Source organism: Silene latifolia, chromosome 10 (genome assembly GCF_048544455.1).
Source record: "Silene latifolia isolate original U9 population chromosome 10, ASM4854445v1, whole genome shotgun sequence".
In the NCBI taxonomy this organism is placed as follows: Eukaryota; Viridiplantae; Streptophyta; class Magnoliopsida; order Caryophyllales; family Caryophyllaceae; genus Silene; species Silene latifolia.
Genome location: NC_133535.1, coordinates 33,379,513 through 33,451,601, shown reverse-complemented (window position 1 = coordinate 33,451,601; position 72,089 = coordinate 33,379,513). Strand labels below are relative to the sequence as shown.

Genomic DNA, 72,089 nt, shown 5'->3' with positions numbered 1-72,089 from the left:
TTCAGGTCATCCGCTGCTATTCAAAAAGGATTTTATTTCAAGACAGGATTTTATTTAAAGACTTTGTAAAAGTTTTTTTTCATGTTGTATATTTTATTTTTAAAATTTTTGTAATAAGAGATTTTGTATATTAATTATAATATCTCTGTATTTCGGCACGTTTTATATTTAAAAGTTAGTTTTAATTTAGCCGAAAATCAAGGGTGTTACAACAATCATAGTAAAACAACAGTTATTAATGATGGTGGTTTCTCATTTTCAGAAAAGAGAAAAAAAAGGAAAAAGACAGTGTGAAGAAAAAGTATACCTAACTTGGGGTCAGCAGCCTCATATTTTTCGATCATCTGCTTCAATTGGGTAACTTTATGTAGCTGTCTTCATCCTGTTCAACTAATTCCTCAGAGAATTGTGTTGGATGATCATTTCCTGAACCCGATCACCAAAGTACATACATCAATCAAATGACGCCCATTCTGTTGCATAATTCAACTAATAGCCTTTTAACATATCTCATCATCCCACTAATATATATACAAGAGGATAGGTTATAAGCCACAAAGTAAAACCTGAAATATATCACAGATTCACACTTGTAATTCAACATGTCTAAATGACTTGTTATCTTATAGAGAAAGAGTGACTGTTTTGTTGAACAAAGTTGATAAGTTTATCAAGAACATTGTTCAACCAATCACGGCGTACTTCTTAATAATCTAATCATAACAAGAATTATGTGATTTAAAAAGTTATTTTAGCAAACGAAGCTATACAGCGGTAGGTCAGGCATAGAGCGATAAATGTAACATGGGCTAAACAAGAAAATTCGACATTTATGAAGATTTTCAACAAAAGGAACAAGGCAACAAAATTCTTTACCAAATCAAGTGCTGAAATTAATAAGAAGAGTTGATTAGAGGAATCAAGATGATGAATTGTAATGGTATGTTTAGCATCAGCATCAGCATCAGCATCAGCAAGATTGTTGCAAATGTGTTTCATGTTAATCATTAGAATATTCTAGTATATATTTTCGTCGTGCTAGCTACTCTTTCTATCTTCCTTGTATCTTTTTCTTTCCTATTCTCTTGTATAGTTTAGGTAAATACATTATTTAGTTTTCCATAATCATTTTATGTACTCTACTATAAATATTGTACCTATAGCAATTAATCGAATCATCACATTGAAACAATTGTCTCTCAATTCTAACATGGTATCGAACTTGTAAGATCCGCCTTACCCTAATTATTCTCATTTTTTTCGATCGCAACCCCAACAACACTCTTCCTTCCGTCTCAATGGCCCATCGCGGAAATCTCATCCCAAATCCCCACAGTCCCAATGCCCCTTTCATTGACGTCAACCTATCACAATGCAAAGAACTCACACCCCCCCCCCCCCCAACCAACCTATTTCAACTGGAAAACCCAACTCTCCAATATCATATTCGGCTATGGCACCCATCCCGCTCCTTCTGCTACCTTAACCGATGAAACCGCAAAAGCAACCAAACCTAACCCTGCTCTCCACACTTGGCACGACAAGACCGTCTTATCCTTGGTGCCATAACTGGCACGTTACCCACCAACATAGCTTCCCTTCTCACCAACACAACAACATCGCGTGAAGCTTGGCTCGTCCTTGCTAACACGTATGTAAATCCCTCACGAGGGCATATCCTTCAAGTCAAAGATGCTCTTGACTCCTTCTCCAAAGGCGATTTATCCATCTCCGACTATATGACCAAAATCAAAATCTATACCGACAAACTTGCTGCCCTAGGTAAACCCATGGACGCCGAAGACATCGTTGCTAAAATTATTCATGGCCTTAATAACACCTATCAATCTGTTATCGATGCCATTTATGCCCGTGATACTACTGTTGGGGTTGGTGTCCTTAACAGTTAGTGCAAGGACTTATAAACCTCTAAAAGGATCAAAGGGCATACTTTTGGTATTATTATCAGTTGATCCACGTTTATCAATAACGGTTGGCTTGCTAGATAAGTTTGACGTTATTGTCATACAGATGGCGGTGATCAACTGGTCCCTAAAAGTCACACCTATAGGATACGTTCGAGAGATGTGACGGTATGAAAATACAAATCATGTAGATGCCAAATCGACTAACCGGTCGATCGAGTTATTTGACTAGTAATTAGTCAAATATGTGATGTTGAGATATTATATTTAATACGGATTAAATATCATGGGCTAAGGCGAATTAACCAGTTAATTCGTAAAATTAAATATAAGCGTTTTATATGTAATTAAATGTATATTGAATATAATTATACAATATTGTTTTGTCGGACACGTATTAATAATTCAGCTAACCCGTATTATTAGCTGATGCCTTAATTTCCGATAACCGATAACCGATAACAGTTTATAATAAACCGCGTCATATACATTTAGCAATTTATGAGCCGGACCACGAGGTAAAATTAAGAGGAAGTGGAAGCCCACTTCCCCATGCAAACCCACGGCTGGCCGAGGTTAACAAAAGGAGAGACTCCCTCTCCTTTTGACCTAGACATTTCATTTTTACAGAAAACTAGGGTTTTGGAGATACTTTCTCTCTGAAACTCAGATCTCACATCTCGAAAACCTCACAACAAGTTCTCCCAATATTGCAAGGCAATCGGAGAACACGTTCTAGCACAAGGGCATATCTCGGACAAGTCTTGGGTGCAACAATTAGGAGGAAATCTCTGTTGATTTCTGTTCTTTACGCCGCACTATAAAGGACCCGAGGTTATTTCTAATCTTTATCGTTTCCTTGTTATTTTGTTTTATGACTATAAATTACATATGAAATTTGCGTTATAGTCCTACAATTAAAGGGTAGTATACGGATATTAACCCACAAGTGGTATCAGAGCGAGGCCACGTAAATTTTCTATGTGTTTTTCATAAAACGATTTTGAAACGATTGTTTTTGTCTTAAAAACCGTGCGGCATCAACCAATTTTTCTCACGGCAGAAATTTTTTGATTTGGCTGTTGCGTTTTTATGAAACCGTGACATGTTTTACACGGTTATTTCATGTTGTTTTCGTTGATTTTTGCATATTGTTGTTTTATACGGAGATTATAACAATATGTCATGTTTTTGTCAATTGTTAAAATTGATTTTATGCGTTTTTGATCAAAATTGTTGTGGTTTTGTATCATAAAACTTGTTTCACGAGGGTTTGGAGTTTTTCAGAAAGTTTTGTACTCGATCGAACAAGTTTTTAATCGATCGAGTGTTTTTTCTGTCTTGTTTTTGCTCGATCGAGTCCCTGTTGTATTCGATCGACCCCGTTTCAAAAACCTTTTGCTCGATCGAGTCCATGTTGTACTCGATCGACCCCTTTCTAAACCCTACTGCTCGATCGAGTTGTCCTCGTACTCGATCGAGTAGATTTGCTGATAAAGGTACTCGATCGACCACCAGTTTTGTCGATCGAGCACTTCCTGTTTGGCAACCCTCTCGATCGACTTGCGATTGATCGATCGAGCCCTTTTTGTCCCTCGATCGAGCACTTATGTCCCTGGATCGAAGGATTTCGTTTTAATGACTTTGAAAATTTGTTTCTTTTGATTTAAATTTTCTTTTGGCTTCAATATGTACTTTATACGGATATAGTACACTCGCTATGATTGTGAAACGGTTCACACACGTACCATTAAGTTATTTTAAAGCGTTTTTAAAGTAACGGATTGTAATGGATTAAAATTAAATGATAGAAGCGGTTTTATCACATGAATTTTGATCATTAAAAGGTGGTTTGGATAAATTTAACATAATTACGGAATTATGTCACGAATGAATTTGTTTTTAGTTGATGCATTTTTATTTATCGTTAATTTTTGAATGCCGTGAATGCCCTTTTATTACGTATTTATTTTTACAAACGGTTGTAACTTAGTGTGGCCTTAGTAGAACGTGTTACCGTAATGATGGAACACGGTCTTGGTTGTATTTTGAGATCTCGTATCTCCGTTTTGGATTTTTCACTTGTAATTACAGTTTTTAATTAGAATGTAAATAGGTTTATTTTTGTAATTTTAAATTGTAATTTTTGAGAAGACCAAAGATGGAGACCGGATGCTCACTCCCGCTACTTAGATCAAGATGGAACATCAAGACAAGCTTCTCGGGTCCAACGGTGGATTCCAAAGTTGTTTTATGTTTTGTTTTACTAGGATAGGCCACACTAGGAATTTTTATTTACGTATTGCATTCAATTATTTATTTTTCCGTAACGATTATATGCATCATATTCCGCCTAAAAACCAAACCACCTAATAATTGCATGAAAACTGACACATATAGAGGTCACGAGTTAGTTTTCTTTGACATTCGTATGTCACACGATTTTTATAAGCCATCACCCAAATTAATTCATTCACGCAGAAGCTAGTTATTCGTTCACTTAATATGAATTATAATTTAGTTGATGGGATCTTCCTCGTATAAACAAAAATTGAGAACGGTCTTTATAGGTCAAACTCCAATGAGTCCCTTCTTCGTCGGTAGGCATAATATGACCCCTTCTACGTCGGGTAAGTTGGAACCGATTGACCTATTTTATCTCAACACTATGGTCACTCGTACGATCCTGTGATCATGGTGGACTATAGATAGGATTTACGGAAATCTATCGACCAAGAGTTCTTAAGGAAGAATTAGCTAAACAGTTGGCTTATCAATTTACAGAAATTAAGTCTTGGGATCACTTGTATCATTCTTGAGGGAGATCAATTATGCAAGTGCGAGAGTCTACATGTTTAAAATGAATTTTAAAATAGACTTAAATCACCTCGATGAGTTGCTTATTTCGTTTTGTTTTTCTTTCTTTTTCAAAGTGTAGATCACGTTTTTAAACCGCTAAACAACAAATGGTGGTTCTACGATAACCCAATGCCAAGTGCCACATTGGACCGTGAGTCCTGGCTTAGGATCTTCATGAATCCGATGAATCAGTCTACTCGATCGAAGAATGATGGATCCAACTTCGGGATCGGGAGGCGGCATTACGGAATGTCTTTGCTGCTGCCGACGACGGAAGCTCAAATATCTATTAGAGCCCATCCGGCAAAACCCAGGTCCCACGGCTAGAGTCTGAAATCACCAAGTTTAATGATTTTCGTATGGAAGCGGGTGCGATTAAAAACGTACTCATTTTTGCAATGGAACCCAATTTGCAGTAACGCTTCATAGCCCATGGTGCGAACAAGATTTTCACCACGCTCACCAAGGAATTCTCGAAAGCACCGAGAATCGTGACTTATGAGCATACCACTCGCTTCTTTGATGCGAGACTCCATAAGGGCCAACCGGTTAGCCCACACATTCTCAGCATGATTGAGAATGTCGAAAAACTGGAGACCTTTAATCGTAACATCAGCGAGAACATTGTTATCGACCGCATACTTCACTCACTCCACGATGGTTATTCGCAATTTAGAGCGAATTACTATATGAATGATTTGAAGAAAACTCCCCATGAATTGCACTCCCTTCTCGTACAGACCGAGAAGGACATGAAGTCCAGTGGGAGCATGAAACAGGATGTTCTCGTTGTGTCAAATAAAGGAAAGGGTAAGGGCAAAGCTCGTGCAAACCTAGCAAAGAGGTAAGGCGAAGTTCAAGAAGTCGGGCTCGGGTAAGAGTGGTCCTGGTGAGTCGAGTAACTCATCAGGCGCGACAAAGAGCAAGAAAGATAACATGGAATGCCATCACCGCCACATGATGGGCATTGGAGACGACATGTCCTGTTTATCATGAGGACTTAAAAGCGGTCGTGTTAAACCTGTTGGTATGTCTTCTTCTTCTACTTTTATTCATATGATTGAGATTAACCACGCAAGTTACGGAACTTGGGTACTTGATACTTGTTGTGGTTCTCATCTGTGTAATCATGTGCGGGGGCTCAAACATCGAACCCCTCGTAAAGGGTGAGGTGGACTGCGTGTCGGGAATGGAGCAAGAGTAGCCGCCATCTCCAAGGGGACATATGTGATCCAGCTTCCTAGCGGATTTGAGTTGTCATTATATGATTGCTATTATGTACCTAGTCTTTCGAAAAACATTATTTCGGTTTCTGCGCTTGATAAACTTGGTTTTTCATTTGTAATAGAAAATAATGCTTGCATTTTCTCATTACACGATATGATTTACTGCAAGGCAGTCTCCATGAACGGAATTTATGTTTTAGATCGGACACACGGAAATATTACACGTAATGAATAAAAAGTTAAAGGTTGGTGACAAAGATCAAACGTATCTATGGCATCGTCGTATGGGACACATTAATGAGAAACGCGAAAAACAGCTCATCAAACATGGAGCTATCTCGGCCTTTGATTTTCAATCATATGGCACGTGTGAATCATGTCTCATCGGTAAGATGACTCGGATTTCCTTCAAAGGTGTTGGAATGCGCGGCTGACGACCTATTAGGGCTCATACACACGGATGTATGTGGTCCTATGTCAATCACCGCACGAGAAGGCTATAGGTATTTCATCACTTTCACGGACGATTTGAGTAGATATGGCTATGTCTACTTAATGAAGCACAAAAGTGAATCCTTTGAGAAATTCAAGGAATACCAAAATAGGTACTGAGTAACCTATTGGGTAGAAAGATAAAAACACTGCGTTCGGATCGTGGTGGCGAGTATCTTTCTCACGAGTTTGATCAACACCTAAAGGACTGTGGGATTGCCCTACGCTTAACTCCACCGGAACACCTCGGTTGAATGGTGTGTCCGAACGGAGAAATCGAACACTACTTGATATGGTTCGATCCATGATGAGTCACACGGTTTTACCCGATTCATTATGGGGTTATGCTCTTTGTCACCGCTCTAATACTTAACCGAAGTCCGTCTAAAGTCTGTTGACAAGACTCCATATGAACTATGGAAGGGAACGGTCCCTAACTTGTCCTTTATACGGGTTTGGGGCTGCGAGGCTTATGTCAAGTGGAGACACGAGGATAAGCTCGGCCCGCGATCGGTCAAGACATACTTTATAGGTTATCCTAAAGGAACACGTGGTCATTACTTCTATTCGCCAACCGAACAACGCGTTTTTGTTGCGGCTAGTGCGACATTCTTAGAGAAGGAATTTCTCGAGAATGCAAAGAGTGATAGAACCTTCGACCTGTCGGAGATTCCAGAACCAAACACCGAGCAACCATTGGAGGAACCTGTTCCTTCAATCCCGGCTGCGGTGAATATTCCTGAGGAACCTAGGAGGTCGGGAAGAGTCTCTATTCCTCCGGACAGATACATTGGTATGGTCGAGGAACACGACATAGATGACGTTCTACTCTTAACGAATAGTGAACCCGCAACCTATAAAGGTGCCATGACTAGTTCTGACTCAAAGCTATGGCTTGAGGCCATGCAATCCGAGATGGACTCCATGTATGAGAACAACGTGTGGGATCTTGTTGACTTACCTGCTAAGGTTCGTCCCCTTCAATGCAAATGGCTTTACAAGATAAAGCATTCTGTGGAAGGTCAGCAAGATATCTACAAAGCACGACTAGTTGCTAAAGGCTTCACCCAAGTGCCAGGTTTGCACTACGATGAGATCTTTGCACCCGTAGTCATGCTGCGTTCCATTCGGATTATCTTAGCGATTGCCGCTTTTCATGACTATGAAATTTGGCAAATGGACGTGAAAACCGCCTTCTTAAACGGCTTTTTGGAGGAAGAGTTGTACATGGTACAACCCGAAGGTTTCATCGATCCAATACATCCTAAGAAAGTGTGCAAGCTTAAGCGTTCCATTTATGGACTTAAGCAAGCATCAAGGAGTTGGAATCATCGCTTCGACCAAGTGATAAAAGACAATGGATTTACTCGATCGGTCGAGGAACCATGTCTATATATCAAGTCGAGTGGGAGCAAGATTGTCTTCCTAATATTGTATGTTGACGACATACTCCCGATTGGGAATGACATACCTCTCTTAACTTCGGTGAAAGTATGGTTGAAAAACCATTTCCGGATGAAAGATCTGGGAGAGGCACAAAGAATTCTAGGCATCCGTATCTATCGAGATAGATCACGACGGATGTTATCTCTCGATCAGAGTCTTACATAGACAAAGTCCTAGAGAGATTCAAGATGACTAACTCCAAGAAGGGGTTCCTTCCTATGGCTCCAGGGGTGCATTTGAGCCGTCTCGGGCACCGAGACACCGGAAGAGAAAGAGCGCATGACACGGATTCCTTATGCTTCGGCTATAGGATCAATCATGTATGCCATGATATGCACACGTCCGGACGTGGCATATGCATTGAGTATGACAAGTCGATTCCAACAAAGATCCGGTGATCCACATTGGTTGGCTGTCAAGAACATTCTTAAGTACCTACGGAGGACTAAAGATTGGGCATTGACTTATGGAGGCTCTCAAACGCTATGCGCAACCAAGATTTACGCAGATGCTAGCTTCCAAACGGATCGAGATGACTCGAAATCTCGACCGGATTCGTTTTTACTCTTAATGCGCTGCAGATCACCGGTGGAAGAGTTCGAAACAAATCGTTAAAGAGATTCTACGATCGAGTCCGAGTACTATGCCGCGTCTCGAAGCTACAAAGGAAGCGATATGGATGCGTCAATTCTTACATGGGCTATCTGTAGTGCCTAGTTCGAATGACCCGATCACCATCTATTGCGACAATAGTGGTGCCATCTTCCAAGCTAAGGAGCCAAAGTCTAGCAACAAATCTAGACATGTACAACGGAAAGCTCATCTAATCCCGGATTACGTGGAGCAAAAGGAAGTAGTGATAGAAAAGATTGCTCTTGATGATAACATAGCAGATCCTCTCACTAAAGCATTACGACAAGATAAGCATGAAGGGCACGTAAATTCCATGGGAATCAAACGTGTTCCTGAGTTGTAGTACTTTTATGGATTAGATTCATTCTCTTTTGTACTCTATACGACATCATCGTTTTGATATTTATATATATTTTGTTTTTCATGTGGAATTGTACGACAATTTTGAACACCACAAAGTGAATCGAACAAACATCGATCTTTTTAGTCCTTAATTGCCCACATGAGCTGATAACTCTGGCAATTATTTTGTGACGTTGGTTGATGGTGGGTTCTACGAGCCATAAGTCAACCGGTTGACTAACCAATCACAGAGGCGATTTATACGGATATTTCGTAGGACACAATTGTGACATCGACGTGGAGTCCTAAATGTTTTATAACATTCGATGCCCGGTCGTGGATAGGACCTCCATGGTGATCCTAAGAGTCGATTCTTTTGACTATCGACTGTCTCTTGAGACTACGGCAGATTTTGGGTGACTTTGGTTTCTTTCTCACGGTCATCCGTAACAGGGGGCCAAGTAGATTTTTTTCGGGTCATTTCATCATGTCGTGCTTAGATCGGAAGGAGTTCGAGTTGAAGGAAATATTCAGCCTTTATCGGTACTCTATATTTCTCGGGGCCACTCGAGGAGTCAGAATCGAAATGCATGGCCATGCTCGAATACGGATTCGTTTTATCAGTTAAGTTACTCTCTAGTCGGGAAACCACTCTTGATACAGATCGATTGTAAAATACGACCTTTGCGGATCCGGATCGCAAATTGTTTTACATTGAGTGGGAGAAATTTTAAATGAATATGAGAATCGGTTATCGCACATACACTTGTACGGACAAGTGGGAGTTTGTTGGAGCTTGTGTCCTCCAGTTAGTGCGGATAACGTCATTGCACATGCACTTGTACGGACAAGTGGGAGCTTGTTGGGGTTGGTGTCCTTAACAGTTAGTGTAAGGACTTATAAACCTCTAAAAGGATCAAAGGGCATACTTTTGGTATTATTATCAGTTGATCCACGTTTATCAATAACGGTTGGCTTGCTAGATAAGTTTGACGTTATTGTCATACAGATGGCGGTGATCAATTGGTCCCTAAAAGTCACACCTATAGGATACGTTCGAGAGATGTGACGGTATGAAAATACGGTCATGTAGATGCCAAATCGACTAACAAATCGGTCGAGTTATTTGACTAGTAATTAGTCAAATATGTGATGTTGAGATATTATATTTAATACGGATTAAATATCATGGGCTAAGGCGAATTAACGATTAATTCAGTAAAATTAAATATAAGCGTTTTATATTTAATTAAATGTATATTGAATATAATTATACAATATTGTTTCGTCGGACACGTATTAATAATTCAGCTAACCCGTATTATTAGCTGATGCCTTAATTTCCGATAACCGATAACAGTTTATAATAAACCGCGTCATATACATTTAGCAATTTATGAGCCGGACCACGAGGTAAAATTAAGAGGAAGTGGAAGCCCACTTCCCCATGCAAACCCACGGCTGGCCGAGGTTAACAAAAGGAGAGACTCCCTCTCCTTTTGACCTAGACATTTAATTTTATAGAAAACTAGGGTTTTGGAGATACTTTCTCTCTGAAACTCAGATCTCACATCTCGAAAACCTCACAACAAGTTCTCCCAATATTGCAAGGCAATCGGAGAACACGTTCTAGCACAAGGGCATATCTCGGACAAGTCTTGGGTGCAACAATTAGGAGGAAATCTCTGTTGATTTCTGTTCTTTACGCCGCACTATAAAGGACCCGAGGTTATTTCTAATCTTTATCGTTTCCTTGTTATTTTGTTTTATGACTATAAATTACATATGAAATTTGTGTTATAGTCCTACAATTAAAGGGTAGTATACGGATATTAACCCACAAGTGGTATCAGAGCGAGGCCACGTAAATTTTCTATGTGTTTTTCATAAAACGATTTTGAAACGATTGTTTTTGTCTTAAAAACCGTGCGGCATCAACCAATTTTTCTCACGGCAGAAATTTTTTGATTTGGCTGTTGCGTTTTTATGAAACCGTGACATGTTTTACACGGTTATTTCATGTTGTTTTCGTTGATTTTTGCATATTGTTGTTTTATACGGAGATTATAACAATATGTCATGTTTTTGTCAATTGTTAAAATTGATTTTATGCGTTTTTGATCAAAATTGTTGTGGTTTTGTATCATAAAACTTGTTTCACGAGGGTTTGGAGTTTTTCAGAAAGTTTTGTACTCGATCGAACAAGTTTTTAATCGATCTCCTATGACTCGCTTCATGAAAAGTTAATTAATCATAAATTAACCATCAAACAATTTGCTCCCTCATCACCACCAACCTACCCCGTCACTGCCCTCGCTGCTCAAGCCCGTCCCAACTACCACCACTCTGCCCCACGCTCATACAACCAGGCATCTCTCCTCCCCACACCTAAATCCTCGGCCGAGCCCCAAACCCCCTCTAACGGTCGATGCCAATACTGCAAGTATCCCGGTCACTACCTCACTATCTGTCGCAACTTCGAACGTGATTTTCCCAACCTCAGTCTCCCTCACCTTCATCTCCCACCTCCTCGCAACAACAACAGAAACAACCGACAATCAGCTCCACCATAGGCGCACACAACTGCTTCTTCTTTTCCCTCCAGTTCTCGTCTCTGGACTGTTGACAGTGGTGTAAGCCACCACATCACAAATGATCTCGCAACTTTGTCTCTTCACTCTCCGTACAATGGTTCAGATGATGTAATCATTGGTGACGGTACTTCCTTCTTTATCTCTCATATAGGCTCCTTTACTTTTCAAAATTCCTCTTCCGTCTTAAAATTTCATGATGCTTTACATGTTCCTCGCATTTCTCGCAAAAAAATTCCGTATCTCAATTTTGCCGTGACAACCATGCTAAAATTGAATTTTCTGCCTCTTCTTTCTTAATTAAGAACATCAACACGAGTTAAGTGCTCCTTCAAGGAAATCTTAAAGATGGAGTCTATCTTTGGCATCCTCCTTCTCCTTGAGCACACATTGGTTTTCTATCTCTGTCACTCGCCTGGCATCACAAATTAGGACACCCGTCCAAAGCTATTTTATCATATTTACGCAACAATTACTCTTTAAGTATTCCGTCTTTAGATTACTCAAATTGTAATGCTTGCGATATTAGTAAAAGTCACAAATTAGTTTTTTCCGATTCTTCTTTACAAACTACTACTCCTCTTGAGTTAATATTTTCCGATGTCTGGATTTCTCCTGTTTTATCTTATGATGCGTTTAAATACTACGTAATATTTGTCGATCACTTTACTAAGTAAATCTGGTTTTACCCACTTAAAAAGAAATCCGACATTGCCTCGATTTTCCAACGATTCAAGGCTCTTGTGGAAAAAAAAATTAATTGTCCTATCAAGCAATTTGTCTATGATAATGGTGGAGAATTTCTTAAACTTACTCCATCCTTGTCTTTGAATGGTGTCACACATCTCACCTCGCCACCACATATCCCAGAACACAATGGATACGCTGAAAGGCGTCATCGTCACATTGTCGAAACTAGGCTCTCTCTCATATCTCACGCTCTTCTTCCCCTCGAATTTCGGCCTCATGCCTTCACCACTGCGGTGTATGTTATTAACCGGCTTCCAACTCAAACTCTATCTAATGCTTCCCCCTACTTAAAATTATTTCAAACTCCGCCCATTTACATTAAATTGCGAAGCTTTTGCTGCTTGTGCTATCCCTGGCTTCGTCCGTATGCTAAGCATACACTTATCCCTTGCTCTACTCCGTGCATTTTTTGTGGATTACTCCGCCTCACAAAGTGAATACCACTGCTTAGACCCCACTTCTAAACGCCTCTACACTTCTCGACATGTCAAATTTGTCGAAGACACATTCCCGTTCCCTACTCTAACCAAAATTGTCACTAACACTGACTATACATCTACCCGTTGGTGCACGTTTCTACTTCATGTCCCGTCACAGTCCACCCCTAACCCTACAGACAACACTTCCACCATGGCCTCTGTCACTCCCACCATCACCAACTCTACTGTCACCACCTCCTCCCCGGCCACCCCCACTCCTGCTGCAACCCAACCTTCTCCTGTTACATCCCCATCTACCTCTCAACTCAGTCCCACTACTCCTACCCTACTAACTCTCCTCCCCCTGTTACAGTTACTCCTTCCCCTTCCCCACCACCCCCACCTCCCCTTCGTAGAGTCACCACCCGTCTCCTTAACAACATCCGTAAACCAAACCCTCGATATGCAAAGACTGCCATCCTCTATGACCCTCATTTCCTTCCCATCTTGACTAAACATGCACTATCTATATGATAGGCTTATCGTGTACCTATGCAAAGATAATTACCCTAGACACAAATTAATGTAGTAATAGTGGTCGAACACAAGGAGACGGGAATTGTATTGTGAAATGCTATGGGAATATTTCTATCTAGATCGATTTTGTTTTGGGTTTGTTTGTTTGTTTGATGACTAACAAAAACTATGATGTAAATTATATAATAAAATGGAGTCTAAGGGGGTCGGGTCACACATGCAAAGGTAAATATATAATTATGTTAAACTCGGTATTAAAAACATTGTCAATTGCTTAGGCTTAGAGACACCCACCTTACGGCATTAGTATCAACCATAGACCGGATCCTAGAGAAACTTTCGTCCATGACTAGGTCGTCCTACTACACATGCTTTCTCTAATTCGATTCCACGCCTCTCGACTTTTAGAATGAATGAACAAACTTAATCTATGGATAAGGCCTTAACCAAAGATTAAACATTATGGTGCAAACATGTGATAGAAACAATTGGACAATATTATTATCAACCTATTTTAACATTTTATATACTTGATTTTGCATGGCTCCCCTAGCCCCTAGACTAAAAAATTTAGCTACTCATACTAAAGTGTATTTTATAAACTATGTTGTAAGAAATGTTAAACATGATTGTATGATTTATATAAACTAGGTGATATAACATATAATAGAAATAATGCTAATGTAATGTAAATAAATTACCTAATGATAAACTATGTGTAAACTAAATAGAAATGTAAAATCGTAAGCTAGAAATAGAAATACCTTAATAGAAATGAACTTGTATGGAAGAAACAAATAGAACCAAATGCTTGAAATGTATTAAGAACCAAATATACTACAAGCTTAGCTATATTGAAATCTAAAATGAAAACTATTGAGAGAAAATAATGTTTAAGGCTATTGTAAAGTATATGAGACGTAAGAATAAGATGCCCCTAATGACGGATTAAGGCCCCTATTTATAATAAAATAGGGGCATAACGTAAAAGGGCAAGAGAGGCACAACCCCGATCGGAGTTGCCAGCCCCGATCGGGGCCATGGTTGTCCGGGTATTTTCCACTTAATTCCTCACTTAATTGTTGAGGAATCCAAAGAACGTGATTAATAACCCTTAATGCACCCGGTAAATGTTTGCTCTATCATCTTTAGGGCTTCCAAAGAGCATCCTATGCATGTTGGAATCTTATGTTTTCCATCTTGACTTGGACTTGAAGTTAGGCTTGACTTTGGTTGTTGACAACATTTGCATTACACATATTAATCCATCAACTTCTTCATGTAAAACCCATGCAAATACTCCATGCTAGTCCAATACTTGGTCTTGCTTAGCCATTGCACTCTAGCTTGCATTTTTGTTGGATTTTGACTTCTAAAAGCTTAAACTCCTACATAACATGTGGAAACGAGCAAATGCAACTAGAATAACAAGTATTAGCTCAAAACACTATGATAAGTGCTAAATGACGTGTAAAATTAAGCTAATATAGGGGTGAAAATATATAAAATAAGCACTTATCAAACTCCCCCAAGCTAAACTCTTGTTTGTCCCCAAGCAAGAAACCATATCCCAACAATTGAAATATCCCAAATAAGCTAAGCCTAATGATTTAGAAACCCGACACAACATGCGCAAGGGATAAAGCAAAACATGGATGAGATTTACAAGACGGCGTAGCATGGAAAACTCGAAATGAACCTCTAAGCTCTTGCATGATCTTTTGACTTATGGACTCTCGCGATGCACTCAAAGTCTTTTATATGTGAAAGGACAATTTTGTGAATGAAAACTCGAATATCCTCGACTTATAATAATGTGCCCGCAATCTAATATGGTAATCAATCAAAACTAGTAAGCCAAAACAATCAAATGCAAGCATGATAAAGAAGTCAAATAGGTAGGAAGAAGGAAATATGTAATGGGTAAGAAGGGGGAACAAATGAATTATGGATTGTGGAGCTAATGTCAAGCTAGCAACAATCAAATGCAAGGATGGTCAATCCCAATTCTAACCTAATTCGTAATTCAAATCATAAGATAACTCTGCAAAATATATGAATAATGTATGAGAGTTTCTCACATCTTCTTCTTCTTCTCTTTTTTTCATTGTAATTCATGCTTCTTCTTTTTCATTTTCCTTCATGCTTTTTCATTTCTTTTTTTTCAACTCTTTTTTTCTTTCTTTCTTGATTTTTTATTTCAATTCCTCATCATTTTTTTCTTTTCTTTTATTGACCATTAAGACCAAGCTCACATGATTTTTCAAACTTTGAAATAAATCTCAATTGATCACCCAAACAAGACCAAACAAAGCTATTAGCTTAACAAGGTAGGCAAATTATAATGTAGCTAGGGAAAAATGTTTGTGAAGGGGTAAAGAAGGCAATTATATTCATGTAAATGGCTCCAAAATGCTATAATAAATGAATGCATGCTTATAAAGAGATGAAATGAGAACCATACTTGTGCGTTTTGTAATATCCCATATTTTGATAGTAAGTTATGAGAATAATTTATGTAATTTAATAGTTGATTAAAGACATTTCTAATAATAAATACAATAAGACGTTAATTAAATAATAAATTACGTATCCAAGTCGGGAATTAGGTTTAGCTAATATTTAGCATTGGGCTGTGTGTCATTGTTAGTTGGGCCGAATTTTATGGTTCATCTACTATGAGTGTGATAGGGATTTATATCGGGAATTAATAATGATATATAAAGGTAATAATAATAATAATAATAATAATAATAATAATAATAATAATAATAATAATAATAATAATAATAATAATAATAATAATAATAATAATAATAATAATAATAATAATAATAATAATAATAATAATAATAATAATAATAATAATAATAATAATAATAATAAGGTTATGGCAATAATAAATTAGTAAATATTGTATGAGGAAATCCTAGTTATGGTAAGATTAATAATATATGATAATAATAATAATAATATAATGGAAATTATAATGGTAATTCTTATACTAATTAGAATAAGGTAAATTATAATAGTCTCCTAATTGACCTCGCTTTCTCTCTAATCTTACACTATAAATACCCCTTAAATCTGAGAAATAAATCACAAATTAAGAGGAGGAGCTTTAGGAGACGGAAGAAGAAGGAATTAACAAAAATCAATTAATCGACTCGAGGTAATTACTCATCCTAAATCGGCTTTATACTTAATTGTGCAAGCATCTTTAAGACGACCGTATGACCTCTATAAACCACCATAGGACTCAAGATTAAGACCTAGAGCAACCTTGGACTGCCGAGATTCTGATATGACCTTATTTGACCGACGTGGACCTTGCTAGGGTGGTTTTTGGGGTGGCTAAAGGTGGCTGGTCAGGGGGTGTTGCGGGTTAGGTCGTGGGTGATTGTAGTGGGTAATTGAACCCCTAATTAGCTATGTCGTAACCTGGGTATAAAGGGTTTGTGTTGGGGTGGTTGAGTCGACCACTTTGGTGGTGTTAGCGTGGCGGCTGGTGTGGGTGGTGGCGGTAAATAGGGGAAAACAGAGGTAGTGTCGTGGGTGCTTTAGGATGGTTACTGTGGTTGTGTTTATGACCGTGAGTGAGGATGGAGGGTACCATTAGAACCGTCGTAGACCAAGGGTGACAATGGTGGTGGTCGTTGGGTGTGGGAGTGGCTATAATGGTCGTGGTGGTGGGTTTTATACACGGTGGAGGGTGGTGTTTGGTTGGTAATGTCGAGTAGAGAGGGGGTTAGGGCGTGTGTTTATGGTCGTCTGGTGGTGGTTTGATGGGTGGAGAGTTAGTGTTTGGATGGGCCGCGGTGTAGGGGGAAGGTAGGTAGGTTGGGTGGTAGTCGTGGTGGCATGTGGTGTCGGTTTGGAGGGTGTTTATGGGGGGTGGTTGAACACGGTGTAAACTGTGTATGGAAGGGTAGTGTTTGTGTGGTTGTTTTTGTGACGGGCTTAAGTGATTAGTTCGGGTGACTCGGGTTTGTTTTACAAGCGGGCTTTTAATATCGTAATCTTTACTAATTATAATAAATAGTTAGTTGAATAATTAAATAAAAGGAATAAATAAATAATTAAATTAAATTATAATATTTTGATTAGGTGATGGTCGTGAAGAATTATAATCAGATCGGATTGCTTTAATTATTTGGAGCGCTTTGAGCTGCTTAATTGGATTTGCTTGCCAGGTAGGAAACTACTCAATCTTGTCTTATTTCTGTTATTGCTAAAGATGGATTAAATGTATGAGGCGGTGGATAGGTGAAGGTTGTGTTTAACTGTTTACAACGATCTTTTATTATCTTTCTGGATTTTCTGCCTTATGTCATTATTATTGATTGTTGTTCGAGTTGGGAAATGAGTTTTGTGTGTATCCAGACTTTGTGTCTGAGACGGGACTGTGTGTCCAGTATAACCAGACCGTGTGTCTACGGCGGGACTGTGTGTCCATTGGACTGTGTGTCCTGGAGTATGACTGTGTGTCTAGAAGTGGAGTATGACTGTGTGTCTAGAAGTGGGTGTGTGCCGTGGTGGGAAGTGGACAAAATGAAATTGTGGAATGTATTTACAGTTGTTGTACTTTTATTCAATGTTTAGTTTCCTACTCAACCTCGTGGTTGATAGTGTATTCGTGAACACCTGCGGTGAACCGTCTTATGGGGAGCAGATTTGACAGGCACTAAAGATTAGCTGACTTGGGAGCATTGGGATGAGAGCTCGACTTGGACCATAGTTGAAGTCTAGATCACATAGAACAATTATATCACTTTATTTATTTCCGCTGCGAGATGTATTTTATTTTATATTAAAGTTTTAGTTGGTTAAATTGTATTAAACCATTATTTCAGTTAAAGTTATTAAAGTACTTTGGTTTGATTTAATTTGTATCATTTACCTCGGGCAACCGAGATGGTAACGCTCTCATTTGGTTGGGATGTCTAGCTAAAGACTCCTGAATAATTGGGGGTGTTACAAAGTGATATCAGAGCAAAAGGATCCTCAGGCCTAACCAATGAACAATAATGAACTTAGGATGTGTCTAAATGAAATGAACCCCAGGCAGAAACTGTTAGGAGCCCCTCTTAGTACCGTTAGGAAAGCGCACCTAACTTGTACCTTGGCCCTTCCAGTTTTAAACCAGGAACCCTGAGAGATATTACAGTGTGGGGTAATTTAAAATGAATATTGTTTGTTTTGTCATAGGAGTTTTGGTTGCCTTGTTTGATATTGATTAGATTGATGATTGCGGTTACGGGGACGTAACCTTACTTTTAAAAAGAGGGGATTTGATATGATTTTTTTTGTAAGCATTGTTATAAGAATGTTGATATGAGGAAGTATGTTGGCATGTATGTGGAAGGTGTGAATATGATTAATCATGTAAAGTATTAATTGTTGTGTAGAATGCTATTTTGGTTGATTTCACAAGATTTTTACCCTTGGTTGTTTTGGCTGCCATTTACTGTCTGTCTAAAATTATTGTCCGAGATTTTTATGTGTGATACCCTTGTGATTTAGCTTTCATATTCCAGTGGTCTCATATTCAAATAATATAAGGTTTAGGAGGAATAAATATTTTAGTGAACAGTGGTCAGAATATTCCTGTATAGTGATGTTTTCGCGACATGTTTTTGTAAAATTTTCCATTTAAAAACTACCTGTTTATTTAGTGTAATTCCAACTCCATTGTTTAAAAGATTCGTATATGTTTCTAAATTGATAAGCAACGTTGCAAGATAAATTTTTGACAATTAATAGTGATTTTTACAAGTTGACCTAAGTTTCTGACAAGTTGCTGTGAAATTTCTGTTTCGACCAAACAATTTGTAAAATGTATTATAAATTGACCTTATGAGTTTTTGACTTGATTCTTTCGCTCATGATTTACTAACTCTCTTTATTTTCTAAAAATTATAAGTTTTCAAGAATTAATAACGTTATAATTATTTATGATTTTTAGTTATACCATGTTTTCCTTAGCCTTGAACAAATGAAAGTTTTTGTTTCTTGATATTTTGATATTGTGAATTGTGTGAAGTAGATTACCATGTCTAGTGATATGCGGAATGTGTTTCTCTAAGCCTATATATATGATTACAATAATTGCATCCATGTTTAAGTTAGATATCATTATTAAGAAAATATTAACTAATTAATTATGCGTATTTTGTTATGGATTATTTTTTTTATCTTGGTAATGTATTCGCCAATAGCTAAAGTAAGAAGTTGAAATTTAAAAAAAAAAAAGATTAGATCGAATATCTTATATGATGTGATTTTGCTAGTAAATCAAGGATTTTGTTATTCTTTTAACCATTAATTGGTGTTGTGTTGAAATAATAGTTGTCTTGGGTTACAATGTGTGTTTTATTATTTTGTGACGTTACAACAATGAATTATTTTTTCCTATTGTTTGATATTCCGAACTTCGAGGACGAAGTTTATTTTTAGGGGGAAAGAATGTGATACTACGAATGTTTTGAGTTATTGTTGTGATACTTTGTGATAAGATTGGTGTGGTTGGTAATTATAAATGGATGATTGTGTTGGATGGTGCTTAGTTGTGAGAATGTTGATAAGTGTTATGGTAGGCGTTGTGGGCGAACTTCGGGACGAAGTTCATTTTAAAGGTGGAAGACTGTAATACCCCATATTTTGATAGTAAGTTATAAGAATAATTTATGTAATTTAATAATTGATTAAAGACATTTCTAATAATAACTACAATAAGACGTTAATTAAATAATAAATTACGTATCCAAGTCGGGAATTAGGTTTAGCTAATATTTAGCATTGGGACATGTGCCATTGTTAGTTGGGCCGAATTTTATGGTTCATCTACTATGAGTGTGATCGGGATTTATATCGGGAATTAATAATGATATACTCCTATAAAGGTAATAATAATTATATTAATAATAATAATAATAATAATAATAATAATAATAATAATAATAATAATAATAATAATAATAATAATAATAATAATAATAATAATAATAATAATAATAATAATAATAATAATAATAATAATAATAATAATAATAATAATAATAATAATAATAATAATAATAATAATAAGGTTATGGCAATAATAAATTAGTAAATATTGTATGAGGAAATCCTAGTTATGGTAAGATTAATAATATATGATAATAATAATAATAATAATAATAATATGATGGAAATTATAAGAATGGTAATTCCTATACTAATTAGAATAAGATAAATTATAATAGTTTCCTAATTGACCTCGCTTTCTCTCTAATCTTACACTATAAATACCCCTTAAATCTGATAAATAAATCACAAATTAAGTGGAGCAGCTTTAGGAGACGGAAGAAGAAGGAATTAACAAAAATCAATTAATCGACTCGAGGTAATTACTTATCTTAAATCGGTTTTATATTTAATTGTGCAAGCATCTTTAAGACGACCGTATGACCTCTATAGACCACCACAGGACTCGAGATTTAGACCTCGAGGTAAACAGGGGAAAACAGAGGTAGTGTCATGGGTGCTTTAGGATGGTTACTGTGGTTGTGATTCTGGCCGTGAGTGAGGATGGAGGGTACCATTAGAACCGTCGTAGACCAAGGGTGACAATGGTAGTGGCCGTTGGGTGTGGGAGTGGCTGTAATGGTCGTAGTGGTGGGTTTTATACACGGTGGAGGGTGGTGTTTGGTTGGTAATGTCGAGTAGAGAGGGGGTTAGGGCGTGTGTTTATGGTCGTCTGGTGGTGGTTTGATGGGTGGTGAGTGAGTGTTTGGATGGGCCGCGGTGTAGGGGGAAGGTAGGTAGGTTGGGTGGTAGTCGTGGTGGCCTGTGGTGTCAGTTTGTAGGGTGTTTATGGGGGGTGGTTGAACACGGTGTAAACCGTGTATGGAAGGGTAGTGTTTGTGTGGTTGTTTTTGTGACGGCCTTAAGTGATTACTTCGGGTGACTCGGGTTTGTTTTATAAGCGGGTTTTTAATATCGTAATCTTTACTAATTATAATAAATAATTAGTTGAATAATTAAATAAAAAGAATAAATAAATAACTAAATAATTGAATTAAATTATAATATTTTGATTAGGTGATGGTTGTGAAGAATTATAATCGGATCGGATTACTTTAATTATTGTGAGCGCTTTGAGCTTCTTAATTGGACTTGCTTGCCAGGTAGGAAACTACTCAATCTTGTCTTATTTCTGTTATTGCTAAAGATGGATTAAATGTATGAGGAGGTGGATAGGTGAAGGTTGTGTTTAACTGTTTACAGCGATCTTTTATTATCTTTCTGGATTTTCTGCCTTATGTCATTATTATTGATTGTTGTTGGAGTTGGCAGATGAGTTTTATGTGTATCTAGACTTTGTGCCTGAGACGAGACTGTGTGTCTAGTATAACCAGACTGTGTGTCTGAGGTGAGACTGTGTGTCCATTGGACTATGTGTCCTGGAGTATGACTGTTGATGCGTGTCTATAATATGATGTTTTACATCTTTGTTTCCACGCATTTTATGTCTATTATTAGTAGTTTGTTCTACTATTTGCCCCTTTTCGACGACTTCCGCCTTTTTATGTAATATTGCAGATTATTGCGGAATTGAGTAGATAATGAGCCAAATCCGTCCCAAAGTGTTTAGCATTGCATTTGACATGAAGTAGATGCTCGAGGAATGAGCTTGGTGCGCGTTTCAAGGCCTAAAGATAGCAAAAGCATGAGTGCATATGAGTTTAACAAGCAAAGAAGCACTTCACGATATTGCAGCCTGCTTCAGATGGCTATATCTCGAGTTCTAGAGATGATAATCGAGTGATACCAATTGGGGGTGAAAGCTTATTCTCTTAGCGTTACAACGCCGCGAGAATCGCTTTATTCCGATAAGTAACGAAGAAATGGCAGCTGTTTTAAGATCGGCGCGCGCTGCAGAATCCGTCAGAATGCAATTCTGTACAGCGCTCTTGGTCGATCGACTGGTCCAAGTGGTCGATCGACCACTCCACGAGTCTGACGAGAATTTAAAGACGATATTTAGCTTAAGCCCATTTGTGTAATTAGGTTTAGGAAGTGTCACGTTATTTTGCTATATAACGTAACACTTTCTCTCTGTATTAGCATTCATTATCACCTAGTTCCATTCATTCTTAGTTTAGATCTCACATCAGTTTAGCTTCGGTACATTAATTTCTCAAAAAAGTTACTTTCGCTTTCGGTTTTGATCCTTTCTCTGCAAATCCATTCGGTATTTTTCTGCCCTTATATTCAATTTCATAGTTCTATTTCGCTCGTAGTATAGAATTGCTAGAATAGTTTCCCGAAAGCCAATTTATCGTTTCATGTTACTTGTTTGTTTAGTTATTTTAATCATGAATTCTATTGTTTCATTAGTAAATTTCGTTGTTGTTATTATGAGTAGCTAAATACCCTGTGCTAGGATGTAAGGGACCTATAGCGTAGATGGCGTAGAATTAGGCGACCTGAATTAGGGCATCGGTCGATCGACTGGCTTCTCTGGTCGATCGACTGTGCCAGTTGGTCGATCGACTGCCTATAGTGGTCGATCGACTGATGCGTGTATGATTAGCACCGTTTTTAATTTATTGAGTGCAATATTTGACAGCGAGACCGAGAGAGGACCTGTTAGATGCTTAGTATTGACCAACCCATTAAGATCGAGAGATAGGGAAGGGAAATAATTAATGAATTAGAACGACTAAATTGCTGAGATCGAAAGACAGGTAATTTAGGCTTTAAGAATCACTTTTCAGGGCGAGAGCTAGCATGAGTGAGACTTAGGGGCTAGTAGCATAGGCCGAAAGGAGCTACTGGTTAACTTGGACCGAGAGGACTTGTTATTTACCCATCTACATGACTTTATTTCAGACTCACCCAGGACATGCGCCGTCATAGCTATAGTGAACCGACCATCTTAGCGCCCTTTTTATATTTGATTTAATCCAGTTTCTTTTATAGTTCATTTATTGCCATTAGTATAGAACAACTCAAAACACCCCCCTTATTTGTTACTTCTAGACTGAAATATAGAACAACTGAAATTCCCTTCCTCCCTATGGTTCGACTCGTGCTACCGCTGTCTACAGTAGTAGTTTCGAATTTATAAATTTAAATTTTGATACTTTACGACGGTATCAAATTTTGGCGCCGTTGCCGGGGAGGCAGCGCTAGTTTTAGTTGTTTTAATTTTAGTCTTTCTTTCTTTAGTCTCAGGGAACTACGGTTCCTTGAGACCGTTCTCATGTTTTGTTTTCTGAGTTTTCCACAGGAAGAGGATGAAATCTTTGGTGCTTATTTAGCCAGACTTTGGGAGTTTATTGAGCCCAGACGAGATGTATTCTCTGAATTCCAAATATGCATGACTCTCTTCAAGGGTATGACTGACTCTACGCGAGCATACCTAAAATCTATTAGTAAGGGGGATTTCACAGGAATCCACGTAAAGGAGGTATTAGAATTCTTTGATTGGTTTGCTGCTGAATCTCTTAAACCCAACTTTTCTCTTCATGTTGATTCAGATGAGGGGTGGGTGAGACCTTAGAAACCGATCTAGGAAATGCCGACGGAGACGTAGAGGAGACCATTAGCGTTGTTGACAATCCTTTTTATGAGGATATTTTAGAACCTCTTTATGATTCTTGCACTAATAGTGAGGTCGATTTGGAGGATCTCTTTGAGAACCTTCAACTTGACGAGTCTAGCAATAAGGAGAGTGAGGAGGAAAATTTTGACAGTCTTGAGGTTAATTGGGATGTGTATGACGATATTATAGATGAACCTATTATAGAGGACCCGATTGACCCATTTGACTTTACCGCCCCTTGTGTTTGGGACGATTATCCACCTTCACCTTTAGCTGACCAGACTCCTTCACCTCACAGTTCTTACCCGTCTGAGCATCTTAATTCTACTCGCGTTATTTTTGAGTCAATTGCTCCTGAGCTCTCTAATTTTCCACCTGCGGATAATTTGAGCTTTTATATTCCGCCCTTAGCTGGAGGGCAGAATTATTTTGTGGATGATTTTAGGAGCTGCCATAGGAAATTTGTTAAGCTTAAATGTTTTTACATTTTGATTTCCTATGTTATTTCTATCTTATGGTGCTACTTACAGTTTTGTGTAGCACATGCGCAGATGTATGATAGGTTGCTTAGAGCCTTGAGTTGTTTTGATTGGCCTCCATTAGAGTAAGCTGCTAAAGAAAAAGAGGTTGAGCGAGACCGGTCTGAAACCAGCGCTAGCCGGGAGGCAACCCGGATGTGTTTTGTTTTTGTTTTGAATAAAACTCCATAGTTGTTTAGAAATAAAAAAAAACAAAACTCTTAGTGTGTGCTTAGTTTAATTTCCGTCTTGCGACTGTTACAATTGGGTTTAGCGCAATTTTGGGCGTGGTTTTATGTGCATTTATAGGTTATTAGACCAAGTTAACTCAATTCATTTAGTTAATTCGAAGAAAGATGCTGTTTCGTCAGGTAGGTCAGTCGATCGACTGACCTAGCTGGTCGATCGACTGCCCTTAGCAATACAGTACCCTCTGATCATCGTGAACTGGTCGATCGACCAGGACCATCGGTCGATCGACCACTGTAGCTGATGTGCTTCTTTCTTCAATTTGCACGTAATTTACCGCTTAATTTTTGTTTTCTCGGATAATGCGCGGTATATTCTGTCTTTTCAGGTACTTATGGTAGCACTGCTGGCTACTAAAACCTCCTAGCTCACGCTGGTTTGGGGAGGTTTCCTTTTGCTGCGCTTAAAATCTTGTAAGTTTCCGAGTCCCAATTTCATGTCTTATTTAGTTTCTTATCGCAAAATCCCAATTTCCTTTGCTTATTTATACACATGATTTCGCACAATGAGGGCATTGTGTGATTTGGTTTGGGAAAGGGTTTTGCGCTGCATTTCATTCTGTTTTGCATTCACGTTTACATTTTTGTCTTGCATTGTTTTTTATTTTCCATATATACAAAATTTCAAAAAAAAATTAAATTAGAAAAAATTCAAAAATATCACGTTTACTTTTGCATATTAGGTTGAGTCATATTGGAGTAGTCATTACTGATAGTTGTCATTTGCTTAAACCTTGCATTGTTTCACGTCTTTTAGCAAAAGTTTTTGCAATATCTCGAATTTCGTTTCGAAATTTGTTGAACTAGTAGACTTGACTTAAAATCTTGGCAAACTACAAAACTTTCTAAGGAATTAGAGCTTTATAAACTGGTGTCATTCATGACTAATTTCATTTAGGATTGTGAGTAGTTACTCCCTGCATATCGTGTAACATTAATTTGCACAAGTATGACATTTAATTTCTTTTTGCCTGCATACATTCGGGTTAGTGGTTGGTATTGCATGTTTGGAGAATGCTTGCGAAAATCCCTTTTATTCATTTTACCCATTAGCTTCACATTAGCCAAAAAATTGCCAGTTGACCCTTTTGCTACAATCCATAAACTAAGCCTACCCTTTGCTGAGCTAGTTTAGTAGTTTTAGTGGTATTCGTTGTTTTGTATCAATTTTGGCTCGATTTGCACTCTATGAAGTTGGTAATGAATGAAGGAGAAAAGAAAAATGAAAAAATTTGAAAAATAGTGACTGCCGAAAAAAAAAACGGAAAAAAAAAACGAAAATAAAAGAAAATAAAAGAAAAAGAAACGGCAAAGAAAAAAAAAGAAAAAGTTTACTCCTATGTTTGCTTTATATTTTATGAGGAGTGTTATTTGGATTAGTGAAGTGTTTGCCTAATTCATTAAGGCATTTGAGCTTATTTCATTGAGTTAGAAGTGGATGTACTTATTCGGTTTGATAGGATGCTAGCTTGGCTATTTCCCTCTCATTCGCATATCGTTTTGCCTTTTCTCACCCATAGCCTCACTTATCCATATCTTTGCAAGTATTCGGCATGTAATGGACTTTGATTGGTTGGAATGTATGTGCACGGTAGCTAGAATTACTTATCATACTATATTGCATGCACGATTATGTCGGTCGTAGTTTAGGTGAGCGACTCTTATTTCCTTCTCTCTTACACATATATTTGCTTACCGTTTGCTTTGTTGAGAGAAGCGTGACCCGGGAGAGTCCAATTTTGAAAGTCTTGCAAGGTCAAAAGTTCAACATCTTTTTGGAATATGCATAAATTCGTTTGCTTTACATTGCGCTATTAGTAGTTGATTCATATGCATTAAATTGGTTTAAGTAGACGGCTTTCAGTTTGTCCATGTTTTGCTCCTTTCTATCAAGATTTAGTTTTGCATTTAGTTTGCTTGGGGACAAGCAAAGGTTTGGTTTGGGGAAGTTTGATGCGTGTCTATAATATGATGTTTTACATCTTTGTTTCCACGCATTTTATGTCTATTATTAGTAGTTTGTTCTACTATTTGCCCCTTTCGTCGACTTCCGCCTTTTTATGTAATATTGCATATTATTGCGGAATTGAGTAGATAATGAGCCAAATCCATCCCAAAGTGTTTAGCATTGCATTTTACATGAAGTAGATGCTCGAGGAATGAGCTTGGTGCGCGTTTCAAGGCCTAAAGATAGCAAAAGCATGGGTGCATACGAGTTTAACAAGCAAAGAAGCACTTCACGATATTGCAGCCTGCTTCATATGGCTATATCTCCAGTTATAGAGCTGATAATTGAGTGATTCTAATTGGAGGTGAAATCTTATTCTCTTAGCTTTCCAACGCCATGAGAATCGCTTTATTCCGATAAGTAACGAAGAAATGGCAGCTGTTTTAAGATCGGCGCGCGCTGCAGAATCCGTCAGAATGCAATTCTGTACAGCGCTCTTGGTCGATCGACTGGTCTAAGTGGTCGATCGACCACTCCACGAGTCTGACGAGAATTTAAAGACGAGATTTAGCTTAAGCCCATTTGTGTAATTAGGTTTAGGAAGTGTTACGTTATTTTGCTATATAACGTAACACTTTCTCTCTGTATTAGCATTCATTATCACCTAGTTCCATTCATTCTTAGTTTAGATCTCACATTAGTTTAGCTTTGGTACATTAATTTCTCAAAAAAGTTACTTTTGCTTTCGGTTTTGATCCTTTCTCTGCAAATCCATTCGGTATTTTTCTGCCCTTATATTCAATTTCATAGTTCTATTTCGCTCGTAGTATAGAATTGCTAGAATAGTTTCCCGAAAGCCAATTTATCGTTTCATGTTAATTGTTTGTTTAGCTATTTTAATCATGAATTCTATTATTTCATTAGTAAATTTCGTTGTTGTTATTATGAGTAGCTAAATACCCTGTACTAGGATGTAGGGGACCTATAGCGTAGATGGCGTAGAATTAGGCGACCTGAATTAGGGCATCGGTCGATCGACTGGCTTCTCTGGTCGATCGACTATGCCAGTTGGTCGATCGACTGCCTATAGTGGTCGATCGACTGACGCGTGTATGATTAGCACCGTTTTTAATTTATTGAGTGCAATATTTGACAGCGAGACCGAGAGGGGACCTGTTAGATGCTCAGTATTGACCAACCCATTAAGATCGAGAGATAGGGGAGGGAAATAATTAATGAATTAGAACGACTAAATTGCTGAGATCGAAAGACAGGTAATTTAGGCTTTAAGAATCACTTTTCAGGGCGAGAGCTAGCATTAGTGAGACTTAGGGGCTAGTAGCATAGGCCGAAAGGAGCTACTGGTTAACTTGGACCGAGAGGACTTGTTATTTACCCATCTACACGACTTTATTTCAGACTCACCCAGAACATGCGCCGTCATAGCTATAGTGAACCGACCATCTTAGCACCCTTTTCATATTTGATTTAATCCAGTTTCTTTTATAGTTCATTTATTGCCATTAGTATAAAACAACCCAAAACACCCCCCTTATTTATTACTTCTAGACTGAAATATAGAACAACTGAAATTCCCTTCCTCCCTGTGGTTCGACTCGTGCTACCGCTGTCTACAGTAGTAGTTTCGAATTTATAAATTTAAATTTTGATACTTTACGACGGTATCAACTGTGTGTCTAGAAGTGGAGTATGACTGTGTGTCTAGAAGTGGAGTATGACTGTGTGTCTAGAAGTGGGTGTGTGCCGTGGTGAGAAGTGGACAAAATAAAATTGTGGAATCTATTTGCAGTGTTTGTATTTTTATTCAATGTTTAGTTTCCTACTCAACCTCGTGGTTGACAGTGTATTCATGAACACCTGCGGTGAACCGTCTTATCGGGAGCAGATTTGACAGGTACTAAAGATTAGCTGACTTGGGAGCATTGGGATGAGAGCTCGACTTGGACCATAGTTGAAGTCTAGATCACATAGAACAATTATATCACTTTATTTATTGCGCTGCGAGATGTATTGTATTTTATATTAAAGTTTTAGTTGGTTAAATTGTATTAAACCATTATTTCAGTTAAATTTATTAAAGTACTTTGGTTTGTTTTAATTTGTATCATTTACCTCGGGCAACCGAGATGGTAACGCTCTCATTTGCTTGGGATGTCTAGCTAAACACTCCTGAATAATTGGGGGTGTTACAGTTTTGATGAAACATATACCATAAGGAGACACCTACACTCGCCTAAGAGAGACCGGATATGGATGCATCGGTCCAAAGAGGTTCTACCTTACCATTTTGAGCTTGCCAAAAGTCAAGATCAAGCCTATTTGGTTCATTTTCCATCTCCCACATACTATGCCAAGACATCCCCATGTAGCTATTATCCCATCATAAAAGAATAAATCACTAGCCAAAAGCTATCATTAGGATAAGCAAAGAGGAAAGTAGGCCATAAGCAAGCACAAAGCAAAAATTTCTCTCTAAAATTTTCAAATTTTCTACACTACATGCAAACTACACTATATGCAAATGCAATCTCCCCCCAAGCTAAACACAACATTGTGTCCAATGTGCCAACAATTAAACTACCCAACGAAACCATAAAAATGGCTCAAAGCACAAAACATGAAGGACTGGAGGTTATATTTAATGGGTTGCAAGACCTAAACTAAAATGCAAAGCAAATAAAAACTTACTCGACTTGCTAGCCTCCCCCTAAGCTAGTATTAATACGGGGGAAGTGATGTTTCCTTGTGATTTTTAGTGAAGAAATATGATAAGAGAGAAGGGAGAGTATGGTAACGTTGGGTTGCTTGAATGTATGAACAAATGAGCTCTTTTTTTTTACCCGTTCGAAAGAAAAGCCAGCCAGCTACAATATCACGTCCCCGATCGGGGTTGGCAACCCCGATCGGGGTTGTACAGTTCTGCCCGTTTTTGACTTGCTTCCGTGTTTAATCTAATTCCGTCCCGTTTTTCGAAAACTACGTCCCCGAACGGAGTTCTTGTATGGGAAAGCGTGCCATATTCTCCTTTAAATATCCTTTTTTTTTTCATTTTCACCTATAAATCACAAAAATAAACATCGTCAAATCGAGTATATTATTACTAATCTACAAAAAACAATAAATTGCAGAAAATTAAAAACAGAAATAAATAAAAGCAATTAAAAAGCTTGGATTGCCTCCCAAGAAGCGCTGGTTTAACGTCCCGCACGACGTAAGAAGCTATTTGATCAAGTTTCATCCTTGAGCTTGCCACCAACCAAGCTCCATTTCATAACTCCTTTTGCATTCCGCAACCATTTGAAATTTTTCAAATAAAATTTCGTTTTCTTTTTGGCACTCTTAGCAATAGTGCCCTTAGCATCATCACCTACAAAACAAACAACACCAATATCTTCCTCCAACGGATCCATCAGTAAGGATCCAAGTGTAGGAGAGGCATTAGAAGAGTCCACAGTGCTAAGTAAATAACAAGACTCTTGTAACATTGAGCTTCTAATGGCGTTGTTTTTTATAAAGGTCACCCGATCATCACCCACTTCTAATGTCAACTTCCCCTTTTGTACATCAATTAGCGCACCCGCGGTGTGAAAAAATGGCCTACCTAATATAATTGGGGTTTGTGAGTCCTCGGTCATATCAAGTATGAGGAAGTCAACATGGTATGAAAAACTTGCCAACTTTGACGAATACATCTTCTAAGACACCTAAAGGTCGCTTTAAAGAATGGTCCGCCATTTGCAATGTGATACTTGTGAATTTTAAAGCATCCATGTTAAGTTTTTCACAAATATAATAGGGTATGACACTTACACTAGCTCCTAGGTCGCAAAGGGCCTTATCAATGGTATATGTGCCTATAGTGCAAGGAATAGAATAGCTACCGGGGTCCTTAAGTTTCGGGGGAGACTTGTTTTATAAGAGTGCACTACACTCTTCGGTGAAAGCAATGGTCTCAACCTCATTCAAGGATCGCTTCTTTGAGAGGATTTCCTTCATAAACTTTGAGTAATAAGGGACTTGGTTAAGTAATTCAATAAATGGGACGGTGACATGTAAATTCTTACAAACTTCCAAGAACTTACCGAATTTACCTTCTTCCTTGTGCTTTGCTAAGTGATGGGGAAACGGTAGTTGAACAACTTCCTTTGGAGGAGAATCCTCCACATCTCTCACTTTCACATTCTCATTCTCAATGGGAACATCCACCTTCTTTGATAGCATTAGGAGAGACTTCCTCAACAATCACCTCGTCACTTTCTTTGGGCATAGGGGGCTCAACATCTTTGGCATCAAGCTTGTTATTTCTCTTTAACATCAATAACCGGTGAGGAAATGGCACATGATCCTTAACAAGAGGCTCTTCACTAGCCTTCTTTTTGTCATCTCCCCCAAGCTTGGGCTTTTTAACAACCACTTCGTCATCCAAAGTCATGGATGGCCCATCATAGCTTGTACTACTTCTCAAGGAAATAGAATTAACAGTCTCGTGTGGTTGTGTACCGTGGGGTGGTAGTTGACCGGTTTTCCTTTGAGAGCTAGAAGCGGCTAGTTGAGCCACTTGTTGCTCCAACATCTTGACTGCGGCACTGTGAGCTTGAATTTGAGTCAATAATTCTCTTTGAATTTGTACTATCAAGCCCTCAAGTTTACCTCCTCCTTGTTTTTATGTTGGGCATTTTGACCTTGATTTTGTTGGTAGTTTTGTTGAGGTGGCCTTTGTTGGTTTTGATAACCCGGTGGAGGATTATACTTTTGTTGTTGAGGGACATAGGCATTTTTTTGTGGTGGGGGTTGAGGGTTAAGCACATGGTTGCTAGTATAAGACATGTTCGGATGGAATTGTGAATTCGGGTTATAAGTGTTGGAAAATGTACCCGGTGGATATGAACTTTGTCTTAGAGCTTGAAAAGCATTTACCTCTTCAATAGGAGCTCGGCAATGAGCGGCGTAATGACTCGTACCTCTACAACCATCACAAACAATGATTTGACTTGTAGAAGACACGGCATTAAGTTGTTGAAGGGAATCTCTAGCATCTCTTTCCGCCAATTGTTGTTGGAATAAAGCCATTTGAGCCAGCAAGACGGAATTATCGGAGGATTCTTCTTTACCTTTGAGTGGCTTACTTCGGGAATTGACATATTGTTCATCATGGACCGCCATAGATTCGATCGTGGCATGAGAAATATCGGTGTCAATTTGATCAAACCGCCCATTGTTGGCGGAATCAAGAATCCTTCGGGACTCAGCACAACATCCATTGTAGAATGTTATAGCTAGAAACCAATCATCTAGCCCATGATGTGGGCATTGTCTTTGTAGCTCCTTGTACCTCTCCCAAGCTTCATATAAGCTCTCAAGAGCTTATTGAGGGAATCCGGTGATTTGGCTTCTCAAAGTTTGAGTTTTCTCCGGTGGAAAAAACTTTTGATAGAAAGCAAGAGCCAATGTCTCCCAATTTGTGATTGCTAGAGCGGTAGGGTTAAGGCTATTGATCCAAATCTTGGCCTTGGCCTTCAATGAGAAAGGGAAAATTATTTCCCTTATTTGGGCTTGAGTGACGCCCGTTTGTCGGATCATAGAGCAATAATCACAGAAATTTTGCACATGTAAATTGAGATCCTCCAAAGGACTTCCCCCAAATTGGTTCCTCTCCACAAGGCTAATGAAAGCTGGTTTGATCTCGAATTCCGGCGCGGTAATTTGAGTAGTTGTGGTACCGGCCGGAAGCATGGCCGCGGTGGGCTTTGAGTGATCGGAAAGTTTCACCATCTTTTTAGTAGAAGATGGTGGTGGTGGTGGTGGTGGAGATGATGAACTTGAAACCTTCTCCTCTTCAAGAACTTCTAGATCGTCTAAGTAAGACTTTCTAGCACTTTCAACTTGTACGAGAGAGGTGGCTTCTTTCACTTCCTTCCAAAAATGTCGTCTTCTCGTAAAGGTTTTCTCGGGGTCAGAATCCGGTGAAAGCAATTCCCCACGACGAGAGGACCTGCGCATAAGACAACAATTTCTAGGAAAATGATAAGTGACGGTCTCAAGGAACAAGTGTTCCTCAAGATAAAAGAAAACAAGATAAAAATCGACAATTCAAAACGCAATAAAACCGTGTCCCCGGCAACGACGCCAAAATTTGATAGGCTTATCGTGTACCTATGCAAATATAATTACCCTAGACACAAATTAATGTAGTAATAGGATTCGAACACAAGGAGACGGGAATTGCGTTGTGAAATGCTATGGGAAGATTTATATCTAGATCGATTTCGTTTTGGGTTTGTTTGTTTGTTTGATGCCTAACAAAACTATGATGTAAATTATATAATAAAATGGAGTCTAAGGAGGTCGGGTCACACATGCAAAGGTAAATATATAATTATGTTAAACTCGGTATTAAAAACATTGTCAATTGCTTAGGCTTAGAGACACCCACCTTACGGCATTAGTATCAACCATAGACCGGGTCCTAGAGAAACTTTCGTCCATGACTAGGTCGTCCTACTACGCATGCTTTGTCTAATTCAATTCCATGCCTCTCGACTTGTAGAATTAATGAACAAACTTAATCTATGGATAAGGCTTAAACAAAGATTAAACATTATGGTTCAAACATGTGATAGAAACAATTGGACAATATTATTATCAACCTATTTTAACATTTTATATGCTTGATTTTGCATGGCTCCCCTGACCCCTAGATTAGGAATATTAGCTACTCATACTAAAGTGTATTTTATAAACTATGTTGTAAGAAATGTTAAACATGATTGTATGATTTATATAAACTAGGTGATATAACATGTAATAGAAATAATGCAAATGTAATATGTAAATAAAGTACTTAATTATAAACTGTGTGTAAACTAAATAGAAATGTAAAATCATAAGCTAGAAATAGAAATACCTTCATAGAAATGAACTTGTATAGAAGAAACAAATAGAACCAAATACTTGAAATGTATTAAGAACCAATTATTAATAACTACAAGCTTAACTATATTGAAATCTAAAATGAAAACTATTGAGAGAAAATAATGCTTAAGGCTATTGTAAAGTATATGAGACGTAAGAATAAGATGCTCCTAATGATGGATTAAGGCCCCTATTTATAAGAAAAAAGGGGCATAACGTAAAATGGCAAGAGAGGCACAACCCCGATCGGGGTTGCCAGCCCCGATCGGCGTCGTGGTTATCTGGGTATTTTCCACTTAATTCCTCACTTAATTGTTGAGGAATCCAAAGAACGTGATTAATGACAGTTAATGCACCCGGATAAATGCTTGCTCTATCATCTTTAGGGCTTCCAACGAGCATCCTATGCATGTTAGAATCTTATGCTTTCCATCTTAACTTGGACTTGAAGTTGGGCTTGACTTTGGTTGTTGACAACATTTGCATTACACATATTAATCTAGCTTGCATTTTTGTTGACAACATTTGCATTACACTTTGTTTGTTGGAATCTAGCTTGCATTTTTGTTGGATTTTTACTCCTAAAAGCTTAAACTCCTACAAAACATGTGGAAACAAGCAAATGCAACTAGAATAACAAATATTAGCTCAAACACTATGATAAGTGCTAAATGACGTGTAAAATGGAGCTAATATAGGGGGTGAAAATATATATAATATGCACTTATCACTATAACTTATTGGCATGCTCCCATGCTTTAAGAATACAATGCTCTTACTATAATACCCGTCCTTTTAGGGACCCGTTGACCGACCTTAAGTGCCCGTCTTGGCCTTTGGAAACGTTACAAGCTATTGACTCTTAACGATGTGTAGTGTATTACTCGATCTAGCGGAGGCTACTCGATCGAGTAGCTTGGAAGCTCGATCGAGTAGGGGTCACTCGATCGAGTAAGTCAGGTACTCGATCGAGTAACATGTTTACAGCGGGGATTTATAAATCATGTTCCATATAACCTTTAATCATTTCCGCACCTTTTCCCTAAACCTAGATGTCGTCTCTCTTCTCCCTTCACCATAGTTCCTTCCATTGGAGTCCTTGAAGATGCTTGTGCCATGGGGATGGGTTTCTTGAGTCGGGTAGCGGTCTTGACGCCGGATTGCTATGCGTAGGTATGTCTTCGTCATCATCATCGTCATTGTTGTTTTTAGTTAGGGTTGTAGTGATAGTGATAGATGATTTTACTGTTTGTATAGCTGTGTTGGGTGGTTGGTTGGTATCATGTGATCGGACGCGAAATCGTTGCGGTTAGCTAAAGGTAGGTTTGCCTACTCAGTACTGTTGGTTGTCTAGTGTGTCTTTTGATGTGGTTCGGTTGATGTAGTGTCGGTGTGATTGATTGATTGTGGTAATTGGTTGGTGTTGTGTTGTTTTGATTAACGTTGTTGTGGTGCAGCTGATTGTGATTGTTTGTCTCTGGTTCTCAAGGTGCGTCGTCCGCTGAGTGGAGTCACTTGCGGGAGTGGCTTCACGCCCGCGGTTCGCCCTCCGTGGAACGCGCCAGGGAGGGAATGTGAACATTAATGGACATGGGTTTATCGCTCAGTTTGATGAGCGGGGCTTAGGTGGGTACGGTTGTGTTCCCCCACTGGTAGGGCTGGTCCAGTGGACAGTCGGTGACGGTGATTGATTGGAGTTGTGGTGTGTTTATGTTTTGTGTACTTGCGTTGTGTCTGTGGTTGTTGGTGTATTTCCTCAGTTACTGACCTTGTGTGGTTTTGTCTTGTTGTTTGTTTATGTTGTGTCTGCCGTGATCCCTTATGGTGAGTAGTCAGTCAAGTAAGGTGTTGATTTGGATGATATCTGGGTACTTGGCGGGATGAGTCTTTCACGAGTCACGCCAGAAGTAGTCCACATAGCTGATAGTAGCTTAAGTTGTATCTTTTATATATTTCTTTAGTTTGTTAATCACTTGTAATATACTTAGCTAGAAGTAGTCCACATAGCTGATAGTAGCTTGAGTTGTATCTTTTATATATTTCTTTAGTTTGTTAATCACTTGTAATAAACTTAATTGTTCTTTTATCGACATCTGATTATTGCTGACCTCGGGAAACCGGGATGGTAACGCCCTTATATTCTAGGGAATATCTTGTTAAGGCTCCTTGGTATATGGGGGTGTTACAAAGTGGTATTAGAGCGACGATTTTGGAATCTGTAACAAATGAGCCTAATGAACGTAGTGAGTCTAATAAAATGAACCTGGTGTATGTATATTAGGAGCCCCATCTGATGCTAGATTTTGGATGAGTAGGCGCCCTCATTTCAAAATCATGGCCCCATTATGCTTAAGCCAGTCACCGGTTATGGGATATTGAGTCGGGAATTACGTGTCTAGTACGTGTGATGGTTATGATAGAAATGTTTGTGATGAAATCTTTGTTGATGCTAGTTTGTGCGACTGGGATAAGAAACTATGAAAGTCTGAGGTTGAATGGAAGTGTGTATGAAACTAGTAGAAGTGGTGAAACGTTTATACTACGTGACAGTGTGGTGTGATGTGGTGGTAGCAATGTTTTCTAAATCGTTCTATGTGCATTAGCATAAAGGGGTTGTGAGTCTTGTATGTGGTAATGATGGTAAGTAGTAAGTTTTGAATTAGTTGTAGCGTTTGTCAAGGTAATATTTGGTAAGTGTGATGGATGAATGGTTGAATGCTTCCGTGATATGGCATAATTAAGTTGAGTGATCTAGTTGATAATTTGTTGTGACATGGTTAAATTATTAGTAAGCTTGGATGATAAAGGATGGTTAATTGTCAGATGAATGCTTGGATTGATATAATTATAAGTTGTATTGTTGAAGTTGCAAATGCATGATTAGAGGTAAAGAAATGTGTTAATGTATGCATGAGGAAGCTAGTAGTGTAGTCAATTGTTTGTGTAATATTTGTTATAGAATGAAGTAAAATGTGTTGAATGAAGCGATATGTTTGTTACGTCGATATTAGTTGCATTTGTGTAGTAGTAATACGTCGTGAATGAATATACTAATCTGTGACGATTTTCGAATTTATTTTGGAATCGGCACGCATTGCTGTTTTGCAGGAACCGTTACTTGAATCTGTAACTTTTGACCTTATTCTTAGTCTCACCCGACCGAGTAGGGGTATTTACTTTATCGAGTAGATCTTATTCGATCTAGTTAGGAAGCTATAACATCGAGAAAGTTGGATCTGCCAGCGGCAACTCGATCGAGTAGCACCAACTCGATCAAGTAGAGGCCACTCGATCGAGTAACCTACTTACTCGATCGAGTAAGCGAACAGTACCCGGGGAATTGCGGGATTCATAACCCCTCTTCTCTATTCTTTCTTTCATTCAACAAAACTCTAAATCTCTTAATCTCTCTCAAAGTGCTCCCAACCTTGTGATTTTGTGCTTGAATCTTGTGTTTTCCTTGCTTATTTCGTCCTCTTTTCTTACCAATCCTTCAAGGTAATGATATTCATCTCTTTTTATGTTTTAATTGATTAAAAGCATGTATAATAGTTGGTGTTTGTTGAGAAATCCGGTTCAAATGCATAAAATCTTGCTTGTCATTGTTGTAACATGATGTAATTGCTTTAATTTGCTGGGTATTGATGTTATTTATGCAAGAATCGAATCAAATTGAGGGTTTTTATGTCTCGAAATTTCTAGGGTTTGAGGTTTTAATTTGGATTTTGATTGTCTTTTGATGCAAAAAGAGGAAAATTAAGTGAATTTTGTTATGGGTATCATATTTAGAGTTGATTTTGATGGTTTTTGCTTAAAATTTTGCCTTAAAACTCCGTCTTAAAGGTGCCCCAAACTGAAATTCGTCCCGTACTTTTGGTGAAATCTGTTTGTTGATAAAGTTATTTTGAAAGATTAGTCTTTGAAATTAGTAGTTGTGATGTTAATTGATGTTATACTTGCCATAATTTCGACAGCTGTAGAGACCGTCTGATGATAAATTAGAGAGTTTAAGCTTGTAATTTCTGGTTTTTTTGGTGAAAGTGTGTAAATAGTAACTGTTTTCATGATCATATATGAATGTTTTGATGTTTCAAGTATATGTGGTTTGTATATCTAAGCTTGTGTTACCAAATAGATGCCGAGACCAACTGTGGGAACCCGTCAGAGCAAGAGGGGGGGCTTCTGAGCCCGAGGTAGGTGAGGGGAGTGGGGGACCTACGGTCCCAGCGGTACCTGAGAACCCTTCGGTTGTCTTTGCGGACTTTACGCAAAGAAATGCTTTCATTGCTTTACATGGGCGTCGTATGCGACCCACTCGTTGCATTGACACCACTCTATTGACTAACTTGGGGATTGAGACTGATATTAGGCATATCTTCGAGACCTTGGGTATGACTGGGTTCTACCGTCTCTGGAAGCACTCTTATGCTTTTATGGCCCTTGAATTTATGAGTTCCTTTAAGTATGATGCGGTGGAACAGACCGTTGAGTTTTGCCTCATCAACACTAGTTTCGTTTTTACTATGGATATGTTTGACACCCACCTCGGCTTGGCTAAACTGGCAAAGGGAGCTCTTCGGAACATCCCGACTGAGTGTGGGGCTAGTAGCCTCATTCCTTGCTTTACCGGCAAACCCGCCCTCACTTCGAGTAACATGTTGATTAACGATTTTCAACATGTCATCTTGAATATCTTCCTCCGTGCTTTGACCTATTTTATATATGAGAGGAAGGATGTGAGTAAGCCTAACTCACACGAGGTTATGTTACTTTCGGCATATCTTAACCCTACCCGGTCCCAGAGAGTCACCTTCAGTGCCCCAGATATCGTGTGTGCCAATTTAACCTTGATGGCCACTTCTGACGCTCGTGTTCTGAGCTATGGTGCTATTGCCACTCGGTTGGCGGAGAGGCTGACTACCTTTGAGGCCTCCTCGGCCTATACACCATTGACCCCGGCGGTCCCGACCTTGGACCGTGAGTACTTTATTGACCTCAAGTGGTTGAGGAATTTAGAGGGTGGTGGGTTGGCATTGAGGGTGTGGGGTATGAGTTGGATGCGTATACCTTCTTCCGAGAACCTCCCAGTGACTGAGCCTTTACCGGCGGTAGTGGTGGCTGCCGATTCTGATGACGAGGAGGAGGAGATTCCCCAGAGACAGCTCTAACTCATTGATCCGGATATCTTAACGGTGATGCCCGAGCCGACGAAAGGGGATCGTGATAGACCTGAGGATGCCCAGCCCAGGGTGGAGAGAGGACCACGTCAGGCAGAGAGAGGATGGCTGAGACCCAGCCAGAGCAGCATGTGCCCCCACAATACGAGTTTCCCGGTTACCCTTCCTACCTTAGCCCTGAGATGAGAGTGAGCGAGCTCAAGGAGAGGGTATCGGCGACCTTGACACTCCAGAACCTCCACGAGATGGCATACGTGCAGGGTATCGGGACAGAGGCAGCGCAGCTGGTGTGGTGGAGAGGTGTTGGGGACGACAGTGGAGTTTTCCACTCTTTCGGTGTGGAGAGGTCTAGTTGGGGAGAGTCTCGGTCATATCCCTACGGTTGCTTGGCCCCATGGCGTATAGGCGCAGATGTTGGTGTTGGTGGTGTCGTAGGTCATGATGCAGTTAGCGGGCACGTCCGGTGGTGATGGTGGTGATGAGGTCATGGATGAGCAGGCCATGGAGTGACAATACTCCTTTTCTTTTCTATTGTTTCATGGATTTGTAGTGGATAGTATTTGTTCTTGTTGGTGGTACTTTATTAGACTTTAGTATGTATGTTGGCCATAAGGCCGTATTTTGAGTACTCTTTAGACTGTTTATGCAGGACTTTGGAGTCGGGGAGACGTCCCGACTCATGTTTATATGATTGTTATGTTTGACATGGCTTTTAGGAGACTTTTTCGACCTGTGGCTACTCGATCGAGTAACTGCAGGGGTGGCATGGGGAAGTGTTCTGATCTCAGCTTACTCGATCGAGTAGCTGATGAACTCGATCGAGTAAGCCCAGATCGATCGAGCGCCTTGCCAACTCGATCGAGTAGCACTGTTACAGCGACTTTTCATTCTAAAACTTGGTTGAATCATCATATCTTTAATTGTTGTTATATTATTTCTTAATGAGGGTGTCTTATATCATTGTTTAATGTAAACGGTAATTATCTTATTGCCTGGGAGTGCGATTTATACAAGTTTCGAATTACTTCAGGTAATGTAATATTTGACGGTTGTAACTCTTGTTACATTTTGGTATGGTCATATATATATATATATATATATATATATAGAGAGAGAGAGAGAGAGAGAGAGAGAGAGGGAGGCGGGATCTCGTGAGTTTGGTTCTTACGGTGAGTTGTGAGTTTGGAAAATCTCAGCCACTAGATCAAAAGAAACCAAGGGTTGAGATTGAATCTATTATTAATAAAAACACGAAAGTTAGCAGCTTGAATGTCAAAACTAACACACCTATGCTCCTCTTTACAAACCCAGAAAAACCTCCCCAAAATCTCTGGAAATTCACGCAAAAACAATGTTGTTTTCTCAATTTAACCAATTTTCCGATTAATTTCAACAATTATGAATCAGATCTATTAAAAATGTTTATTTTCGATCAATTTAACCTCTATATATCATCTCAATTTTACCAATTTGATGCCTGAAATTGCGTCGGATATCGACTTGAATTAAAGGCTTCATGTTTTTCTCAAATGAAATTCATAGTCTTCAATCGAATTCATCGTCATCATCAGATTATTCATCATCATAATTATTACCATCATCATCGTCCTTATGTTTCGGTTCTCTACCCTTCTCAGCCACCAAGAAGGATGTGTCGGAGTTCTTCAGTGGATTTGTTTTCAAATATCTCAGTGGAAGTCTACCGAAACAGCTAGAAAATCTCCAGCATCTCTAATCCTTCAACGTTTCACATAATAATCTTCAGGGTGAACTTTCTGGCGGTTTCTTTAACACCATACCCCCCACATCTGTCATGGGAAATCCATCTCTTTGTGAATCTTCTACCAAACGATCTTGTGCTGCAGTGCTTCCTAAACCCACGAAGCCCTTAATTCAAGTCGATATCCGCGAAGACCAGAAAAATAAAGAAGCTCCAAAGAGCCTTTAAAAGACCAGTCATTTAGGATGAGGTCGTTTAGCGGAAAGAAGATGATGACATTTCTAAAAATCGTTTCTTCAGCAATGGCGAGAAATAAACGGTCTGTAAATACTAATAATACTCCACAAAAACACAAAAATAATAGTTCATCAAATAATAAACACAAAAATAATAGTAATACGATACATAATACAGAGTTAAGTGAGATTGCTGCGGAAGTTATTGCAGCTGAGAGTTCGAAGGCAGCGGAATTACGATCGTTCAATATGAATAAGGAAGTGATTTCATCACCGGAAATTACAATTACTGATGATACGGAATGGCAGACAGGGGATGTTCAAGGTGAGCTTGAGTTTTGGTCCTCTTCTGTATTCTGCTTTGTTTTGGGAGCTAATCCTCCTAATCATGTTATGGATGGCTTCGTAAGAAGAATTTTGAAGGATTTATCGCTTGATAAGGTTGCGTTCCAAGCTAATGGAATTTGTATTGTTCGGTTCAGTAAACAAGAGGATAAGGATAAGGTGCTTCAATCTGAGCAGTTGTTCTTTGATAATAAGCCTTTTATTATTAGAGATTGGCAGCCTCATGTGAGATGTGTGAAGGATAAGCTTGATTTGGTGCGAATTTGGGTGAGACTTTACAACCTGGAACTTAAGTTTTGGGGAAAAGCCTTACCTAATATTGTTAGCATGATAAGCAAACCTATTAGGCCTGATCATGCTACTGAGAATAAGGATTACTTGGAATATGCTAGATTCATGGTGGAAGTGAAACTGGGACAGTCTTTGCCTGATAAGATAGAATTCATTGATGATAAGGATGTGGTGCAGATTCAGGAGGTTTCTTATGAATGGAAACCTCTTGTTTGTTCTCAGTGTTCAGGAATTGGGCATGATGTTGTTATGTGTAGGAAACGAGCTGTTGAGATGAAAAAGAAGCCTACTCAGAAAGTGTGGAGACCTAAAGTTCGGTGGTCCAAAAAACCGGTGATGTTCTGTACGGGAAGTTCCTCGGAGTTCGGTGTGTGGAGATCGGGCAGAAGCAGAGGTGTCGCCTCGGCCTTGATCCTTCTGTGGTTGTTACACCCATTCCTTTCAGAGGTAATGTGATGGCTTCACCAGGAAGTCTGGTACATCGCATGTCTCGGTTAGGGAGGGGCAGTAGTCAAGGAGGACCTACTGTGTTAGAGGTCATTCAACAATCCTTGAAATAATGTATTTTGAATAGTATGGGGAAGGGGAGATCACCAATCCTTCAACATGGTTTATATAGGTTTTTGGAACATAAGAGGTCTTAATAAATGGAATAAGCAAGGTGATATTAGAAGATTCTTGCACATTAATAAAATTGGCCTGTTTGGTTTGGTTGAAACCAGGGTTAAGATTAAGAATAAAGATAGAATTCAGGCTGGGTTTGGTAGTCCTTGGCAAATAATTGATAATAGTGAGGTGAAAGATAGTGGTAGAATCTGGTTACTGTGGGATTCCTCACAATTTATTATTACTTGCATTAGGAAGGAGCTGCAGGTCATTCATGCTCAGGTTACTAATCTGATGACTGGGTTTGAATGGACCTGTTCCTTGGTGTATGGGTGTAATAAAGATTCAGATAGAGTCTATCTTTGGAATTCTATGATATCTCTAAAACCTACTGTCAATGGTCCATGGCTCATAATGGGAGACTTTAATAATGTGCATTATGTGGATGAAAGAATAGGGTCTCAGGTTACTGATTCTGAGGTGAGGGAGTTTCAGAATTGTGTGGATATTTGTAGTCTGTATGATATGATCTCTACTGGTGCCTACTTCACCTGGAATAACAAGCAAGAAGGTGATGCTAGAGTGTTCAGTAGGATAGATAGAGTTTTGGCCAATGATGAGTGGATTCTTAATGGACCCACGGGTGTTGTTTCTTTTCTACAAGAGGGGCTGTATGACCATAGTCCTTGTCTGATTAAGTTAGGGGAGGACACTGTGAGAAGGAAAGGATATTTTAAGTACTTTAATATGTGGGGGAAGAGTGCTAATTTTAAGAACATTGTCACTGAGATTTGGAGGCAGCCTATTCAAGGTTGTCGTATGTTTAATTGGTCAAGAAGCTTAAAACTCTGAAACACCCCCTGAAAAAGTTAAACAATGAAGGGTATGGGGATATTGATAATACTGCTATGGTTGCTAAATTTGTGCTTGAAAGTATCCAAAAGCAGCTGCACATTAATCCCAGGAATGTGTTGTTACAAGCTGGGGAGAGAGTTGCAGCTCAGACCTACAAAGAGCTTGATGATGCCAGGCTTTTGTTCTTAGCACAGAAAGCTAAAGCTCAGTGGGTTAATTTAGCTGATGACAACACTAGGTACCTCCATAGTACTATCAAGGCTAGACGTGCTCAGAATAAAGTTCTCAAAATTAATGATATGCATGGGGTGGTCTGTTCTGAGGTTGCTACCATAGAACAAGCATTTATTGATTATTATCAGGATCTTTTAGGCAGCTCTACTCAAGTGGTTCAGGTCTGTCCTGCAGTTGTTAAAAGAGGTAGAGTAGTGACCTCTGATCAAGCAAATATTATGGTGCAGCAGGTGACTGAGGCTGAGATTAAGGAGGCCCTCTTTTCTATTCCTGTGGAGAAGGCTCCTGGCCTAGATGGTTACTCTGCTGGGTTCTTTAGAGATGCTTATGACATTATTGGAGGAGATGTGGTTAAGGCAGTGAAGGAGTTCTTTTCTAATGGCAGAATGCTACAGCAAATTAATGTCACTGTGCTTACTCTAATTCCTAAGGTGGACTGTCCCAGTTCTGTCCAAGACTTTTGTCCCATTACTTGTTGCAATGTCATTTACAAATGTATTTCCAAAATCATTTGTAGAAGTCTTTCTAGAGTGTTGGTTGACCTCATTAGTATGAATCAGAGTGCATTTGTCAAAGATAGGGAGATTGTTGATAACATCCTCATTTGTCAAGATTTGGTGAGGCTTTATGGGAGGAAATGTTGCACACCTAGGGTTATGCTAAAAGTTGATCTTAAAAAGGCATATGACACTATTGAATGGGCCTTTCTTAAGGGTATGCTGGTTGCTCTTGAATTCCTAGTTCAGATGATCAATTGGATAATGGTGTGTGTTACCACTCCTTCATTCACCATCTCTCGGAATGGGTCACAGTTTGGCTATTTCAAAGGGCAACGGGGATTGAGACAAGGGGATCCCATGTCTCCTTTACTCTTCACGATTTGCTTAGAATAATTAACACGAATCCTCAGAGTGGATACTGAGAAACCTGAGTTCAAGTATCACTCTCTTTGTAGAGGATTAAAGCTTAGCCACCTTGCTTTTGCAGATGACTTGTTGTTGTTCTGCGGGGCTGATGTGGACTCTATCACAATTTTCTTGAGAGCTTTCATGACTTTCTCTGAAGCATCAGGTCTGTGTATGAATAAAGCCAAGTCAGATGTTTACTTGAATGGAGTTGATGCCAATTTAGCTTCCCAGATTGTCAGGCTTGCTGGGTTCAAATTGGGGCAGTTCCCATTCAAATATCTGGGTGTTCCAATTTCATCCAAGAGGCTGAGTATTGCTGACTGTAATAGGGTGGTGGACAAAATTGTGGCAAGGATTCGAGGATGGGGGTCTAAACACCTAAGCTATGCTGGGAGGCTAGTCTTGGTAAAGGTAGTCCTGACTCAGTTGCATGCTTATTGGGCTAGGATCTTTTTATTGCCAAAAGGAGTCCTTCATAAGGTGGAGAGCATCTGCAGGAACTATCTTTGGGCAGGTCATGCTGAGTTTAAGCATGCTCCTCCTGTAGCTTGGGAGACTTGTTGTTTACCTAAGGAACATGGGGGATTGGGTATTATTAATTGTCATCTTTGGAATGTTGCTCTGCTTGGTAAGTATGCTTGGTGGATTCATAAGAAGAAGGACAGTCTCTGGGTTCAATGGGTGCATCAAATTTATATAAAGCAATGTGACTGGTGGATGTATGAACCCTCTCAGAATTCCAGCTGGACTTGGAGACAAATTTGGCAAAGTCAAAGACATTCTTAAGCCAGGTTTCTTGAATGGTGCTTGGAATGGAAAATACTCTATACAGGTGGCTTATCATTGGTTACTTGGTTCTCATCCAAAGAAGGACTGGGTGCCTATGGTCTGGAATAGAGTATGTGTACCTAAACACAACTTTAGCACCTGGATTTTTGTGCAGCAAAGGTTCTTAACTCAAGACAGATTACAGAAGTTTAGTGTCATCACTGATGGTGATTGCTATCTGTGTGGGATGCATAAGGAAACGCATAGTCATCTGTTTTTTGACTGTCCATTCAGTATGCATTGTCTAGTGCAACTGCAGACTTGGTTGCATGTTCAGTGGCAGGGGAGCTTGCTGGACTGGCTTCTTAGATGGAGATGCAGATCTTTATTGAAAAAACAGGTGGTTATGGCGGCTATCTCTGGTCTAATTTACAGCATATGGGATTGCAGGAATAAGTGTAGGTTGGAGCACTTTATCATTCAGCCAGCTCGAGTAGTGAAGGGAGTTCATCAGATGATAAGTATGCGTTTGAACATGGTGGATTTTGATAGGGAGAGAGTTAAATGTAAGTGTAATACTACGTATTTATGAGTCTCTGGGTACTCTATCGAGTAGGCCTTACTCTGTCGAGTAAGGGTGAGTTGCAGTTTAAAATAGTTTCTGACCTGTTGGGTACTCGATCGAGTAACGTGGATACTCGATCGAGTAAGGGGGCACTCGATCGAGTACCTTAGCTACTCGATCGAGTAGCCGGTTTAAGGGGGATGATTTCTCGGGTTTTTTTAATAATGCGATTAGAGTATATAATACTTCCGTCATTGTTCTTAAAAAACTTTTCAAAACCTAATCACTGTGAGAAGAGAAATCAAACTATGCCATTCGCTTTAATCGCATTGTTGGCAAATTCCGGAGCTTGGAAGGTCAGATTCTACCTTTCTTTATACCGTTGTGATCCTTGCGTCGAGGGTAAGACCTATATACCGTTTTTATAATGTTTCTTTAAAGTTGGTCAAACCCTAGTTTGGGGATTTTGGGGTTTTTGTTGTTTTATGATTGGTAGTGATTATATGTTTGTATATTAGGAGGAGGATTCGTAGAGGAAGCGTTTTGATATCAGCTGTGAGATCGTCTGATTGTTGTGCTTTCCAGGTAGGGTTTCCCTACTCAGTATTAGTTACATAATGTGTGGTGATTGTGCTGTAGTTAGTGATTGTTGATTGATTCAGACGGTTGTTGATGTTGTATTGTGATTGTGATTGTTTGTCTCTGGTTCTCGAGATGCGTTCTCGGCTGAGTGGAGTCACTTACGGGAGTGGCTTCACGCCCTAGTTTTGCCCTCCGTGGAACCCGCCACGGGAGGGATTGTGCACATTAATGGGACAGGGTTATCGCTCGGTATGATGAGCGAGGATTTGGTGGGTACGGCTGCGGTCCCCCACTGGCAGGGCTGGTCCAGTGGACAGTCAGTGACGGAGATTGAATGGAGTGGGTGATTGTGTGTGACCGCTGAGTTGTCTTGACATTGTATTGTTGGTTATATAAATTGTGTGAATAGATCGACCCGGTTTATTGTTTTAAAACCTGCGGTGATCCATTCGGGGATGGTGAGCAGATATTGAGCAGGTATGAGTTGAGTACTGGGATAGCTGGGATGTGCCACGGTCTGATGATAGAAGTCTTCCGTTGTAGCTTAGTAGTTTTCATAAACATTTCAGTTAGCTGATTAGACAGTTGGTTTGAGACATGTATTCGTATTTTGGTTTGGTTTTTGGATTGTAACCTTTCACTAAAGTATTTCTATTTAAACTTTGTTTCATTATTGTTTATTTGATTATCATTGCCTCCGGTAACCGAGATGGTAACATCTTTATACCTGAGTGGTCCTGGTAAGGCACTTGGAGTATGGAGGTGTTACAAAATGGTATCAGAGCGACGATCCTGAAACCTGTAACCAATGAACCTAATGAATATAGGGAGTCAATTAAAATGAACCCGGGGTAAAGGTTGTAGGAGCTAATGCAAAGGCTTGGGAGACGTCCTAAAGTCGCGAACTCGCCCTACAATTTTGAACCGGTCACATGGGGGGTATATGTCAAGGTCGTATGTGATGTTTGTAAGTTTGTATGTGAATGTGATGAAGCATGTTGTAATTGTTGGATGTTTGGAGTAGAAGGTTGAGTTTGTGAATGAAAGATTGATGAGACATATAGAACTATGTTGGAATAAGAAGCATGTTGGATGTTTACTATGTGGCGTTTGATAACATGATATAGTTGTTTCATTAATCATATGAAGAGTTGAGTAGCATAGTATGCTTAACTATGATATAATGTTGTGTTTATAAAGTTGTTTTGTATGCTGGGATATGATATAGCATGCGGGTAGCATATTCGAGTTAGCATGACTCGATCGAGTGGGTCTGACTCGATCGAGTAGGTATTTGACGTTTTTGCAACCAGAATCGAGTTTTTGGGCACTCGATCGAGTACCTCGGGCACTCGATCGAGTAGGGGGTCACTCGATCGAGTAGCCTGGCTACTCGGTCGAGTATGTTAGGGATCAGAAGGTCTGTTTGGGGTCTGATGTCGAGGCACTCGATCGAGTATGGGGAACACTCGATCGAGTAGCCTCTTACTCGATCGAGTAGGTTTAGATACTCGATCGAGTGTGTTCTGGGAGTCCGCTTTCGTGTTTTGAGGTTTTAGTGGGTATGTTTATGTCTACCCTTTCTTATATAGTTTCAAGATGCCGCCCAAGAGAAACGCGTATTATGCGAGAGCTGAGACCATGAATATGGGTGATATCGTTAAGATGTTGGAGCACCAAGATGCTCTTACTGAGGCCTTAAAGAAAGTGGGAAAGGATAAGGATAAGGAGGTTGATCACTCTAAGATCAGTCTTTATATAGCGAGGTTTAACCCAAAAGAGTACACGGGGACCGGGGAACCAAACCTTCTTGACAACTGGCATCGTGAGATGGAGAACATACTAGACCTGGTTCAGTGTCCTGATGAGATGAGAGTAGAACAAGCTATGTTCTACCTGAGGGAGGCAGCTGGCAAGTGGTGGGATACGGTGAAGGTGAATGCTAGGGAGATGTATGCGAACCAGGGCTTACCTGTTATACCTTGGGAAGAGTTTCGGAGGGCTATGAGGAAAGAGTTTGTACCGGAGCATGTCAGGAGTAAGCTGAGGGAGGAGTTTGATGGGTAAGATGACATCTGATATGTTAGTAGCTGAGTACTATAAGCAGTTTAATAGAAGTCTAGGTATGCTGATGATATGGGTTTGAGTGAGGAGAACCTGGCGCTGAGGTTTGAGAGAGGGTTGACACCCAAGATTATGGATAAGTTACCCGTGGGAGTCCTTACCGATGTTAAGGAAGCTTATGAGAGGGATGGGAGAGCTGAGAGGTTGGTGGAGATGGCTCAGGAGAGAGAGAGTGAGAAAAGAAAGGCTGAGAGTGAGGCTGGTGGCCAATCTAGTCATAAGAAAGGCAACCACACCCAAGCTAGAGGGTTTTCTTCTGGGTCAGGATTCCGTGTTGGGGCTTCCTTTGGGCGTGGCCATGTGAGTGGTAGCGGTAGTTGGGGGATGACCTTCTATGGCTGTGGTGGTGTAGGCCACAAGAGACATGAGTGCACGAGTGCACCGGGAGCTTTTCAGGGTTCGGCTCGGGGGAGCTATTCTCAGGGACCTGCACAGAGTTATGCGAGTAATAGACCGTCTGGGTCATGGTCTAACCGGGGAAGTCAGAGCTATCAGGGTGGAGGTAACCGCAATGGCGGTAATTCTTATCAGAAACCAGCTACGAACAACAACAACAATCAGGGGTCGGGTGCTAAGCCGACCACATCACCAAGATCTTGTCCGGGAGGTGGACGGAAGACCGATGGAAAGTTGTTCATGATGGACAAGAAAGCAGCTGAGGAGGATGCACATGTTATCACTGGTACTTTTCTTGTTAACGGTATTCATACCTTTGTTTTGTTTGATTCGGGGGCATCTCAGTCGTTTGTATCTTCGAGTCATGTTAAACAGTTGGGTTTGAGAGTGTATGAGTCTGTAAGCGAGAAAGTTTTTATACCTTCGGGTGAGTCTGTACCATGTGGGAGGTTGTTTAGAGATGTATCTATGATAGTTGGGCAAGTTGATCTACCTGTAGACTTGCTAGAGTTTCCTTTTGACGGTTTTGAGATGATAGTTGGGATGGATTGGTTAGGAAAGTATAAAGCTAAGATAGACTGTCATCAAAAGAAAGTGTCTTTGAGAGGGCCTAAGGGTGTTAGTGTGTCTTATCGTGGGTTTCTAGTAAAACCCAGAGTTAAGTTGATTGCAGCTGTGACCTTGAAGTCTTATCTGAGGAAGGGATGCCCTTTGATCTTGTGCCATGTGAGAGATGACCGGATAGAGAGTCCGACAGTTGATCAGATACCAGTGGTGGGAGAGTTTGCAGATGTTTTTCCAGAGGAGATTCCGGGGTTGCCACCGAAGAGGGAGATAGATTTCACCGTGGAGTTGAAACCGGGGACGGGGCCAATCTCTAAGGCACCGTACCGGATGGGTCCTAAAGAGATGGAGGAGCTCAGGAAACAGTTAGATGATCTGATAGAGAAGGGATACATTAGACCTAGTGTATCGCCGTGGGGAGCACCAGTTCTTTTTGTGAAGAAGAAAGATGGGAGTTTGAGGTTGTGCATAGATTACAGAGAGCTGAACCGAGTGACGGTGAAGAACAAGTATCCTTTGCCAACGATAGATGACCTGTTTGATCAGTTGAGTGGTGCATCAGTCTTTTCTAAGATTGATTTGAGGTCGGGATACCATCAGGTGAAGATTAGAGAGGTGGACATACCGAAGACAGCTTTCACATCGAGGTATGGCCATTATGAGTATGTAGTTATGCCGTTTGGGTTATCTAATGCACCGGCTGTATTTATGGATTTGATGAACAGAATCTTTAGACAGTTTTTGGACAAGTTTGTGGTGGTGTTTATCGATGACATCTTAGTCTACTCTAAGACTAAGGAGGAGCATGAGGAGCATCTGAGGATTGTGTTGCAGACTTTGAGGGAGCATGAGTTATATGCTAAGCTGTCCAAGTGTGAGTTCTGGTTAGAGAAAGTTGCTTTTCTGGGGCATGTAATCTCTAAGGAGGGAGTACCTGTGGATCCGGCAAAGATTGAGGCAGTGACAAAGTGGGAAGCACCAAAGAATGTTGCTGAGATCAGGAGTTTCTTGGGTTTAGCTGGATACTACAGACGGTTCGTGAAAGATTTCTCCAAGATAGCTAGACCTATGACAGCTTTTATGAGGAAAGAGAACAGGTTTTGTTGGGATGAGAGTTGTGAGAAGGCGTTCCAAACATTAAAGGAGCGTTTGACCACAGCTCCTATCTTAGCATTGCCTGAAGGGATCGAGAACTTTGAGGTTTATACAGATGCCTCAAAGAATGGGTTGGGATGTGTGTTGATGCAGAACGGTAAGGTGATTGCCTATGCTTCTAGGCAATTGAAGCCGTATGAGGAGAACTACCCTACACATGATCTAGAGTTGGGTGCAGTGGTGTTTGCTCTCAAGATATGGAGAAACAGCTGAGTTTGTGGCCCGTTGTTTGACGTGCCAGAGAGTTAAAGGGGAACAGCGACGACCACAAGGTAAGATTCAGTCTTTAGAGGTACCTGAGTGGAAGTGGGAATCCATTTCTATGGATTTTATCGTGGGTTTGCCGAAGAGTCAACAGGGTAACAACATGATATGGGTAATAGTGGATCGACTGACCAAGTCAGCTCACTTTGTGCCAATGAAAGATACATGGACTAAAGCACAATTAGCTATGGCTTATCGGAAGAATGTGCTTAAGTTACATGGAGTCCCTAAGGACATAGTATCGACGAGAGATGTGAGATTTATCTCAAGGTTTTGGAAAGAGTTGCGGGAATCTTTGGGAACAACTTTGAAGATGAGTACAAAGATTTCATCCTGCGACAAACGGTCGGGACGAGAGAACGATCAAGACTCTTGAGGATATGTTACGAGCTTGTGTGATGGACTTTGGTGGTAGCTGGGAACAGAGGTTGGATTTGATAGAGTTTTCTTACAACAACAGCTATCACACTAGTATTGGCATGGCACCGTTTGAGGCTTTATATGGGAGGAGATGCAGGAGTCCGATATGTTGGGACGACAGTGCTGAGGCAGTGGTTCTAGGACCAGAGATGGTACATGAGATGGTTGAACAGATTAAGATGATCAGGGAACTGATGAGAGCAGCTCAGGACAAGCAAAAGAGTTATGCAGATCTACATCGCCGGGATATAGAGTTTCAGGTTGGGGACAAGGTTCTTCTGAAAGTGTCTCCTATGCGTGGGGTTATGAGATTTGGGAAGAAATGCAAGCTGAGTCAGAAGTTCATCGGGCCTTATGAGATCTTAGAGCGAGTTGGGGAAGTTGCATATCGTCTGGCTTTACCGGCTGCGTTAGAGAGAGTGCATAATGTGTTTCATGTATCGCAGCTGCGGAAGTATGTGAGTGACCCGTCACATGTGTTAGAGGCAGAGAGCTTAGAGCTAGATGAGTCCTTATCATATCTTGAGGTACCTAAGCAGATTCTTGACCGGAAGGTTAGGAAGACTAGGAGTGGTGAACAGTTTTGCTTAAGATCCTTTGGTCTAACCACGAGACTGAGGAAGCTACATGGGAGGCAGAGGATGCCATGAGAGAGCGTTACCCTTTCCTTTTTTATCAGGTATGTATGGTTACGGGGACGTAACCTTGTTTCTTTTAGGAGGGTAGGAGATGATCACAAAGAGTTTTTAAGAGTTTTTATACCCTTTTTATGTTGTGACGGTATGGTTTTTGTCGTTGAGTCGGGTTGAGTTTGCGTTAGTAACATGTTTTATGTTGAGTTTTGTTTTGGTTGTTGAGTCGGGAGTGCGTAGTGTGTGTCTTTGTTTTGTTGTGGTTTGAACTTCGGGGACGAAGTTCTTTTTAAGGAGGGAAGACTGTAATACTACGTATTTATGAGTCTCTGGGTATTCTATCGAGTAGGCCTTACTCTGTCGAGTAAGGGTGAGTGCGCGATTTAAAATAGTTTCGACCTGTTGGGTACTCGATCGAGTAACGTGGATACTCGATCGAGTAAGGGGCACTCGATCTAGTACCTTAGCTACTCGATCGAGTAGCCGGTTTACGGGGGATGATTTCTCGGGTTTTGTTAATAATGCGATTAGAGTATACAATACTTCCGTCATTGTTCTTAAAACACTTTTCAAAACCTAATCACTGTGAGAAGAGAAATCAAACTACGTCATTCGCTTTAATCGCATTGTTGGCAAATCCCGGAGCTTGGAAGGTCGGATTCTACCTTTCTTTATACCGTTGTGATCCTTGCGTCGAGGGTAAGACCTATATACCGTTTTTATAATGTTTCTTTAAAGTTGGTCAAACCCTAGTTTGGGGATTTGGGGGTTTTTGTTGTTTGTATGATTGGTAGTGATTATATGTTTGTATATTAGGAGGAGGATTCGTAGAGGAAGCGTTTTGATATCAGCTGTGAGATCGTCTGATTGATGTGCTTTCCAGGTAGGGTTTCCCTACTCAGTATTAGTTACATAATGTGTGGTGATTGTGCTGTAGTTAGTGATTGTTGATTGATTCAGACGGTTGTTGATGTTGTATTGTGATTGTGATTGTTTGTCTCTGGTTCTCGAGATGCGTTCTCGGCTGAGTGGAGTCACTTGCGGGAGTGGCCTCACGCCCTAGTTTTGCCCTCCGTGGAACCCGCCACGGGAGGGGATGTGCACATTAATGGGACAGGGTTATCGCTCGGTATGATGAGTGGGGATTTGGTGGGTACGGCTGCGGTCCCCACTGGCAGGGCTGGTCCAGTGGACAGTCGGTGACGGAGATTGATTGGAGTGGGTGATTGTGTGTGACCGCTTGATTTGTCTTGATTCATCGTATTGTTGGTTATATAAATTGTGTGAATAATCTTGACCCGGTTTATTGTTTTAAAACTGCGGTGATCCATTCGGGGATGGTGAGCAGATATTGAGCAGGTATGAGTTGAATCTTTGGGATAGCTGGGATGTGCCACGATCGATGATAGAAGTCTTCATTGTAGCTTAGTAGTTTTCATAAACATTTCAGTTAGCTGATTAGACTGTTGGTTTGAGACATGTATTCGTATTTTGGTTTGGTTTTTGGATTGTAACCTTTCACTAAAGTATTTCTATTTAAACGTTGTTTCATTATTGTTTATTTGATTATCATTGCCTCGGGTAACCGAGATGGTAACATCTTTATACCTGAGTGGTCCTGGTAAGGCACTTGGAGTATGGGGGTGTTACAGTAAGGCTTGGTTAAAGCAAATTGATGTAATAGATTAATGGAATAGCTCAAAATAGAGTATGATAGGTGTATGGTGTAATTTCCTTGATTTAATGATATTCACATTTTCACTAAAAAAAAGAAGATGATGATGGTCGAAAAGATTGAAGAAACTGGCCATACAACCACCCATTTGTTTCTCAAGATTCGGGTCGGGTATCGTTCTACTTGTTTTCGTCGTCATATTTATCTTATACTTTGAAATTAAAATCTAAATATCTATGGAAAATAAATGAATAGTAGATTGTTAAAAATTAGATTAGATTGACAGAGATGTGTACTCTTTTTTTCATAGTATTGGTTTTGTGTTGTATATGATTCTTTTTCACTAACGGTGTTGTTGGCTGGATGTAAATCTGAAGATTTGAATGCTGTATCTTTAGCTCCCGCTTTTCTGGTCTTTTAAAGGCTCTTTGGAGCTTCTTTATTTAAATTACTTTAATACCCCTCACTAAGTAGAAAATTATCTTGTACTCCAATAACACACGAATAACAGTACAATAACACTACAATAACACCACAATAACACTACAATAACAGCATAATAACATGGGCGAAAAAAGAGAAAAAAAATTAAAGTAGTAAAAAAAAATCAAAGTGACACCGGAATAACATCAAAATAACAGCAGAATAATAGTAGAGTAACAGCAAGATAACACGTGCTAAAAAAGGATAAAAAATCAAAATCGTAAAAAAAAAGTCAAAGTAGCACCGGAATAACATCACAATAACACCAGAATAACAGCACAATACATGCGGTAAAAAAAAAGGGTAAAAAAATCAAAGTAATAGAAAAAATCAAAGTGACACCGGAATAACATCATAATAATAACAGAATAACAGTTGAATAACAGCACAATAACGCGTGGTAAAAAAAAGGAAAAAAATCAAAGTCATAAAAAAAATCAGAGTTACAGCAGAATAACATCACAGTAACAGCGGAATAACAATAACACGTGGTAAAAAAAGTAAAAAAAATCAAAGCAGTAAAAAAATCAAAGTAGTAAAAAAATCAAAGTGACACCGGAATAACAACACAATAACAGCAGAATAACAGTAGAATAACAGCACAATAACACGTGGTAAAAAAAAAGAAAAAAACATCAATGTCGTAAAAAAATCAAAGTACAGCAGAATAACATCACAATAACAGCGGAATAACAATAACAGCACAATAACATGTGGTATAAAAAAGAGAAAAAAAATTAAAGTAAAAAAAAAGCACAATAACAGCATAATAACACGAGGTAAAAAAAATAAGAGTAAAAAAAATTTCAAGTAAAAAAAATATGATACAAAAAGAAAAATAAAAAAAAGGTAACATAATGAGAAAATTAGAGAAAAACATAATAGGAAAAAAATCAAAGTTGTAAAAAAAAAAGCATAATAACACGAGGTAAAAAAAAAAGAGAGAAAAAAAATTAAAGAAAAAAAATAGTAGCACTAGAAAAAAGAGAAAATAAGTAAATGACAGTGATTTTATATGATAGGTAAGTTTAGATCTTGACCATTATTCATCTCTAATATAATTTAGTGGTTGAGATTTCAAAGCGCAAACTCACAACTCACCATAAGATATCAAACTCACAAGATCCTCTCTCTCTCTCTCTCTCTCTCTCTCTCTCTCTCTCTCTCTCTCTCTCTCTCTCTCTCTATATATATATATATATATATATATATATATATATATATATATATATAGGCGGGATCTCGTGAGTTTGGTTCTTACGGTGAGTTGTGAGTTTGGAAAATCTCAACCACTGATTTAAGGGAATCCAACCCCTGAGATTGAAACTAAAAAGAAAATAAAAAAAGCCTGACATCGATATACTCTTTCTCCCCCATAATTCTATCTACATTCTCCTCCACCTCCAAAACCACAAAACCCCAGATTTGGATAAAAATGATTAAAAATAAAGCTGGCCTCCTTCTTCTCCACCGACATTGCATCTGCAGCCGTGGCCACAGCGCCGTCGCCCATTCCTTGGAGATTGAAGCTCATCCCATGCATCATGACTTCCAAATTCGTCCCCAATAAAGCCGTCAAATCCGCCACCTCCATTAAGGTTAGGTTAGAGATTTCGTCGCGCGATTGTTGTGACTTTGTCGGAAAGTGGTGGTGATTGGTGAGTTGCTGAAGTGTTGTAGCTTCGATTGGGATTTGATTCGAGAAAGAACCCTAGAAATTGGGGGTTAGGGTTATGGTGAGTGATGTTGAGATTGTGGGAAATCAGGCGTAGTAATCTACTCATTTTCGGATGTGATCAGTATTGGTAACTCAAATTATGGTAATTCGTGGCTGAATGTGGGATCGTGGGTGGCGTCAAAGTGCAGGTCACCGAGACAAGGGTGACAACGGTGGTGCTGAACTCAAAATCGAAATCAAATCGTGGCGGCTGGTATGTGGTGCTCGCTTGTGAATTGGATGATATGTATTTGGTTGCTAGGTGTGAATTGCAAAGTGTTCTTGATATCAATGATAAGAGACAGTTCTTAACTGTTAATGCATTGAATGAATTCGATTCGAAGTATTCTGGTGTTGATTGGAGGCAAAAACTCGAAACATAACGAGGAGCAGTTTTGGCTACTGAATTAAAGAACAATGCTAATAAGTTAGCTAAGTGGACTGCACAAGCTTTGTTAGGTAATGCTGATATGATGAAATTAGGGTATGTGTCTAGGGTTCATCCTAGGGATCATTTTCATCATGTGATATTAGGTGTTGTTGGGTATAAACCGAAAGATTTCACTTCGCAAATTAATTTGAATATGAATAATATGTGAGGGATTGTTAAGGGTGTTGTGGATTTGTGTATGAAGTTGAATGAGGGTAAGTATGTGCTTGTTAAGGACCCGTCTAAGCCGCAAGTTAGGATTTATGAGGTTCATGTTGATGCTTTTGAGAATGATTATGTTAAGGAGCCGTTGCCTGAGGAAGAACAGGCTCAGCCTCCTTCTGAAGATGCTGACTTGGTGTCTTTTGTCATTTATTGGGCAGCAATAACATTACAATAACACCAGAATAACAGCACAATAACACCCTGTTAAAAAAAGAGTGAAAAAATCAAAGTGACACCGGAATAACATCACAATAACGGTAGAATAACAGCACAATAACACGTGGTAAAAAAAAAATCAAAGTCGTAAAAAAAATCAAAGTGACACCGGAATAACATCACTATAACAGCAGAATAACAGTAGAATAACAGCACAATAACACGTGGTAAAAAAAAAGAAAAAAAAATCAAAGTCGTAAAAAACTCAAAGTGGCACCGGAATAACATCACAATAACACCAAAATAACAGCACAATAACATGCGGTAAAAAAAGAGAAAAAAAATCAAAGTACTAAAAAAAATCAAAGTAGTAAAAAAATCAAAGTGACACCGAAATAACATCACAATAATAGCAGAATAACAGTAGAATAACAGCACAATAACACGTGGTAAAAAAAAAAAAAAAGAAAAAAAAATCAAAGTCGTAAAAAAAATCAAAGTAACAACAAAATAACATCACAATAACAGCGGAATAACAATAACAGCACAATAACATGTGGTTAAAAAAAGAGGAAAAAAATCAAAGTAAAAAATAAGCACAATAACAGCATAATAACACGAGGTAAAAAAAATAAATAAATAAATAAAACAAGAGTAAAAAAAAATTCAAGGAAAAAAAATCTGGTACAAAAAGAAAAAGAAAAAAAAGGTAACATAATGAGAAAATTAGAGAAAAACATAAGAGAAAAAAATTCAAAGTTATAAAAAAAACATAATAACACGAGGTAAAAAAAAGAAGATAAAAAAAATTAAAGTAAAAAAAAAGAGTAGCACTAGAAAAAAAGAGAAAATAAGTAAATGACAGTGATTTTATATGACAGGTAAGATTAGATCTTGGCCATTCATCTCTAATATAATCTAGTGATTGAGATTTCCAAGCACAAACTCACAAATCACCATAAGAAACAAAACTCACAAGAACCTATATATATATATATATATATATATATATATATATATATATATATATATATATATATATATATATATATATATATATATATATATATATATATATATATATATATATTGAGGATCCTATGAGAACCATACTCCCATGAGAACCGTGAGAACCTCATATTCAGAACTCTTGTATGCAAGGTTCAAAGTCTTTATGCCAAAGTTTCAGAACCTTTGTACCAAAGGTTCATAGGTTTTAATTACGATCATAATGGCACCTGTTGCAAGTTAGGATAATCTAATACAAATTGGGAGCTTTAATTTGGCCTTCTACTTGTTCGAATAGCAGATTTTTGACGGAAACCTAATTAGTCTACCTAACACAAACTATTATTGTCATTGTGTTGGCCCATGTTGGAGGCCTCATAATCATGATCTAAAGATGCGAATTTTACATCCATTGGCTTATTATATACTTCAAAAAGTTGTTAATTAAAACTAAAGCTATTAGTTAACTACCTCAAAAAGTTTGCAGATGTGTTTGAGTGGACAAGTCCACAAGTCCATAAATTCCTTAAAAATTAAACCAAATTGCAGCAGCATGTTTCGACCACATTAAGATATTGCAACCATAGAAAAAATCATTATACACTTATTAACACGCTTAGTTTGATCTCTAACAAGACTGGTCCGTCATTTTCCCGCAGCTCTATCTTTTATTTCCAACTTTTTATATTGGTTAAGTTAACTACCAAATTCGAGCAATGTTTACGACATATTTTACTCCTGAAATGATTTTTTCACTAAAAAACTATCAAATTGCAATTTGTTTCAACCAACATAAAGATTTATACATATATAGATTATGATTTACTTGTGCTTTGAATTTGTTGACGAATGATGTGCGGAGTATGTTAGTTATCTTTCATCTCATGCATTAACCCTATACCTTTTGTACAAGGGTTCTGAACCTTTGGTATAAATGTTCTGAACTTGAGATATGAAGGTTCTGAACCTGAGGTTCTCACGGTTCTCATGGGAAGAGAGTTCTCATAGGATCTCAACCTTGGAGTCTATTGATCGAATACGAAAGAGTGGGGGGTGAATTGAGTATTAAAAACGATGACCGCTTTTTCGAAATATATGATATAAATTAATTACTTGATTTTATTGATTAAAATCAACTAATTAAATTATTAACAATAAGTGCAAAATCGAAATAACAATAAAAAAGAGAGAGAGAGAAAGAGAGACACACAGGATTTTGAAGTGGTTCAGTTTCACAAGTCGAAACCTACGTCCACTATTCTCGATTAATAATTTTTAGTACCTTTCTCCGGATTACAAAAATTACCAATCCACTCGTATAATCAACTATATGATTATAACTCAGATTGAGTATTGCTAAATACTCTATGTTGCTCTTACGTTAATAAGAAAAATACAACGACAAATACTAATCTCACGTTATGCGAGTGAGTATACTATCCTTGTGTATTTAATATCCTATAACGATTTTCCTTCGAGTGATTGACAAATTTGATGCGTGATTTTTGTATAAGCAAATATGAAAATAAGAATTAAAGCTCAAATGATTTTTGCTTAAAAATATTTTTCTCTCTTTGAAATTTGTAGATGTGTGTGTCAACAATTAATGTTGAATGAATGAGAGTATTTATAGTAGAGAGGATTAGGGTTTGGAATGTTCTGGAATTAGGGCATAGGAATGTTCTGGAAATATAAAACTTGAAGAACAAGTAAAAAGAGAAAGGAAGGAGGAGTTTTGGCCTCCTAGGGTTTCGGCCTCCCTAGGGTTCGGCCGGCCCAAGGCCTCCTTCGATCCTTTCTTGCTTCTAAAGCCCGCAACAAATCGAGATAGAATTTAGTTAAAGCCCTAGGTTGCATGACGATATAAATATCGTGTTACAAACCAATAGTTTATTTAACTTAAATTCTAATTAATTAATTCCAAATAAAATAAATACTCTCTTATTTTTATAAACCATTAAAAATATATTTTCCAAAAATTAACGCATCATTTTTGTCTAGCAATGAAGTTATGTCTATTAGGTCATAACTTCATTAACCTTTAAATCAAACAAAGTAAAACCATTACCGGATGACGACCTATACTAACTAATCTTCAGTAGATCTTCAGTAAACGAATCGTCTCTTCACAAGTCTCTCATCTTGAGTCTCGTGGTTGATTTTCAATCTTGATCTTGCTTGAAAGCATCGATCAAATGTATTTGAAGTTGTACCTCCTTGGTCCAAACTTCAAGCTTGCGTCTTGTAATTGTTCCTTTCTAAATTAAAACTTAAGCACACAATTACACGCATATGTTTATATATTAAGTCCACATACAAATCATTACTGTCATTATCAAAACAATTAATTAGGACTAAAGGTCCAACAAATTCCCCCTTTCTGATGATGACAAGTCTCCTATGATTTGTGTCTAAGTCTAGTTCCCCCTCAACATAATACTTCCCAAATTATAGAACAGTTGAGCGTAGAAACTAATAATCTCTTCAAAGTTATAACTATAAAACGCCATGAGAGAATTAACTTTGAGACGGTCGCAAATCATAAAAACAATTCCCCCTCTTAGCATCATTGAAAAGATAAGAACAAACATAAAACGACCAGAATAATATATTATGAAACAAGAAATAATCATGAAAATCATATTATATTAAACGCAATCTAGTTCTTAATTAGCATAATAATATTATAAACTGAAATCACACAAGGAATAATGCGGAATTGAAAAAGCTAATATCCATAAGAATGGATTTTTATTGTGAGCATAGGAATTAAAAGGATAAGGGTAGGTTAAATGAATTAGGGCAAATCGGTCAAGGGTAGCGTGGGCTTGGCGGGTTGGACCGTGGTCGGGTGCGGTATTCCAAGTCCTCGAGTCGCGCATGACAATGGTCGAGAAGTGCAGCTTGAGCGGTTAATCGAGTATCAAAGTTACCAATCCTCAAGGTCATTGCTTTAACTGCTTCATATATAGTTTGCATCTCAGACCTCATCTCCTTCCCAGATTGCAAAAGATCATCACCAAACTTAACCAAACTAGCCATACCTTCCTTTATTTGAACAGACTCAGAGTGAGTTCGTACGGCGGCCTTACAAACACTGTCGAGTCGTGTTTCAAACCGTGACAACACGGTCTTGAGGTGAGCCGGGCTAACTTCACTTGGTCCACTAGTATCAATTCTCCTTTCCTTTTTAATTAGGTCAAACAATTCTTCCAATTTCTTGTCTTGTTCATTAATCCGTCCAAGAATAGAAGTAAAGTTTGAATCCATCTTTGAATCCAACATATCAAAACTCACATTGCTTTTTCCTTCTTTTTCTCCTTTTTCTCCTTTTGTCTCAAAACCTAATTCGTTGCCATTAATAACGAGCTTCATATAAGATAGATAAAGATCGCTCATCTCGTCATTAGTGATAACTCCATAACTCTGCTTCCCAATTACTCCTTTCTTCTCTAAAAGTCGAGATATCCAATTCCCATAAGGCAAACTTAAAGTAGAAGCGAAATCATCCATCTTAGCCGTTACACTAGCTTGTATAATTTTATAGAACACAAGCAAGGGTAGACTAACCTTTTCTCCTTCAAGCCAAGCCTTCATAATAATCATCTCATGTGCCCCGAATTTATCTCTACCTTCTTTTCTAGGGACAATAGTACTCCAAAGAAAGTTCAAAAAGAACCTTAATTTTGGCGGCAACTTTGCAGTCAAGATAGTCTCAGACGAAGTTGCATCTTGTTTGAAATACCGTTTCACTATCAACCTTTTTTCAGGTAAAAGACCTCCCCATTCTACGCTTGGATTGACCTCAGTTCCTCCTTCAGGGACTCGAGCCAAGTCGCAGAAATCACCAGGTGAGACTTTTATGGAAGTCTCATTGACCACAGCAAATAAATTTCCTTCCTTAAGATGAACAGAAGCATAAAATTGATATACCTCAATAGGAAAGACAGGACCACTTACAGCAACAATATTTTCCCATCCTTGATCCTTGAGAAAATTTCTGAAAAACCCAAGTGCTTTGTATTTCTTTAACCAATCAATCGAATATACTCGTCCTGCGTGAATGCGATATTGAGCAACTTGATTGACATCTCTTCTTTCTCCTTGAGTTAGTCTAAGATTATTTAGTCCATTGTTGGTGTAATCATCCATATGCTGTGCGTAAAGAATACGTGAAGAACCATCTTGAAGTTTATAGTTCTCAGTCTTAGAACTTACCTCAATTTCCGAAACCGTCTTTCCCTTACCCTTAAACAATTTTCGTCGCTTGATGAGGTTGGAGGGTTGGTCGGCATTGGACCGTGGGGAACGGGGTGGTTCGGCCGGTGAGGTGGAGCGGGTGCGAGGTGGTGATTGGCTTACCTTCTTTCGAATAACAACATGTTTCTTTGATTGAAAACGGGTTGTAGGTTGATTAGTCATTATGAGAATTAAAGAAAGTAGTAAAAGGTAATTAGGGTTTAGAGAATTATAATTGATGAGAATTATGGTGAGATTAAAGGGGTATATATAGCATAAGGAATTTGAGTTTAGGTAAGAATAGGTTTCCTTAAAAGATAGAAAATAATATTAATTTCCTTATTTCTTTAACGCCTTTCTTTTTTTTTTTTTTCGGCATCTTCCTTTTTTTTTTTTTTTTTTTTGTTTCGTGCCCCTTTTTTTTCTCGGCACTTTCCTTTTTTTTTTTTTTGTTTCGTGCGTTTTTCCTTTTTTTTTTCGCACTTCCTTTTTTTTTTGTTTTTGGCATTATCTCCTATTTGATATAAGATTAGGAAAGAATCTTTTTGATGGAGTTTAGGCAGGATTTGTGTAGGAATATAATAAGATAGAAATATCTTTATTATATTAGGCAGTTTATTGTAGATTTTGTCGATTCTTGTAAGGAAATGTGATTATGCAGAATATAAAATACTACCATACACATAAGCAAGATATAACACGTAAAATAAATATTATTTAACATAATTAAACTTGCAACAAAAATATACGGACACAATCGTACAATCTTATCTTCCTACTTGAGTCATTCAGTTCCCAGACATAATTATGACGGATTTAATTATCACTAATTAAACCAATCTCAAGTCTCAATAACTCAAAGCGTTTTCTAGCTAATGCCTTAGTCAAGATATCAGCCCATTGCCTTTCAGTACTACAAAATTCAAGTGAAATATTGCCTTTCTCTACATGATCCCGTAGAAAATGGTGTCGAATATCTATATGTTTGGTCCTCGAGTGCTGAGCAGGGTTCTTAGAAATTACTATAGCACTCGTATTGTCACACATAATAGGCATACGACCTACATTTATACCATAATCACATAGTTGTTGCTTTAACCAAAGTAATTGAGAACATACCGATCCTGAGACACATACTCGGCTTCAAAGATGAGACATTGCAACCGAATTTTGCTTCTTTGATCCCCATGTGATAATACAAGGTCCAACAAACGTTGCATACCCAGAAGTGCTTTTCCAATCTAAAGAACATCCAAAGATAATCTGCATCTGAATATCCTACTAGATCGAAATTACACTCAAGTGGATACCATAAATATAAATTAGATGTACCAATTAAATATCTCAAGATACGTTTAACTGCAATCATATGTGATTCTTTAGGGCACGATTGAAATCGAGCACAAACACATACGCTAAACATTATATCAGACGACTTGCGAGTTAAATATAAAAGTGAACCAATCATACCTCGATATGTAGTCTCATCGACACACTTACCATGTTCATCTATAGTCATCTTCTTTTCAGGTACCATAGGTGTATCGTATGATTTTGCATTTTCCATACCGAACTTTCGGATTAGTTCCTTGATATATTTCTGTTGGTGTATCTTTATACCATCCTTTGTTTGTTGAATTTGTAAGCCTAAAAAGTACTTCAGTTCTCCCATCATGCTCATTTCAAACTCAGAAGTCATTAGATCAGAAAAATACTTGCACAATTTTTCATTTGTAGAACCGAATATAATATCGTCTACATAAATTTGCACAACAAGTAAATTTGAACCCTCGGATTTTAGGAACAAGGTTTTATCGACAGATCCTCTTGTAAAATTATTTTGTAACAAAAACTTGGATAATCTGTCATACCATGCCCTTGGAGCTTATTTCAAACCATATAAAGCTTTGTCTAGTTTATAAACGTGGTTTTGAAACTTGCTATCTAAGAATCCGGGAGGTTGTTCTACGTAGACTTCTTCCTCCAAATAACCATTAAGAAATGCTGTCTTAACGTCCATTTGGAACAGTTTCATTCCTTTATGAGCAGCAAAGGCAATAATGAGACGTATAGCCTCAAGTCTTGCTACGGGTGCAAAGGTCTCATCATAATCGATCCCTTCTTGTTGATTGTAGCCTTGGACAACTAGTCGTGCCTTGTTTCTTGTAATAAGTCCTGTATCGTCCAATTTGTTTCTAAACACCCATCTAGTACCAATAACAGTTCGATCACTAGGTCGTGGCACTAAGTGCCATACCTTATTGCGTTCGAATTGTTGAAGCTCTTCTTGCATAGCGGTTATCCAATCGGGTTCAAGCAAGAGCTTCTTTAATATTGGTAGGTTCAATGGTTGATAGAAACGAAAAGAACGAAAGAGAAATTATTCAAGGACCTTCTAGTTTTAATGCCTTGCTCTAGATCCCCTAGGATTTTGTCCAAAGGGTGGGAGCTTTGATGTTTCCACTTTTTGAGAACTCTAGGCTCATTATCATTTGATGGACTAGCATCATGTGCAGACGAAGAATCATGATTTGTTCCCCCTGAGTTGGACTCGGGATTTTCTTCAGAAGCATCACTAACTTCATTAGAAATATCATGATTTGGATCGGAAGTTACAACATCATTAGGTATAACTTCAAGATCTCTTTCTTTATCCAAGGAAGGGTCGATAGTATCATTAACTATGGACTCATCACTTCTCTTAGGATTGTTTGCAGAATTTTCTAGTTCATCATTGATACCTTGAATATCTTCTTCTTCATTTAAAGGCTCATTTCTTGCTAGAAAGAAATCGGGCTCATCTGGATCCTCTTCTTCTGTTCACTTTATCAAACACATTATCTTCGTCAAAGCGAACATGAACACTTTCTTCTATGCGCAAGGTTCTTTTATTGAACACTTTGTAAGCTTTACTATGATCCGAATATCCCGGAAAAACAGACTTCATCACTTGGGGTCGAATTTTCTTAAATTTTCTTTTCCATTGTTATGGACAAAACATTTGCTCCCGAAGCAACGGAGATGTGATATATTGGGTTTTCTCCCTCTTAAAAGTTCATAGGGAGTCTTTTTCAAAACAGGTCGGATCATAGCTCTATTATGCACATAGCATGCGGTACTAACAGCTTCTGCCCAAAAGCTTCTAGGAAGGCCACTACACAAAAGCATAGTACGACCCATATCCTCTAGGGTTCGATTCATACGTCCACGACACCATTTTGTTGTGGGGTACGTGGTGCGGAGAAGTTATGCCCCACACCATTTTCCCTACAATATTCTATAAATAATTGATTATCAAATTCCGTGCCGTGATCCGTCCGAATCGAAATAAGCTTATTATCATATCTATTTTGGGCAAGCTTCATTAATACCACAAATTCATTGAAAGTTTCATCTTTAGAAGAAAGAAAGATTGGCCAGAGGTACCTTGAGTAATCATCGACTAGAACAAATACATACTTTGATCCACCACGGCTTCTAACTCTCATAGGTCCACATAAATCCATGTGTACCATCTCAAGTGGTCGTTTAGTGCTAACTATTCTCTTAGGTTTAAAAGAGGATCTAACATGTTTGCAACGGGCACATGAGTCACACATTGTCTCTTGTTCGAAATTAATTGAGGGCAAGCCTTCAACTAAATCCATAGACTTAAGTTTCTTTAAAATAGTTGGACTAACGTGTGCAAACCTCTTGTGCCACAAGCAAGACTCATCAGAAGTTACTTTCATACACGTAAAGGAATTTATATTGACAGCATTTAAGTCAATCATATACACATTCCTCATACGGTGACCCTCAAGTAAAACATTACTAGTACCTTCAATTATGATACGACAAACATCGGCATGAAAAACAACTCTATTTCCTTTGTCACATAATTGAGAGATGCTAAGTAAATTGTGTTTAAGACCACTTACCAGATATACTTTATCGATTGAGTGAGAGGTTGAAATTCCAATTTTTCCTACTCCAATAATCATGCCCTTCTTGTTATCTCCAAAGGTAACTTTGCCACCAAAGAAGGGCTCTAGTGAAAGAAAAAGACTTATGTCTCCTGTCATGTGTCTCGAGCATCCACTGTCGAGATACCATAAATTATTTTCTTTCACTTCTTCCTGCAAATGAATCAAATACAACTTTTAGGTACCCAAGCTAAGTTGGGTCCTTTATGGTTAGTAATTCTATATATTTGATCCTTTCTAACCCATACTTGTCTTATTATTCTTTTGGCTTTGACATTGGGTTGTCTAACAATCAGAACATAAGGTACTTTAGGTTTTGCTCTAACAAAAGTAGTTCTAGGTCTAGTACCTTCATGAGACGCTCTAGGTTTAGGGTTTTGAACTTTGGGCTTGAATGTATGCTTTCGATTCTCATTCATTTTGGTTGATTTTGAAGGAATAGATGAGTAATCAAAAGCCATATCATAAGTCCATCTAAACTCATTATTGCGTTCTTCATTGTCGTTGGGTTCATCTATAGTAGAGACATCATCTTCTACTATGAAATCACAAGTCTTAGCATTTTCGACATTCTTTTTCTTATCCCAAGCAAGTTTGACACAATTGACTTGAATATGTCCAGTAGAGCCACAGTAATTGCAAATCAAGTATTCTGGAAGATTAACGTATTTTCTTTTTCTGAAATCATTTTCAGAAGGATTTGATTTGCATTTATCATGGTCTCTACGACTATAGCATTCATGACCAAGTCCCATCTTCATGTTGTTATCGGATTGTTCAGTAAGGAAGTTTAAAACCTTTGTGCTTCCTTCCCATTTATCATGAACCTTTCGAGCATGTAAAAGTAATTCTTTCAAGGACTCAATTTCTTTTTCGCATTTTGAATGATCTTCATTTGAATCCTTGGAAGAGCTACCTTTCTCAAAGTTATCACAAAATTTATCAAACCGTTCATTTAAGACACGTTTCTCAATTTCATGTTGTTCCTTAAGTTTGGACATGCTATTACTAGCTTCTTCTAATTGCTTAGAGAGAAATACAATTTCTCTCTTGTGTTCGGAAACCATACTATCTTTGCCATTAAGCTCATCTTTTAAGATCTCATTGACTTTCTTCAACTCAGAAGTTATAGCATCACTAGCTGTAACTTTAGCTTGAAGATGCTTAATGTTGAGTTTAAGCTCTGAAGTTATGGCATCACTAGCCGTAACTTTAGCTTGAAGATTCTTAATGTTAAGTTTGAGCTCTGAAGTTATAGCATCACTAGCCTTAACTTTTGATTCAAGAGCGTTCTTCTCAGCATTTGTCATGTCTGAAGTTGTAGCTGGAGTAGCCATAACTTTAGATTTGAGCTTTTTGGCGTTGGCTTTCAGAAGTTGGTTTTCCTCAGCAATATCTAAAATCTGTTCCTTAAGGTCTTTTAACTCTAGACTTTGTTCATGACAGTGATCAAGGGAATGTTCACAACACTTAAGTAAATTATCCTTAGAAAGTTTCCTAACACGCTTTTTTAGGTCAAGATAATTTACCTCTTCATCCTATGAATCTGAATCTGAATTTCCAACAAGACAACTCTCAGCATTTGAAGCATTGCTTTCATCGTCGCTTTCGGAGAATAGGTCAAGACTGACGTTACTTAGACAAACGTTGGCAGTTTCTTCTTCATCTTCGGATTCGCCATCTTCAAAGTCCAAGTCTCCCCAACAATATGCCATCATAACTTGCCTGAATTCCTTCTTTGTTTTGTCACGTAGATTTTTGTCTTTAATTTTCTTCCATGTAGGACAATCTTTGATCATATGATCATTTTCACCACATTTGAAGCATCCACGATTAGAGAAAGACCCTTTTGACTCAAAATTTTTCTTGGGGGTTTGTTTTGATTTGTTATTTGTTTTATTTTGATTTTGAAAGAAAGCCTTTTTCTTAAAACGTTTAACAAACAAAACGGTTTCATCTTCAATATCTGAAGAATCATTAATCTTGCTAGACTCAGCTTGTAAGGCCATCTTTTTGCTTGTGCCAACTTCCTCCTCATCCTGATTAAGAGTAATCTCGTGAGCCATTAAGGTTCCGAGTAGCTCCTGATAGGATAATGAAGTTAGGTCCTTACATTCTTCTATGACAGATACTTTATGTCTCCATCTGCGAGACATACTTCTGAGTATTTTTCTAGCAATTTCCTCGGAGTCAAAAGTTTTTCCTAAATTCTTTAGCTCATTGATGATGCTAGAAAAGCGAGAGGACATGCTATCAACTGACTCGTTTCGCTCCATGGCAAACAGCTCGTATTTTCGCATTAGCAATGCCATACGTTGCTTTTTGACAACAGTGGTTCCCTCATAGGCTAATTCTAGACCATCCCATATTTCCTTGGCAGATGAACTGGTTGAGAAACGATCGAATTCGGTAGCAATCATACCGTTTTGCAATAAGCTTATTGCTTTTGAATTCTTCTCAGCCTTTTTATAATCCGCCTCAATATAGTCTTCTTCTTTCTTTTCGACGGTAGTGCCATTCTTTTGGTTGCAAGTAGGATCTTATTAGGACCATTCTTGATAATCAACCAACACTCCCAGTCGTTTCCCTTAATGAAGTGGGTCATCATATTTTTCCATAAACCATAGTTCTTCCCATTGAATATAGGACACTTTAGGTGTTTGGAATCCATTTGATAAAAAATAAATGCAGCGGAAAAAACGATAAATAGACTACAAAAAAAAAACGATCAACTCTAGCTGTTAGGCTATCAAGAGCACGAGGCTCTGATACCAATTGTGGAGTCTATTGATCGAATACGAAAGAGGGGGGGGGTGAATTGAGTATTAAAAACGATGACCGCTTTTTCGAAATATATGATATAAATTAATTACTTGATTTTATTGATTAAAATCAACTAATTAAATTATTAACAATAAGTGCAAAATCGAAATAACAATAAAAAAGAGAGAGAGAAAGAGAGACACACAGGATTTTGAAGTGGTTCAGTTTCACAAGTCGAAACCTACGTCCACTATTCTCGATTAATAATTTTTAGTACCTTTCTCCGGATTACAAAAATTACCAATCCACTCGTATAATCAACTATATGATTATAACTCAGATTGAGTATTGCTAAATACTCTATGTTGCTCTTACGTTAATAAGAAAAATACAACGACAAATACTAATCTCACGTTATGCGAGTGAGTATACTATCCTTGTGTATTTAATATCCTATAACGATTTTCCTTCGAGTGATTGACAAATTTGATGCGTGATTTTTGTATAAGCAAATATGAAAATAAGAATTAAAGCTCAAATGATTTTTGCTTAAAAATATTTTTCTCTCTTTGAAATTTGTAGATGTGTGTGTCAACAATTAATGTTGAATGAATGAGAGTATTTATAGTAGAGAGGATTAGGGTTTGGAATGTTCTGGAATTAGGGCATAGGAATGTTCTGGAAATATAAAACTTGAAGAACAAGTAAAAAGAGAAAGGAAGGAGGAGTTTTGGCCTCCTAGGGTTTCGGCCACCCTAGGGTTTCGGCCTCCCTAGGGTTCGGCCGGCCCAAGGCCTCCTTCGGTCCTTTCTTGCTTCTAAAGCCCGCAACAAATCGAGATAGAATTTAGCCCTAGGTTGCATGACGATATAAATATCGTGTTACAAACCAATAGTTTATTTAACTTAAATTCTAATTAATTAATTCCAAATAAAATAAATACTCTCTTATTTTTATAAACCATTAAAAATATATTTTCCAAAAATTAACGCATCATTTTTGTCTAGCAATGAAGTTATGTCTATTAGGTCATAACTTCATTAACCTTTAAATCAAACAAAGTAAAACCATTACCGGATGACGACCTATACTAACTAATCTTCAGTAGATCTTCAGTAAACGAATCGTCTCTTCACAAGTCTCTCATCTTGAGTCTCGTGGTTGATTTTCAATCTTGATCTTGCTTGAAAGCATCGATCAAATGTATTTGAAGTTGTACCTCCTTGGTCCAAACTTCAAGCTTGCGTCTTGTAATTGTTCCTTTCTAAATTAAAACTTAAGCACACAATTACACGCATATGTTTATATATTAAGTCCACATACAAATCATTACTGTCATTATCAAAACAATTAATTAGGACTAAAGGTCCAACACAACCCTATATATATATATATATATATATAGGTTCTTGTGAGTTTTGTTTCTTATGGTGATTTGTAAGTTTGTGCTTGGAAATCTCAATCACTAGATTATATTAGAGACGAATGGCCAAGATCTAATCTTACCTGTCATATAAAATCACTGTCATTTACTTATTTTCTCTTTTTTCTAGTGCTACTCTTTTTTTTTTTACTTTAATTTTTTTATCCTCTTCTTTTTTACCTCGTGTTATTATGTTTTTTTACGACTTTGATTTTTTTTCCTCTTATGTTTTTCTCTAGTTTTCTCATCATGTTACCTTTTTTTCTTTTTCTTTTTGTACCAAATTTTTTTTTACTTTAATTTTTTTTACTCTTATTCTTTTAGCTCGTGTTATTATGTTGTTATTGTGTTTTTTTTTTACTTTGATTTTTTTACGACTTTGATTTTTTTCTCTTTTTTTTTTACCACGTGTTATTGTGTTGTTATTACGCTGTTATTGTGATGTTATTCTGCTGTCACTTTGATTTTTTTTTTACGACTTTGATTTTTTTTTTCTTTTTTTAACACATGTTATCGTGCTGTTATTGTGATGTTATTCTGGTGTCACTTAGATTTTTTCTTCTACTTAGATTTTTTTACTCTTTTTTTTACCACATGTTATTGTGTTGTTATTCTTGTGCTATTGTTATTCTGGTGTCACTTTGATTTTTTTTTACTATTTAATTTTTTTTACTCCTTTCTTACCCCGTGTTATTGTGTTGTTATTCTGGTGTTATTGTGATGTTATTCTGGTGTCACTTTGATTTTTTTTACTACTTTGATTTTTTACTCTTTTTTTAACACATGTTATTGTGCTGTTATTCTGGTGTTATTGTGATGTTATTCCGATGTCACTTTGATTTTTTTTACTACTTTGATTTTTTTACTATTTTGTACCACGTGTTATTGTGTTGTTATTCTGGGGGTATTGTTATTCTGGTGTTATTGTGATGTTATTTCGATGTTATTGTACTGTTATTCTTGTGTTATTGTAGTGTTATTGTAGTGTTATTCTTATGTTATTGATTGTGGTGTTACTTTGATGTTACTGTACTGTTATTGTGGAGTTATTCTTCTGTTATTCTCACGTTTCTTTAATTTTCTCATTATGGTAACACGTTCAGAGCCTTAAAAGTTAGAACCAACACATGTTGATCCCAAGCCACATATTTCAATAAATCCTCCTTTTATATGAGACTCCTTAGGTAAATTGATTGAATGCAGAAATGTAAAAACCATATCTTCACATATATACTTAAGGGGAATAATGCATAGATGTTATAGAGAGATAAAGCGCTGCAGCTACAAAAACATCACATTACAAATATAGTTAAAGTTGGGCTCTAAACCACCGACTGATTCATTTTCCCACAATTTCTATGTGCTTTCTCTCTTCGTCTTTATTACATGTTATACTCAACCAAATTCGTCGTTGTCCAAATGTACTTTCATCCTACTCCGGAGTCCAGATGGCTGCTTTTCTTCATCACAAATTGAACATTGATCGTGGTCTAAATCGAGTTTTTTTCTTTTGTTTTTGTTCGATGATTCTTACTGAATAAGGCTCATAATGAGATTAGCTTTCTACCATCGTTATTCGTTGCCCGGAATCGAAACCCGATTCGATTCACCAATACTCATCAGTCATCAGAACCTGACATTAATCGGTGACAAACCTGAGTAAACCACCACGACCTCCAACACCGATGAACTCCATTAACAACTACGGCGCGGCATTGCCACAGATTCAACAGAAAGACGATTCGGTAACAATGGCGAAAACACAAGCACAAAGCAGACGATCGACTGAGTAAGAGATGTAAACTGCTACGAGCAACACAAATTCAATCACGGCGAAAACAAAAGCACAAAGCAAACAAATGAACACATAAAATCTTTAGGAAATGTACTATAACAATCAATTGAAACAAAAATTTATCATTTGCCAGCAGATTATAAAAAAAGATAAGATAGAGATGAAAAGGTATCGGGTTAAAAGGATGGGATTCCAGGTAGCAATGGTACCAACGATGAGACCAAGGGAATACTCATTAAAATTGGAGATCCTTTTGGACCATGAAAGGCGGAAAAATATCTCAAAATGGAAGATTTGGCGAGTGATGGAAGATGATGATCGAGATGGAATTCATGAAATTATACAAATCTTAGTCATGATATACTTGTCCGATCGTAATTCTCATCAACAAATTGATGTGCTAAGTGATCTGAATTCTTGTCAGATTATAATTCATAATTAGAAAAATTGACATGTGAAGGATGAAGATATATGGAAAAGGCTGTTTCTCTAATTCTTGATGTTATCGAGAGAAAAGTGACAGTGGAAAAGACAAATAAAAATAGATGATGAGAGAGCATGAGCGAAAGACGGAGTTTAGTTTTGATCTGGGTGGTTGATTATAGTTTAATCCTATGGTTGAGATTTGTGAGCACAAAAACTCACAACTCACCGTAAGAACCAAACTCACGAGATCCCGCTTCTATATATATATATATATATATATATATATATATATATATATATATATATATATATATATATATATATATATATATATATATATATATATATATATATATATATATATATATATATATATATATATATATATATATATAGTAATAAGATCATCTAAGTCCACCTCTTACATTTGAGTCCATAAGTTCCCTTTAGAGCCATTAGATGAGGAAGATGGAGGGATGAGATT

The 72,089-nt window shown here is 38.2% G+C and overlaps 1 protein-coding gene and 1 non-coding gene across 2 annotated transcripts; both read left to right on the top strand.

Annotated features, from left to right (window-relative positions):
* Positions 1 to 31,839: 31,839 nt before the first annotated feature.
* Positions 31,840 to 31,946, top strand: LOC141609986 (small nucleolar RNA R71). Its single transcript, XR_012527884.1, has one exon. It is a non-coding gene; the product is annotated as a small nucleolar RNA R71 (small nucleolar RNA).
* Positions 31,947 to 41,833: 9,887 nt separating this feature from the next.
* Positions 41,834 to 42,685, top strand: LOC141607401 (uncharacterized). Its single transcript, XM_074426753.1, has one exon. The coding sequence runs from the start codon at positions 41,834 to 41,836 to the stop codon at positions 42,683 to 42,685; it is 852 nt and encodes a 283-aa protein (XP_074282854.1).
* Positions 42,686 to 72,089: the final 29,404 nt, after the last annotated feature.

Coding starts and splice junctions, on each gene's coding strand:
- LOC141607401 (XM_074426753.1), top strand. CDS start 41,834: ATGGTTTATATAGGTTTTTGGAACATAAGAGGTCTTAATAAATGGAAT.